The 72,089-nt window shown below is 44.7% G+C and overlaps 3 protein-coding genes across 3 annotated transcripts; 2 read left to right on the top strand and 1 right to left on the bottom strand.

Annotated features, from left to right (window-relative positions):
- Window positions 1-23,310: 23,310 nt before the first annotated feature.
- LOC124698048 lies at window positions 23,311-24,864 on the top strand. Its single transcript, XM_047230577.1, has 2 exons — window positions 23,311-23,895; window positions 24,047-24,864. The coding sequence occupies exons 1-2, from the start codon at window positions 23,552-23,554 to the stop codon at window positions 24,303-24,305; spliced, it is 603 nt and encodes a 200-aa protein (XP_047086533.1). The 5' UTR covers window positions 23,311-23,551; the 3' UTR covers window positions 24,306-24,864.
- Window positions 24,865-35,293: 10,429 nt separating this feature from the next.
- Window positions 35,294-39,748, top strand: LOC124698036 (choline monooxygenase, chloroplastic-like). The gene is made up of 10 exons (XM_047230568.1): window positions 35,294-35,621; window positions 36,518-36,563; window positions 36,791-36,926; window positions 37,185-37,259; window positions 37,337-37,543; window positions 37,651-37,746; window positions 38,114-38,232; window positions 38,317-38,410; window positions 39,198-39,248; window positions 39,347-39,748. The coding sequence occupies exons 1-10, from the start codon at window positions 35,360-35,362 to the stop codon at window positions 39,482-39,484; spliced, it is 1,224 nt and encodes a 407-aa protein (XP_047086524.1). The 5' UTR covers window positions 35,294-35,359; the 3' UTR covers window positions 39,485-39,748.
- Window positions 39,749-40,745: 997 nt separating this feature from the next.
- On the bottom strand, window positions 40,746-48,046 carry LOC124698027 (disease resistance protein RPM1-like). Its single transcript, XM_047230555.1, has 4 exons — window positions 45,453-48,046; window positions 42,680-42,709; window positions 41,342-41,472; window positions 40,746-41,082 (listed from the first exon to the last, which is right to left on the bottom strand). Exons 1-4 carry the CDS (start codon window positions 48,044-48,046, stop codon window positions 41,015-41,017), a joined length of 2,823 nt encoding a protein of 940 aa, XP_047086511.1. The 3' UTR covers window positions 40,746-41,014.
- Window positions 48,047-72,089: the final 24,043 nt, after the last annotated feature.

Genomic DNA, 72,089 nt, shown 5'->3' with positions numbered 1-72,089 from the left:
AACCTGAAGGTGGACTTTTTAGGCATAGATGCAGTTGGATGGCGGTCTATGTACTTTGTCGTAATGCCCAATTAAATCTCACTGTACTTATCATGACATGTATGTGCATTGTTATGCCCTCTCTATTTGTCAATTGCCCGACCGTAATTTGTTCACCCAACATGCTTTTATCTTATGGGAGAGACACCTCTAGTGAACTCGTGGACCCCGGTCCATTCTTTTAATACTGAAATACAAATCTGCTGCAATACTTGTTTTTACCGTTTTCTCCGCAAACAATCATCTTCCACACAATACGGTTAATCCTTTGTTACGAGCAAGCCGGTGAGATTGACAACCTCACTCTGTTTCGTTGGGGCAAAGTACTTTGGTTGTGTTGTGCGGGTTCCACGTTGGCGCCGGAATCTCCGGTGTTGCGCCGCACTACATCCCGCCGCCATCAACCTTCAACGTGCTTCTTGGCTCCTCCTGGTTCGATAAACCTTGGTTTCTTTCTGAGGGAAAACTTGCTGCTGTGCGCATCATACCTTCCTCTTGGGGTTCCCAACGAACGTGTGAAATACACGCCATCACCGCCCTGTGGTGTGGGGCCCTCCTGGCACCCCTCTGACTTTTCTCCGGTGCCCCGGAAGCTTCCGGGAATTATAAGACCTTCGGTCTTGATTTCGTCCGATTCCGAAAATATTTCTTTACTAGGATTTCTGAAACCAAAACAGCGAGAAAACAAAGAACCGGCCTTTCGGCATCTCGTCAATAGGTTAGTTCCAGAAAACGCATAAAAACGAAATAAAGTGTGAACAAAACATGTTGGTATTGTCATAAAACAAGCATGGAACATCAGAAATTATAGATACGTTGGAGACGTATCAGTGCATTAGTTAAACCAAAAGGCATTACTAACCACTCATATAAACCAAATTTTGTTTTAAAGACGGTTTTCCACTCATCCCCTTCTTTCATCCTAATTTGATGATAACCACTACGCAAATCAATTTTAGTGAAAACAGCAGCACCACTCAATTCATCTAGCATATCCTCTAAGCAGGGAATAGGGTGACGATATCGAATAGTAATGTTGTTTATCGCTCTACAATCTACGCACATACGCCATGTACCATCTTTCTTAGGAACAAGAATAACAGGAACAACACAAGGACTAAGGCTTATGCGGATATAACCTTTGTCGAGTAGCGCTTGTACTTGCTTCGTATCTCCTTCATCTCTTCGGGGTTCGTTCTATATGGTGCCCGATTGGGTAGCGAAGCTCCGGGAATCAAGTCGATTTGATGCTCAATACCTCGCAATGGTGGAAGTCCTGCGGGTACCTCGTCCGGAAACACGTTGCCAAATTCCTGCAAAACATTAGAAACACCAATAGGAAGAGGGGTCATGTCGTTAGAAACCAAAACCGTACCCCTGTACAAGAGCACAAGAGGCATAGCTGTAGGATCCTCACTAAATTCTCTCATGTCTTCTTTGGTGGCTAATGAGACTAAGGAATTCACTCTCTCACTTTTCGTTATATCACTCACAACATTACAATTCTCTCGCCTATCTAATGAAGCATCCTCCAAGTTGACTTCAGCTTTCTGACGAGACTCATTGACAATTTGCTGTGGTGTCATAGGCTGTAAATTAATTTTCTTGCCCTTGAACTCCAAGTGATATGTATTAGCACGGCCATTGTGTTGCACAGAACGATCATAGATCCAAGGCCGTCCCAACAGTAGGTGACACACCGTCATAGGAACCACATCAAAATCAATGCAATCCTTATACGGTCCAATAGCAAACTCAACACGCACCATGTGGTTGACCTTCATCTCACCATTGTCGCTCAACCACTGAATATAGTATGGATGCGGGTGCGGTAGATACTTCAACTTCAGCTTGGTACATAACTCCTTGCTTGCTAAATTGCGGCAACTCCCGCCATCAATAATGACCTTGCAAGCCTTGTCAGGACCAACTAAAGCCTTTGTTTGGAACAAATTGCAGCGCTGAGTAGATGCACTAGGCAACACATTAAGAGCACGCTGCGGCACAACAATGGTGCGAGCATCAGACGGATATGCATCTTCACCATCAGTGTCAGAGTCATCATCTTCTCGAGCATTAGGATCAACATCATCTTCAGTCTCGTATTCATTGTCCTCATTGATAACCATAACTTTGCGGTTAGGACAATCTCTCTTGAAGTGACCCTTGCCACCACATGTATGACAAACCATATCACGGTTACGCGCAGTAGACACATTAGAGCCACTCGTACTTGTAGCAGATTCGGACTTCTTTGTGTTAGACACATTGGAGACCGGTTTGCTAGGCGGAGTAGAGTAAGGTGCGGAGCGCGTCGAAGGCGCCGACGCTGAAGATGGTGCCGTGCGGGGTGTGAAACGCCCCCCTGTAGCTCGACCTTTGACCTTTGCTTCGTCAGCCAACTGTGATTCAGCTTCTCTTGCATGATGTAACAATTGATTCATATTGGTGTAGTTGTAGTGACGAACAATGCCTTTGATATCATACTTCAAACCGTTGAGGAAACGCTGCATTGTCATCTCAAGAGACTCACGGACACGGCCATGCTGCATAAGCATCTCCATCTCCATGTAGTATTCATCCACAGTTTTCACACCTTGTCTCAATAGAGTCAGCTTATCATATATATTCCGCAAGTAATTTGTAGGCACAAAGCGAGAAGTCATTGCCTCCTTCATGGCACGCCATGTGCGTATAGGCTGGTCACCATCCTCTTCGCGATTACGAACAAAAGCATCCCACCAACGCAAAGCGTAGCCATCAAACTCGGAAGAAGCAAGCTTGATCTTCCGGTCTTCAGTATAATGTGGATGTAAGCTCCACAACTTCTCAATCTTGAGCTCCCAAGTGAGGTATTCTTCAACGTCAGCTCCTCCTTCAAACTTGGGTATAGAAAACTTGGGCTTACCCAAGCCATCTTCCTCATCTTGTCCACGACCATTGCGGCCAAGTGGAGCCCAACCGCGAGGACGATTACCACGTGGCGCATCACGAGCATTGTGTGCGTCATCTTGAAGCTCAGGTATCTTCGTCATCATCTTGTTGTTGTTGCGCGGTCAAATTCTCAACAGCTAAGCGCAAATCAGCAAGATTACGTTGTACATCCGTCATTTGATCTTGCATGGTAGTGACGGTCACATGAGTAGCATCCAGCTTTTGGGAAATCTCATCAATCTTCCCATTAAGCACCTCGTCCTGAGCGCGGAATTCACGTCGCATCTTATTACGAAGAGCCTCATACTCCCTCCATGTGATGATATCTGCAGCACTCTTGTTTTCCTGGTTAACAATTTAATGATCACTAGCAGACATCGTTAGTAGATTAGTGCACTAAATCAAAAATATATGGTGGTACTCTCACAACTCACTCAAAACTGATAAGAAAAGGAGATCTTACCGTTCCAAAGTAATTAGTGTTGCTTACCACTTGTAGTAACAACTAGTGCACGGATGTAGCGAAGCGAATATCAAGGGTATAAGAACAAATCACACGACAAAGCAGGGTATATGTGGGGCTGTAGGTAGGCTACCTATTTGCACCAATAACAAGCTCTAGCGCTGACCGTAGACAACCAATGATACTCACACAAGGCGATATAATGGGGCAATGCAACTATATGTGGGAAAGGTTGCAATGCACAAGAGAGACGCTAGCAAAGCTCAACGAGACAGGCACAAGATTGCTCAACTACGGGTGCAGTAAAGTAAACTTAGGCCTTCACTTGATTCAACTAGCACAACACTTTTCTTTTTGGATTTTTCTTTTTGTAGAACACACGCAGCTATGTAGCTCTTTTTGCTTCTTTTCAATTTTCTCCTTTTTTTGACTCAACTCCTTGATAACACAGCAAACAGAAATATGCAAAGCACCGATAACCTAACGAGCAGCCTGTCGAGCGGTAAAACTAGTCTCTTCTGGGGAAGTTCCTAGTCACTTTATATCGAAAGGCTGTGTCTATGGTTGGGAACAAGCACACTGTACGCTATGTGGACTCGGAGTAACAAAACTGACTCACTATGATAAACTAGATGATAGAGAAAACACAAAACCTAACAATACTAGATGGAAAGAAAAAGATACGCAAAACAACTACGAAAAGCAACTAAAACCCGAAATTAGTGCAATCTAAGGCTATGGCAAACCCTAACCCTAATTTTTTATGGCTTTTTCTGGATAGGAAAACACTCACAACTCAACTATGGGGTGGATTGTGGATGGCTTACCGAGGAAAACTGGAAATCTGATACCAAGATGATAAGGGGTGGCCCGATCTTCTCAGTAAGCAACGGTGGTGATGATGATCACGGGGTGATGGCAGCGCAGAAACACGACGATGAAGTGGATGATAACTTGTATGACGTAACGAGATCTCTCGATTGGTCCCTGTCGCCAATGCAACAGCTCTCAACCCTGCAAGATATTCGCAACTCCACACACTTGCGCACGTAGCCGCCGACCACGAAGCGGTAAGTTGCAACCGTCTAATTCCCAATGGAACAAGCAGATCACACAAGACTTTTTCAGGATCTACACAATATCAAGCAATATGGTGTAGAGATTCAATAGTTTTGCTAGAGCAAATAACTAAGAACTAGGGTTTATCTTAAACGTGGTCTAAAGCAGCTAGGGGGGCGTCCTGGGCACTTATATAGGTGTCCGGGACGAGTTCTGGTCGAAAAGATACAAAAATAACCGACCCAGAATAGATCTGGTCGAGACAGACTCGGACTGGTCCGGTCTGGAATCCGGTCAACCGGGCTGTGGACCGGGCGGGCCGGTCTGTGGTCCGGTCAACCGGGCGGCAACCGGAAACTTCGCAACTTTCCGTTTGTTATCCGGTACGATGCTTCATATCCGGTTGGCGGCCGGTTGGCGACCGGTCAACCGGGCCTGTGACCGGGCTGGCCGGTCAGGGGTCCGGTCGGACCGGGTGCTGGACCGGCCTGGACGTCGTCTTCTCCTCTCGCGCATTCCTCCCGCTCCTCCCTCGCGCCTCCATGAGATATCTTCATGTCCAGCTCCATGTCCAGCTTCACGTCCATCTTGACGTCCGTCTTCATGTCCAGCTGCTCCTCTCCTCGTGCGATGCTCGTCTCCTCTTGATACCCGATGATACATAAGTAATAGGACTTAGGCAGTATAAAGTTCTCATCAATCAAAGTATCGTTTAGAAACAAGTTCACCTGTTGTTTAAGTAGCTTCGCACGAGCTCTTGTAATTGGTCCAATCCGAACTTCATCGGACTTGAACTTCACAGCAGGTTCATCTTCATTTATCAATGACGGAGGTAGTGGTGTAGTAGGGATGTCCTCATCATCCGGTAAGTTTTCAATCTTCTTCTCCTCTTATTTGACTAGCATATAAGGTGGATCTTACTAGCACTTTAGGTGAAGCCATGTCTCTGAACTGAACATTGACACATTCAGAGCAAAATTCAGTGACATATTGTGATTTGTTTTGGTATGAACAATTTGACGTGTCGTGATCTATGGCATAGCTAGTCGGAGAACATGAGATCACTCTAACAGATTTAGAAGAAGAAAACCGCAACAAAAGATTTTGCTCAAGATCAGTGAACTTTTTGGAGATTAAGAAAAGGAAGAGAAAAGAAAACGATGACAATGGAAAGGGCACACAGAGAAGATATCAGAAGCAGAGATATGAAAGGAATTACTGTGGTTTGGTCTTTACTGTTGTAGTTCATACAACACACTGAATGTAGACTAAACAGATAACGCTTTTCATACAAAGTATTGTAGCAAACCATAAAATAATAAAGAAAATCACACATACTACAAAAACCTATATTGTTGCTGCACAAAATTCACACTACTAGTCACAAATTTCACACTAAACTATATGTTTGCAAAATTCAGAAAACTCATTCACTAGAAGCGCATAAATTTGAAACTTCACTTCGCTATTCTGCACAAATGAGTGAAGCGAAGTAGTGCATCACATAATATTCACAAAAAAAGAAGCATTAATATGATCAGATTGAAATAAACATGGCATCAGTGCATGGCAAAACAGGGCAGCATCAACCCAATCATTCCCCAAGAAAACGGATGCCTCACTGATACCCTCGAAATAGTGCATCCTTACTCATCGATTCCACTCGCAAAATGCGGAAAAAGTCTTTTTTTATCATAACCTCCCATGAACCCTAAACCTAAAACCTTCTGCACCGAATAGAAACATCGACGAGGGAGACGAGATCGAGGACGCCAACGTGTATCGTAGTCGGGCGGGTCCTCATTCCACATCCGGTAGTGCAGCTCCACTGACATCGCAAGGGTAAGGTCGGTGACACACGAAGACGAGATCGAGTACGGTGAGGCACGCCACGAGAAGAGCGGGGCAAGAAAAGACAGTTGCGTGTTCCTATGGGTCGTTGACATGCGACCACCACGCAGAAGGAGTAGCAACGGCAATTCCAAATGTTTTTAGGGGCTTATATGCAAAAAGGCAGCTGCGACATAAACCACACTAGCCTCCTTTCGGACTCCTACGTGGCAGGTTTCGGACAAACAGGACCATTCCATCCAAAACTATAATGCTGTATGACCACGGTTTCTCGTTGTACAAGTTATAGACAAAATCTTCACATTAATGATAAGTTTTAGCTCTTCTAGATTCCACAAAGTTAGTGAGTGAAACATGTCTTGGCGTGTGTGCGCTTGCTAGCAGGATATAGATGTGTGGCAAAGGATTAGGATCAGATCATGTCAGCTGTCAGATTGGATATCAAGCACGGGAGTACTGTACAAAAGATGGCGACGTATGCCGCCCTGGATCCCGGCTCCGTCTCTCCGAAACGGCCGCGGCGCCTCCCCGGATTCGCATGGAATCATGTACATACGGACACCACACACCAGCTCCATCGACGTCGGATGCATTATCGTCGGTGAAGCTGATGATGTCGAATTCAGGCCGATCATCTAATCTACATTACGAAGTCATACAGCAGTGTTCGAGATAGATAAGGATCAATACATCATCGACTTGGCGTGCAGCGTATAGATAAATAGATAGATATAGCCCGTATGAGCACACGGCTTCGTCGAAAGGATATAGTTGAAGATGCGCCGATGCAGGTGGAGCTCCTTAATTTGATTCCGTGATCAGGGATTGTTATCTTATTATCTTGGACAAGATTCCAAAAACTCCAACTCATGCTTCTTGGATATACTTTACTCCCTCGCCAGAGCAGTAGGCGTCAGCGGTAAGCTACCGCGCGAGGCATTGTCGTCGGTCTCAAGTCCTATCTGTCAACACGTAAGAAAAGAAAAGAAAATGGTGAAAAGCTGGTGACTACTGAGAGCGATAGAACAGAAAAGCACTGGCGCAAGAGTGTGGGTTTACTGGGGTTAAACATGACATGTTGACTACATTGATACTAGCAGTAAAAGAAGCACACGCTATTTATCATAAAACCAGGTAGTCTAGAGCAATTTAGCTTAGCTCACGGTTCGGTGAGTGGGTGAATGTTTAGTTCATCTCAAATCCGTCATCTTCTTACAAGAAAAAAAAAAGTGTAGCTAGATGGTAGGTGTTTATTTTCTTCTTGCCTTTCCCAATTTATTTCAATCTTAGGCGGACATGCCTGTGGCTTTCAAATTGGCTCAATGGCATCTATCTACGCTCAGCCTCTTACCAAAAGGGCATGTGTAAGCAGGGACACAATGTGACGGTCGGCGGGTGCGGGGGGGGGGGGGGGATAAGGACATGCATAAGGGCCACAACGCGATGGTGGGTGTTCGGGAGGGGGTTTGGAATTTCCTTTATATTATCCATTTTATTCCCTTTCGTGGAGCGAGGGGAGGGGGGGGATTCCCTTTATATTTCTTATTTTATTAACTTTTGTGGCTTTCAATTAAGGGCATGCATAAGCGAGGGCACAACACGACGGTGGATGGGGGATTCCCTTTATATTTCTGAATTTATTACCTCATGTGCCTCCCAATTTGGATCCTTCTGTGTGCTCATCCGCTTACCAGAAGGGCATACGTAAGCAGGGACACAACACGACCATGGAGCAGGGGGATTCCCTTTATATTTATCATTTTTTTTTCCTTTTCTTGGCTCCCATTTGGATCACTGGCTGTGCTCAGCCGCCTAGCATAAGGGCATGCATCAATAGGGGAACAACGCGACGGTCGGCAGGTGGTGTGGGGGTGGCATTACCTTTCAATTTCAGAGTTTATCCCTTTTACGCGAATTTACTTGTGGTTCCCGAATTGGATTCATGGCAAGTGTTTGGGCTCAACTGCTTATCATAAGGGCATGCATAAGAAGGGGCACAACGCGACGGTGTTCGTCTGGGAGGGGTTTTTGATTCCCTTTATAATTTTCAATTTATTACCTTTTGTGGCTCATAATTGGGTTCATGTCTGTACTCAATTTCTTAGCATAAGGGCATACGTAAGCATGGCACAACGAGACTGTGGATCAGAGTGGGGGGAGTGATTTCCTTTATATTTCTTATTTCATTTCGTTTTCTGGCTTCCAATTGGCTCACTGCCATAAGTGCATAAGTAAGCAGGGGCAAAACGTGACGGTGGAGGGTCAGAACATTCCCTTTTTGTTGATCAATTTATTTCCTTTTATGAGGATATATGCGTGGTTCCAAATTAGCTCGATTCCGTATGTCCGCGTTTAGCCTCTTACCATAAGGGCATGCGTAAGCATGGACACAACACAATGTTGGACATGTCAATCTATTCCCTTTTAAGTGGACATCCGTGTGGGACCCGAATTGGCTCCATGGCGTACGTCTCTGCTTAGCCTCTTAGCATAAGGGCATGCGTAAGCAGGCACACAACGCGACAACGGACATGTGGGAGGGGGAGGGTGGTCATGTCCTCTCTATTTCTCGATTTAATTCCTTTTACACGAATATACATGTGACTCACCTAAATTGGCTCCATGTCGCATGTCTACTGATCGCATGAGGATATGTGTAAGGAGAGGAACAACGCGACAACGGGAGGGGGAGGGGGGAGGGGTGGGGGAGAGCATCTCCTCTCTTTTTTAATGAAAACTTAAAAACAATAAAGGTTTGAAGTCCAATTCTATATGAAATTTATGATTTTTTGAAAAAAACTTTAAATTATGAATTCCTAGAAGTTTTAAATATTTAAGGTCTAATGTTTGAAAATCAAATTTTAATAGTTTTGCGGGTCGGATATTTCTTAAAGTTCAACTTACCGAAAGTTTAAAACTTCCAAAAAAAACTAAAATTCATATCGTTTATAATTTCAAAACCTCGGGCCACTCTTCGTAAATAAAAAACACATTCCTTAAAAAAGAAAAATCCAAAATAAGAAAGTTTGAGGTTACTTTCCAAAAATGGAAGTTCCATTAGGTAGTAGATAACTACGAGTGAACTAATTTGCATTTGACCGTTAATATCGATCGAGTCATCTAAGTAACTATTTACACTATAACTAAGAGTATCACTCCAAAATAACCTCACTAAGGTAGAGGACGGATACAATTGTTGCGAAGGATTACTTGAAACATAGAGAGGAGAGCATCTCCACTCTTTTTAATGAAAACTTAAAAACAATAAAGGTTTGAAGTCCAATTCTATATGAAATTTATGATTTTTTGAAAAAAAACTTTAAATTATGAATTCCTAGAAGTTTTAAATATTTAAGGTCTAATGTTTGAAAATCAAATTTTAATAGTTTTGCTGGTCGGAAATTTCTTAAAGTTCAACTTACCGAAAGTTTAAAACTTCCAAAAAAAACTAAAATTCATATCGTTTATAATTTCAAAACCTCAGGCCACTCTTCGTAAATAAAAAACACATTCCTTAAAAAAGAAAAATCCAAAATAAGAAAGTTTGAGGTTACTTTCCAAAAATGGAAGTTCCATTAGGTAGTAGATAACTACGAGTGAACTAATTTGCATTTGACCGTTAATATCGATCGAGTCATCTAAGTAACTATTTACACTATAACTAAGATTATCACTCCAAAATAACCTCACTAAGGTAGAGGACGGATAATATTGTTGCGAAGGATTACTTGAAACATAGAGTTGCTATTTTTGTACTTCAGTACTTGGCTAATGTGTATGTAGATGGGTGTTTAGTTTTTTGCTATTTTCTCAATTTATTTCCTTTTCAGTGGAAATGCTCATGGCTTCTAAATTGGCTCCATGACATATGTGCGCGCTCAGCCGCTTAGAATAAAGGCATGCGTAAGCAGGGGCACAAAGTGACGGGGGACGGAAGGGCGGGGATGCGTCATTACCATTCTATTTCTCAATTTATGCCTTTTACACATATATACTCGTGACTCTTTAGTTGGGTTCATGCCATCTGTTTGCACTCAGCCTCTTAGCAAAAGGGCATGCATAAGCTGGGGCACAATGCGACGGTGGCCACCGAGGGGGGCGGAAATTCCCTTATTATTTCTCAATTTATTCCCTTATGTGGCTCCCAATTGGCTCCATGTCTATGCTCAGCCGCTTAGCATAAGGGAATGCATAAGTAGGGGGCACATCACGACGTTGGATGGGGGATTCCCTATTTTATGAATTTATTTCCTTTGTACCTCTCAAATGGCTCCATGTATGTGCTCAGTCGCTTACCATAAGGGCACAAGTAAGAAGGGGCACAACGTGGCCGTGGAGTGTGTGTGTGTGTGGGGGGGGGGGGGGGGTTCCTTGTATACTTCTCAATTTATTCCATGTTTTGGCTCCCTGTTTCTGCTCAATCGCTTGGCATACGTCAATAGGGGAACAACCCAATGGTCGGCGGGAGGCGGGTGGCATTACCTTTCTATTTGTCAATTTATCCTTTTTATGCGGATATACTCGTGGTTCCCAAATTAGCTTCATGGCATCTGTTTGCGCTCACCTACTTAGCATAAGTGCATGCATAAGCATGGGCACAATGCGACGGTGTGCGTCCAGGGGGGGTTTGGAATTCCCTTTATATTTTTCAATTTATTCTCCTTTTTGGCACCCAACTGGGTTCATGTTTGTGCTCAAGCGCTTTGCATAAGGGCATACGTAAGGAGGGAACAACACAACACTGGATCGAGGGGGTTGGGAATTCCACTTATATTTCTCATTTTATTCCCTTTTGTTGGTTCCAATCGTCTCCCCGTCATGAGGGATATGTAAGCAGGGGCACAATACGGCGGTGGACAGGGGGAGAACATTCCCTTTGTATTTATCAATTTATTTCCTTTTATGCGGATATGTGCATGCTTCCAAATTGGCTCATGGCGTATGTCTGCGCTTAGCCGCTTAGCATAAGAGCATGCGTAAGCATGGACTCAACACGATGGTGGACATGTTGATTTATTCCCTTTATGCGGATATGCGTGTGGCTCCCGAATTTGTTCCATTGCGTATGTCGGTGCTTAGCCGCGTAGCATAAGGGCATGCGTAATCAGGGAAACAACGCGCCATTGGGCGGGGTGGGAGGGGGGATGGAGATCATTCCCTCTCTATGTCTCAATTTATTCCTACTTAAGGTGATATGCCCGTGGCTCCCCAAATCAGCTCCATGGCGCATGTCTATTGATCGCATGATGGCATATGTAAGGAGAGGAACAACGTGACAAGGGGAGGGGCAGGTGAGGGGTGGGGGAGAGCATCCCCTCTCTTTTTTTCCTTCTTATGTGTACAAGTTCCCCCTTTTTCATGAAAACTTAACACAAAAAGGTTTCAAGTCCAATTCTATATGAAGTTATCATTTTTCAAAATAACTTTAAATTATAAATGCCCCTAATTTTAAAATATGGAAGATTTAAAGTTTGAGAATATAATTTGAAAAGTTTTGCTGGTCAGATATTTCTGAAAGTTTAACTTATCAAAAGTTTAGAGATTTCCAAAAAAAATTAAATTTCATACCGTTTATAAATTTGACCAAATATTTACTTAAACATGAACATCTATAATATAAATTCTATTGTATTAGAATCACCATAAATATATTTTCATATTATATGCATTTGGTTTTATGAATATTGATATTTATCTTATCTTTTTTTATTAAACTTTACAAAGTTTGATTTTAACTAAACTTAGACCGCGAAGTAAATAAAAATAGAGGAACTCCCAAGAGGTGACTTTCAAAAAGTTGAAATTCCATCTAGTAGGAGACGACTACCAGGAACTAACTGGCGTTTGAGCTCAGATTCATTGGCCCTCGATCCATCCATGACATGGTACCTATCCAAATTCATCTGCCCTCGATGAATCCATTTATGTACTCTTCGTATATAGTAAGATTAAAGAGGCTAAATATAATTGATATTTTTTCTGTATTAAAAATATAGTAAGACAAAATATACACCTTCAGCACCGGAGTACTGTACAAAAGATGGCTACGTATGCCTCCCTGGAACCCGGTTCCGTTTCACCGAAGCGGCCGCGGCTCGCGCCCGGATACGCATGAATCATGTACATACGGACACACCGACGCAGCTCCATCGACGTTGGATACATTGTCCTCGATAAACATGGTGATGTCGAATTCAGGCTGATCCTTTATTTTACAATATACAAAGTCATACTTCCTGTTCGAAATAGATAAGGATCAATACATCATTACCTTGGCGTGCGGCGTATAGATATAGCCCGGTTGAGGACACGGCTTCGTCGGATGGATCTACATGAAGATACGCCAATCCAGGTGGAGTTCCTTAATTTGATTCCATAATCGGAGATTTGTTATCTTATCTTGGACAAGATTCCAAAAGCTCCAACTAATGCTTTCTTTTTATGAGAAGACTCTCAACCTTGGGAACTGCTGAGCGTCCCCGGGATCGAACCCCCCCATCCCTCAGGTGGAGCTGCTGGCACGTGTTCTTTTAGACACCTCAATCCAGTCTTGATTCCATAAAGTATCAATGTAGCAAAAAATATTTTCTTTGCAGTAAAATCTATTTTCAACAAAATTTCACTTATATTTTCATAAAAGCACGAATACAACAAAACTAACATCGACTGTAGCAAATATCGGATGACCCAAGAAATAAAAAAAACATAGACCTCGTCAAAAACATTGTAGCAAAAAATTGTAGCAAAACCGACCACATGAGAACAAAAAAAAATCTATTATAGAAAAATTGTCTTCACCAAAGACGCTCGTGGGAGACATCTCTACTAGCAAAATAGCTACCTAAAACTTGTGTGTCGTCGATGATAGACTGGGCCGGCAGGGGGTGGCGCCCCTTAGTCATGGTACACCACATACTAGCAGCACACTAGCAGCACCCGTGTTCCCATATAGCATCACATGAGTATTTTTTCGAAAATATGTTGTTTCACCATCGACAAAGATGAACCATTGTGAGGTTGCAAAGCAGACCAGAGAGGAGGCGGAGGACATCGCATCCGGTGCCGTCCCGTGGCAGTGCAGCCATGGCCAAGAGGTCGGCGGCTATGCATAGGAGCAGGGCTTGTGCCGGTGTGGCCTCCCGTGCCTTCCCACCATGGCCGAGGCAGGCACATCGACCTTGCAGCACCCTCCGATCTTGCATGATGCAACAAGGGAAGACGTGCACCACCATCGTATGACAACAGCCGTCCAGCAGCACAACTGCCTCCCTTCCTCCCCGCGCGCCGGCCAGGTCCCCTTCCTCACAGGGCAAAAGCGGTAGCGATTTGGGGTAGGTCAGGCGGCGATGTTGGGAGCGCACGATAATCTATGAGCGGAACTGGCGATCATGGCATCGTGTGCTATCGGGATCCGGCTGGTTCTAGTGGTGGTTTTGGGGGGCTCCGTCGGCGGCAGGGCCTACCTGGTCCACAAATTTATCTCCGTGGACCAAATTTATCAGTTGACACGTGGGCAGAAGAGAGAAAACGTACATGATTTTGTTATCTATTTTTTAGCCATGTTGCCATGTGTCAACTGCTAAAGTTGGTCCTTGGTGGTGAATTTGTGGATTGGGTCCGATAGAATTATTTTACATCAAGGGAGGGACGGGGCATGCATGAGGAAGGGACGGACATGCATGCGGCTGGGGCAGTTCCACGCATCGAGCGAATGTGGCGGAGGACACCAGATCATGCGATCTCCCACCTGATAATTAATGAGTGTTTCCACAACCTTTAACATAGGTGTTTAACTATTTTGTAATATTTCTCAATTTATTTTCTTTTTTTTTGCGGATATGGATACAATGTTGGCTTTCAAATTGGCTCCATGGCATCTGTCTCCTCTTAGCATAAAAGCATGTGTAAGAAGGGGGCACAACACGACGGTGGACCACAACCAAGTCCCGTCAATTAGCATCACGCATACACATAAACGGCTTCGCTCTCTTCCTCTCACGAGAGGCGGCTGTGGACAGCTCCTCCCGATCTAGTCCAACTAGGGCGTTGGTCCTGGTTCCCTCTCCCTCTAGGGGGGATCTCGTTATTATGTTCTAGCCTAGTAGTTAGGGTTAGGTTTTGTTCCCTATGGAGCGTCGTTGGGTGGTGGTAGTGGCATCCGGGTTAATAAGTCCGCCTTAACTCTACTCCCACACCAGCGACGACATTATGGGCGGCGTCACAGAGTTGATGACAACATGTGTTGATCGGTCCTTCAGATCGACAACTTGGTCTTTTCGCCATTCTTCAGATCCAACAAGATTAGTTTCTCAGTGTGTCGCTGGTGTTCATCGTTATCCGTGATGACACTGGCAGTCGGGACGAGGTGGCTCTTCTGGAGCGAAGATATTGGTTCTTAGGTGGTGGATATGTAGTTCTTCTCTGACTTCATCGATGGAAGGCGGCTTATCTTGGTCCAAGACAATATGGGGACGTCCCCTGGTCGATGTGCCACAACGACATGTGCCTGGCTTCTTGCAGCCGGCTTGTTCATCGACCCACAAAGCCTCGTTGTCGATGTTTCTTTTTTGGATCTTGCAATGGTGGAGGATCGGTGTCTCTTCATGTGTCCATCTCCGCAGCGCTGGAGTTGGGCGGCGGACGTTGGTTATGGTGGTTATGGGGAACCGTAGGGATCATTTTGTATTTCTTAATCTTTTAGGAATTTATATGAAAATTCATGATGATCATTTTATCTCGGTTTTTCTTTTAGTTTCAACAAACATGTGTTGTTTCATGTAACTTGATTTTTTTATTTAATGAAATATGTGGTCGCTCTCAAAACAAAACACGACGGTGGACCCATGCGAGGAGGGGCAAAACAAGACAAAGGGGTGGGGATAACATTCCCTCTCTTTTTTTCCTTCTCACGGGTATATTTTTAACTTTTTCATGGATTATAAAAAATCAAAGGTTTGAAACCAATTCTATACGAATCTTATGATTTTTGAAATAACTTTTATACATGATTCCCTCAAGTTTAAAATATTGAAGGTGTAAAGTTTCAAAATTCAAATCTTAATGTTTTTTTGCTTGTTTGATTTTTATGAAACTTCAAACTCACCAAAAGTTGGGAAACTTCAAAAATTAAAAATTTATATTGTTTACAACTTCAGAAGTTTGGACAACTTTTCCGAAATCAACAACACATTTCTTAAAAGTTACGGAAAAGGAAAGTTCAAAATAGGAAACGAAATTTCAACATTCAGTTCTAGGTTAGGTGAGTGGGTGAATATTTAGTTCCTCTCGAATTCAACAACTTTTTACGATAAATGTGTAGCCAGATGGTAGGTGTTTTATTTATGTTACATTTCCAATTTTATTACTTTTACGCCGATATGCTAATGGCTTCCAAATTGGCTCCATGGCATATGTCTGCGCTTAGCCATTTTATTAACTTTTATGTGGATATGACCGTGGCTTCCAAATTGGCTCCATGTTGTATGTTATCTCTTAGCCGATTAGCATAAGGGCATACGTAAGCATGTCAACAACGCGATGGTACGTGGGGGTTGCCGGGGAGCCGATTAGCATAAGGGCATGCGTAAGCATGGCGACAACATGATGGTGGGTGGGTGTGTGATAGGGATAGAACTTTTAAGCAGTTATGCTCAGTTATGCTACGCTTTGTCGGTTAGTATAAGGGCGTGCGTAAAGAGAGGCACAATGCGATGGTGGACCTGGGTGGGAGATCGTATAACATTTCTTTTATATTTCTATATTTATTCTCTTCTATGGGCATATGCCCATGGCTTATTCGGCTATCTATTGACTGCATGAGGGCATACGTAAGCAGGGACACAACGCGACAAGGGGGCATTCCCTCTCTTTTACCTTCTCATGTGTATTATTTCTCCCTTTTTTGTTAAAGCCTGAAAAACAAAAAAAATGTTTGAAGTCCAATTCTTCATGAAATTCATGATTCCATAAAATAATTTAAATTATGAATTGCCTCAACTTTAAAATATTAAAGGTTTGAAGATCAGAAATTCAAAATTTGAAAGTTTTAATGGTTGAATTATCTGAAAGTTCCAACTTACTGTTGACATGAACTACATATCTCAAAACTTTATTTTATGCTCCCACCTATCTTTTATCTTATTGGAGAACTAGCACATGTGTTTCCTACTTACTTTCTATTATCCAAGAGTCAAAATACTAAAAATAAAAGAAACAAAAGAGTCTTCCAAAAAGTTTATTGGTTCATCCAAGTATGCTTTATGGTCTATAATACTTTTCATTTGTTTGAACACAAGACCACTTATTGTTGAGCATGTTTTGTAGATTGCAAAATATATCACTTTATAGCTCACTTGCTTATTGTTATTCTTTAAGGATTGAACCTTGTGAACTTTATGTGACAATGAAAAGCAATGCAACAAACTCCAAAGTTCATGTTAGTTTTATCACCTTTGTGATCAAGGACGAGCATATGTTAAACTTGGGGATGTTGATGCATGTAAAATGCATGCATGAACTTTGTCGTTTGTTGACACATATTTCCACATATTTTTAACATATATGATGTTATATCCATGTTTTATGTCGATTTTTGGAGATTTGCCAATGATCCATTTATTTTAGTTATAACTCTGAAGGACCGGAAAACTATGTTTTGTGTATTTTAACTTTCAGAGACCTAAACGAAGTCAAATTGAACTAGGATTCCAGGGATGTCAATATTTCATTAAGAGAGGCATCTCGAGCACTTGGACCTCACGAGATGGTCCAGGAGGGCCAAAAGAGACAAGGTGGCGCACCAAGTCAGGGGGCACGCCACCAAGGCTCTTTCCCTCCTCGATCGTCTGTTTCGCTTGATTTTTTCGCCCACGGACTCCGTCAGATCTAAAGAAACCCTATATAAAGAACTTCCCGAGGCTTCCACAAGGAGAGGTCGCAGAAATACCGAAACACCAAAACAGAGCCAGAACCAGCGAAGATTGGAGGGGGAAACTCCGTCGGAGCCGCCGTCGGAAGGATCTCCACCTTCTCCAATGTCCCCATAGTCATCACCATGATGAAGAGGGAGTATTCCACCTCTAGTCCATGGGCTTGTGGCAGTAGTTTGATCTATTTATCTCTTGTTCTTCATAGATCTAGTATCATATGAGCTATCCAACATGATTATGGTCATATATGTAATTCCTATATGGTGGATCTTTATTCCATGATATTATGTGTAAGATGTATTCATAGATGCATCTCATGTACCCGTTCTTAAGTACTTGTTCTCATCCATCTTGTATGTAAGAACCTGTGTGAGAAGTGTGTATTAGATGGATTAGCATGGTGGTAGTAATTAAATAGTGACAACAAATTCAAGATCTACTATGGTATTTACTTTTATTTTGCTGCCTCACTAGGGATACAGTGAATACATGTGCTATAATTATCATGTTCAAGGTAACATATTTGATAATCAAACATTATGTCAAATTACTTAAGGCTATACTCTGTTGATTCTTAATTTAAGATTGCTTGGAGTTCCCCTTTTCTTGAGGAGTATAAGAGAGATGTGTCGCATTATCTCTATGTTAGGACGTAATGCCTATAATGCACATATGAATGCTTATCAAATACAAGTTGAAGTTCCACCAATATGTCATTGATGAATTATTTGTGTTCACTACAACTTAAAAAGAGAGTAGACAAGTGAACCCTGAACCCGGTCCATTTCAAATAATTATAAACAACTTTCCAACACCATTACCACACTTTACATTACCACTATTTATTAATCCGAAAATACCAAAAAGTACTTTCTCCATACACACACACACACACACAACCCAAAAACCTTTATCCCATTACTGTTTTATTTAGCTTGGTTGTTTACTTACTTTACTGTAAGTTATACTTGTATTTTCTATTACTAATACAAAACCTTGTGCTTGACAACTATATGGTAGAGTTGCGGTCACAAGAAAATAACTTTATTTTGCAAGCTGGTAGAAGAGGAGATGAAGAATTTATCTTCTAAGCCAATTCTCCGAGAGTTCGATACAAATCCGCGAGTCCTCTTATGGAAGAAAAGACGCTTGCTATAACACTCTGCACTTGAAGTCACAATGAGTTGGTACACACTGAGTTGTTGCCATCAGATACATACGTGGTGCGATACTTGTGGCACTCAACGTTGTATGAGAGGACTTCAACTTGACCCTGAGGTCGGCGATGACTACGACTAAATCAAACACCTTCTAGTGGAATGTTAATCGCTTTCTTCTACGTGGGTATGTTACCGAAACCATATCCGTTATAGAATTACACCTAGATTGATCATGGCAATTAGAAAAACGCTAGATTTGTTTTTGCTTTCTGTTGCAAATTCACAACACTATTTGTATATGTCTTCCCTTAGCCGCTTAGCATAAAGAAATGGGTAAGCCGGGGCACATTGTGACGGTGGGCGCTAGGGGGTATTCCCTTTATATTTCCTAGTTTATTTCCATTTACGTGGATATGCTCATAGCTCCAAAATTGGCTCCATGGTATATGTCTGCGCCCGGACACTTAGCATAAGGTCAGTCATAAGGAGGGGCACAACATAGATGGTGGAGAGGAGAGGCATAACATTTCCTATCTATTTTAGACTTTATTTTCTTTTACACGGATATGCTGGTGGCTCCCAAATTGGCCCAATGACGTATGTCCGCGCTCTACCGCTTAGCATAAGGGCATGCGTAAGAAGGGGCACAACAAGATAGTGGACGCGTGGGAGAGGCGGCTTTTCTATTAAACAATTTATTGTCTATTGGTCACATGAGGGCATGCGTTAGCAGGGACACAACGCGACAAGGAGGAGAACATTCCCTTTTTATTACTCAATTTATTGTCTACCAACCGCATGAGGGCATATGTAAGCAGAGACACAACGCGGTGAGGGATGCTGGATAACATACCCTTTCTATTACTCAACTTATTCTCTACTGACCGCATGAGGGCCTGCGTAAGAAGGGGCACAACGCGACAACGGGGGAGGACTCCCTCTTTTTTCCATCTCAGGTGTATTATTTCCCCCTTTTTTGTGAAGTCTTACGAAAAAAGGATTGAAGTCATTTTTTATATGAAATTTATGATTTTTTGAAATAAATTTAAATTAATAATTCCCAGAAGTTTAAATATTGAAGTTTTAAAGTTCAAAATTTCAAATTTTGAAAAAAATCATATCGTATTACTCTGAAAGTCTAAACTTACCGAAAGTTTAGAAATTTCCAAATTTCAAAAAATTCATATTGTTTACAATGTCGTAAGTTGGGGCCACTTCGAAAGTCAACACAACATCTCCTAAAAGTTACTAAAAATGAACTTGAAAAATAGGAAATTTTGCAAGAGGTGACTCTCCAAACAATGGAAATTCCATCTAGTCACAGACAACTACATACTAACTAATGTTTGATCGCAAGTTAGCACCGAACTAATTAAGGAAGTAACTATTTACAATATAACTAAAACTTTTGCTCAAAAAGAACCTCACTAAGGTACCTAAGATGAATAGAATTATGGGAAGTTGATTACTTGAAACATAGGATTGTTATTTTTGAAGTTTAGTACTTGGCTAACACTAGGATTCCTTGATAATGGTCTGTTCCACTATTACTCATACCCTATGTTTTTGAAGTTGCACGATTACTCCTACATGTGGTCACAAAACTGGGTCATAGCTCCTATACATGTTTTGAATTGATAAAATTCTCGTTTAGATTAAACCAGATATATAAATTCAAGTGAAACATTTGGAGGTTCTCTTTTAAAATTTCAACTAGCATATTCTGTTGTGAGGTATAAACTTTAGGGTTAAGTGTACTTTTGGTCCCTTAAGTTTTGCAAAACTCTAATTTTGGCCCCCTCAACTGATCTGTTTTGGTCTAAATATACCCTCAAACTCTTAATTAAGTCCAATTTTGATCCCCGACAGCGGTTTAATGATGGTTGACCAGGTTTGAACTCTTTTTTGCCATCATGGATAAAATTAGCCGGTTTTAATATATGTGGGATCACTTGTCCCCAGTCAAAAAATAGAAGAAATCCCCTTGCCCTAGCACACATGTTTGCCACCTCTGCCTTTCTTGCTTGGTGTAGCCGTCCTCGCTACTTCAGCTGCTTCCGCCTTTCCTCCTAAAATAAAAGCCCTCACATGTCCGCTGATTCTGCCCTTCTCGCCCGGCTTATCTTCCCTCGTAGTGTCAGACACTATCGCTAGGTGTTAGGGAAGAGTTAGGTTTACTACGCCAAATGGATAATGATCATGATCATGATCACGCCGGCGAACATTCGTAATGCTAATTGCATAACTAATGTCGAGGTGAGATGGTCCTATGTGGACTAAAACCTGTCCAAATATGTCTATTGTGGCAAACAAAAAGAGTTAAAAACCGTACAACCATCGTTAAATCCTTACTAGGGATCAAAATTGAACTTAATTAAGAGTTTGAGGGCAGGTTTAGACCAAAACATAGTTGAGGGACCAAGAATTGAGGGATCAAAAATGCACTTACCCCTAAAATTTAAGGCATAGTTCAAAATTATTGAATTGTATTGTGCTGAACTTATTTTGCTTTAGCGGGTGAGCAACAATGGAACTATAAAAGGATGACTACTAAAAGGATACAAGTTGGTCAACCAAAGTAGTTATAATAATATGTTTAATTCTAAACAAGGTATACTTCAACAAACTTATATCAGCAATTCAACCCTTTTGACAATGACATTTTCTATGTTGTGGAAAGATCATAATGCCATGTCCATTATCCCAACAAGATAAGACTTTCTTACTTAAAAACATATAACCCATGACATGGTCAAACAAAAAAAATCTTGTGTACATCTTAACCCTTATGGCTTTGATGTTTTGCCACATTAAAAGTAGCGAGGTGGTTACAAAAAAGGATTGTGCAGAACGGTTGCACATCTAGAAACAAGTATACCCAGGGGTCGCAAACTTCTTGAAAAATTATTAGTCATATTTCATGTAAATACAATGTGTTTCCTTTATATTTATCGTCACTTAAAAAGATAAAGAGACAGTGCTATGCGAAAGCATTAAGTGCCGGTAAAAGTATACACCTTTTATTTTTGGCTCTAATGAGTTTAATGTTTCAACCTGTTAACTCAAAGTCTCGGTTGTGAGAGATAAAAACTGTGCTTTAGGTTTAAACACCATATCCCCCATATGACTTTCACTAGGCCATGTCTATAGAAAGATCTTGTACTCATAAACTCTTGGTTACCACATCATTTTATACACAGTCTATCCCCCACAATCGATTTCATTAGACCAGCATGAGATGTTAGCAATGTTTTGAACACACAACCTCTTGCATGTGCCACCATACTAAGATTCATGGCCTCTCCAAGAAGTTCACACAATCAAATTGAATGGTGATCACAAAGTGAACCAAACATTGTACTCGAATGCGCATGATTGTGACATAAACCAAGTAGGATCTTCCCATGACCAGTCCAAGGCGTCAGCCAAAATACATGAGCCTCCAATGCTCGTCGTTGGAGCTTGAGTAGGTTGAAGGTGATGGTGGTGATGCACCTTAAGTAACGATAAGCTCATTGAAGATCATTTGCTGCATAAAATCATCATCATCATTTATGAGAAACATGAGGTTTTTCTAATATGGTTCTTATCGAACATAGAAGCTCATCGATTAGGGATGACTCAGTTAATTGAAGCACCACCACCAATGACATGATATGGACTGAAGGCAGTGGCGTCTCTGGTGGGGTGCCATGGCACCCCCTACAAAAATACCGATGTTCTATTAACTACTAATATTTTTACTATGGAAAAATGCAAAGCCTAATAGAGATTTTTTTTGACCTTGGCACCCCCACCGATTTCATCCTAGATACGCCATTAACTTAAGGGCCTTAAGCTATGATAGCGAGTCGATGATAAAAAATCTTTGAATCACAAACTAAGTGAACACTAAAACTATTTTTATGAGACCTAAAAGAGAAGAGATGGAGCCTAGAATAAGACCCATATACAATAGAGAGTGCGGAGGTAACTAATGTGTGGATATAATAGAAATTCCAACTCGACGACACGTGCAAAGGGGTCGCTCCCGTAAATCGTTACAACTCCAACAATTATAGCAGAGGCCGAGGAAAATTAAGAAAAAAAATTACCATCATTTTCACTCAAAAAGATGAACCACCATTACCACCAAAAGGTGAGCAATGGACAGATAATCATCAACCCAACTCAAGTTGCAAACATTAAGTTACAATATCTCGAACAACCATAAAGTATTTTTTGATTTTGTATTCAAAAATGATTTTTTTAGTTTTAAATTTCACACGTGGCATCCATTGTCTAGCGCGTGATATTTTCGAAATTTTTTAATGAACTTATATGTACATATTTTTTGTGGGTCCCGAAAAATAGTGCACTTTTCTTTCTTGCGGTTCTGCCTATAGTTTTAAAAACCGAACCGGTTCGGTGGTTCGACCAAAAAAACCTGAACTGATGGCCTCATTGGTTTTTATAAGTGACAACGTCCAAATAATAAAATACTAGGAAAAAAGATGTCGCAAGAGGAATTGAGCCCGCCATCTTGAGGTAGGAAGAAATATCACCACATATAACACCCAATAGCACTTGGACTCACCATGTTTTGTGCTTTCATATTGGTATATCTTTTATGGTCATTTTGCTTCAGAATTTTCTAAAATGCAATTCAAGAAAGGAAGGTAAAGAAGGAGATAAGTTGGGGATAAATCTCGGGGTACTCCTAGGAGAGAAGTGGTGATGATAAGAGTTGTTTTGATGATAAGGGTTTTGATTAGGCAAAAGCCGGGCCATATATGGATGGGGATGGGCAGCACAAAAGGCGAAGCTAAAACGTGTTGCCGCTTGGGTGCGTGCATGCAGCCTCCTCTGTCCGGCGCGCCCGTCGTCCTCGCTGCGTCGGACACGTCTCCCCCCTCCACGCCTCCGTGTCCATCCGCTCCCTCCCCCAGCTAGCTGCCTATATACACCCACACCCCGCGCCCCTCCTCTCCTTCGGTCGTCTTTGCTCTCCATCTTTCAATCCATCGGCCGGGACGAGCGTTTGTGGCTGAGGCCACGGGCGTCTGAGCCGAGACGCCGACCGGGGCCTGCAGGCGCCATTGCTGAGATAGCAGCAGCACCCTTCACGGCCGGGCAAGATGTCCGTTTTGGCAGCGGCGGCCGTGGATCCTGCCCCGGTGGCGCCGCCCCCCGTGGTGCCGTACGGGCTATACGGTGGCGGCGGGGCGAGGAAGAGGAAGGACGTTGTGCACATACAGGATGAGGACCAGGGTGGTGAAGGCGGCAGCCGGCACGGGCTGTTCGTACTTGAGACGGTGGAGGAGGATGACAGGGAGGCGGAGGCGGAAAGGGAGCAGTCCTCCATTGGCGTGGTCACCGATGAGGAGGAGGAAGGGGATGAGGCGGACAGCAAGGACACCGAGACGAAGAACAACGGCGGGCTCGCGAGCCTGGACGCCCTCGACGACGCCCTCCCCGTCAAGTAATTTATCCACCTGCTTATCTCCGTCTCCCCTAATTAATCACGCACTGCTATTCCTAATCACGCGATTGCTCGCAAGGACAGCAAGTTCTTAATTTGTTTGATGCATGAATTAACCCCAATTTTCCGATTCGTTTTATTGATTGTGCAGGAGGGGGCTGTCGAGCTTCTTCTCCGGCAAGTCCCGGTCGTTCGCGAACCTGCAGGAGGTCGCCGGCAGCACCAGCAGCAGCAAGGACGTGCTCGCCAAGCCGGAGAACCCCTTCAACAAGCGGCGCCGGATCCTCCGCTGCTGCTCCATCCGCCGGGTGTCCTCCACCTCGCTCACCGCGCTGCCGCCATTCATGCCGCCGGAGCCGTCCTTCAACATCGGGAACGACGGCGGTGACGCCGGCGACTTCAGTGGCTGATCAATCGAGTCAGGAACAATACTTGCACGATCGAAGAGATCGTGCGAGACATATGCATGCAAGGAAACTAATGGAAATTAGGGAACTAGCAAACAAGATGGATGGATCCTTTGTAATAGTCTCGGATCCCATCTCATCACCAATCGCCGTATACCAACAACCACCTAGTAGAGCTCAATTAGGTTGTCCTTTGTTCTTTTAGGTGCTAGTAGTTGCATTGACATGCAACTATGAAAGAGAGGAAGGAAGGGAGAGAGAGCACCAAACATAGAGTATTACAGAAGGTTATGGTGCATGCTTGTGTGATCCATCCTAGCTAGCCTAAAAGAGCTAGTGCCTGTGATCTCATTGAAGAATCCTAATTAAACATTTCAATATTAGGGTAGAACCCGGATCAATGAAGGAAATCCCTAATTGATCATTATGGGTTGAGAGTTTTAGGATGTTACTTGCATTGCATGTATATATGTACTACTAGTAGTAATAAATAATTGACAGTACTAGCTAAACCCTTGCCAAGAACCACACCTCAAAATGTAATAAACAGCTTATGCGTCCATGGCCATGACGTTTTTTTTTGTAGTACTATATTTGTAGTGCGGCTACTGTACTTTATTTTGAAATATCTGCAGAAGAGATGTGGTCTACTTTTGCTTTCTGTTGAGGGAAACATCAAGATTCAAGAGACATTAGCTTAGTTGGTAAACCTATGAGCATCATCCAGCAAGAAGGATCTCAGTTACACACTAGAGTAGTTTTAAAGATCAAGGCGACAGGTCCAAATTACTATCAATGATGTGACGTGCAGAGAGAGAAATGGGGACAAAGATGTCAAAAGTGGTGTGGAAGGATAAGCTTTCGGGCGGAAGATAAGTGATAACGACGATTAACGAGGGAGAGGAAACGGGTGTCACGTCGCGAGGAGATTGGGGCCATGATGCATGTACGCTTGTGTCGGAGATCTTATCCGTTTCCTGGTCCAGCTGTTTTCACAGATTAATTAATTAATTAACAACGGCAGCCGGCTAATTACTCAACTGCTGTATGGGTGTTCATTAGTTTTACTTTCAAGGCTGTTTCATTTAAAGGATCTTCATAGAGGTTAGTTACTACCTCTGTCCCGGTTCATAGCGTTTAGGCGTATTTTTAGTCGTAAATTTCATCAACATAATACAAGATATATAATATATATCATTACAAAGTTTAGATATTCTATTTTCTAATGATATAAATTTTGCAGTATACAATTATAATTATGTTGGCCGAATAGACAACCTAGTGGTACACGTAAGTCCTGTGAATTGGGACGGATGGTTGTAGTTTTACTTTCAAGGCTGTTTGATTTAAAGAATTTTATTACTACTGTGAAGACTTAATCCTGATGATTTTTTTCTACAGTGTTTGTTTGATTCCTAGAACTGAATGTCATGGGATCTTTTTCCAAGGGATCCACTGTACTGGAGTAGGAATCAAACATTCAGTCAAACCTCTTCTTACAAACTATTTGTTTTTCCTTGAGTGGAAAGAAACGAACAATGATGTCCAAGAAAATAGGCTTTAAAAAAAATCATTTTCATCGTTAGTTGGTAGGGACGGACGCTGCTACCGATTACTTATTCACGCATATGTTTATGTTTATGTTTTTGATTTGTTCATACATTCCTTTTCTTTCTCTGTAAATGTTTATCTAGTACTTACAATATGGACAAAACCATATAGACAAACAAATAAAACAGAAACGATGCAAATGCAGTCATCTTTTTCTATGTTTTTGTAACTTCTAGATAAAAGAATAGAAGAATAATATATCACAATCGTGTCAACTCAAAACTTGTGCTAGAAGATATAGGGAGGTAAGAACGTAGAAAACATTACGTTCTAACTTACAACGTGCTTGTTGAAGTCAGTTCATGAATCGGCGATGTCTTGTTGAAGTCAGTTCATGTTGCAATTTCTGGTGGATCGCCTGAGCTAGCTACAGTGACTCAAAAGAGGAATTTCTCTAGAAGGCTATCGAACACAGCCTCGCCAGTCTCTATTTCATAATGTTACAGGTACATTTACATCTTGGTCCTAAATACATCTAATATTCACAACTTAGTCCTTCTACACTCCCCCTCAAGATGAGGCAAAGATGTTACACAGCCTCATCTTGTCACACAACCTCATAAAGGTTACAGAATCTACACCTTTGGTTAAAATATCAGCTAGCTGACTAGAAGATTTTATATAGACTACTCGCAATACACTTCTGTCTAGATTGTCCTTAATGAAGTGCCTATCAATTCCTACATGCTTTGTTCTGTCATGATGAACAGGGTTATTCACTAGATTGATAGCAGCTTGATTGTCACAATATAATCTCAGTGGCACACCCTTAAATAGTCCTAATTCAGAGAGCAATATCCTCACCCACATCAATTCACATATGCCCTGTGCCATTGATCTAAACTCAGCTTTAGCAGTGGATCTAGCCACCACATTATGCTTCTTACTTCTCCAACTAACAATATTACCCCCAACAAAAACACAATACCCAGAAGTGTATTTTCTATCGTCAATACTCCCAGCCCAATCAGCATCAGTAAATCCTTCCACATTAAGATGTCCATGGTTAGAGAAAAGAATCCCTTTCCCAGGACAGCCTTTAAGATATCTCAGAATTCTGGATATTGCATTCATATGACCAATTCTGGGATCGTGCATGTATCTACTAACGACGCTGACAGCATATGTAATATCAGGTCTGGTGTGTGATAAATAGATTAGCCGTCCCACTAATCTCTGAAATCTCCTTTTATCTACTGGTTTTCCACAATCAGCTTGTATTTTGTGATTTTGTTCTATTGGTGTAGCAGCAGGTTGACAATCCATCATTCTAGTTTCTTTCAACGGATCAAGAGCATATTTTCTTTGAGAGATAAATACCTTGGGTGCTATATGCCACTTCAATTCCAAGAAAATAATGGAGATGTCCCAAGTCTTTAACTTCAAAGGATCTCGCCAAATCCTTCTTCAGCTGCACCATTTCCCTTTCATCATTGCCTGTTATTATAACATCATCAACATATACGATCAGGATAACAATTCTACCTTGATGATTCTTATAGAACAAGGTATGGTCAGCATTGCTTTGTAAGAAACCCTTGTTACAAATTTCCTTTCTAAATTTCCCAAACCAAGCTCTAGGTGATCTGTTTTAGACCATATAAGGATTTTTTTAGTTTACATACTTTCCCTTCAGTCATTCTGGTATTGAAACCTGGGGGAATTTCCATATAGACTTCCTCTTGTAAATCCCCATGAAGAAAAGCATTTTTAACATCAAGTTGGAATAATTTCCATCTTAGGTTTGCTGCTATAGAAATCAGTGTCTTAATAGTGTTCATCTTAGCTACTGGTGCGAAGGTCTCATCATAATCCACCCCATATGTTTGGTTGTACCCTTTGGCCACCAGTCTAGCTTTATACCTCTCAACTTTACCATCAGGTTTATGCTTAATGGTAAATACCCACTTACACCCTACTGCTTTCTTGCCAGTGGGAAGTGTAGATAATTCCCAGGTATTATTTTTATCTAGAGCAGCCATCTCCTCTAACATGGCTGCTCTCCATTGAGGGTGTCTCTTGGCTTCCTGCCAATCATGGGGAATGGGTACAGCCGAGTCAAGTGCAGCAATAAAGCCCTATCACTGTGGTCCCACAGAGGAATATGACATATAGTTAGAAATATCATATTGAGATAAATGTGATGGAAATTTTCCAACAGTAGAGCGAGATTGTTTCCTCTGAGCTATAGGGATATCAAGATCATCTAATGGGCAGAAATTGTACCATCACTTGTAGAGGGACTTGAACTTGAGTCATACACATCTGGCTGTACTTGGACTTCAGGATTTTTGCTTACTGTGACTTCTTCCTCCCCTTGTACTTGATCATTCTCAGTTTTCTGTCTCCTTGTGTACACCTTAAGGTTTTGTGGCCACCTTGATCTTCTAGTTTGATAATCTTGCTGCTCCTCCTGAGTGTGATCTTGTTCAACATCTGATGTATCTTCATCTCTACTATCAGATTCATCTCCAGTTGGAATTACTCCAATAATCATCTTCTGTGAAGTAGTGTCATTGTCTTCTCTTCTCTCATCTCCCCCTGTCCTCAAGACTTCATCTGAGTTATCATCATTAAACAAATCAGGAAACACATTAGTCAAGTCAGGAGATTCTCCATAATAGGTTTCATTTTCCCTAAAAGTAACGTCCATGCTTACGAACATTCTTCTCTCTGTTGGGCACCAGCATTTATAGCCTTTCTGGGTTCCAGAATAGCCAACAAATATACATTTCAGAGCCCTAGGATCCAGCTTTCCCACTGATGGTCTGTGGTCTCTCACAAAACAAACACATCCAAAAGTTTTCGGTGGAACAACATATGTTGTTTTTCCTGTCAAACACTCTAAGGGCGTTTTGTAGTCAAGTAAACGAGTTGGCATTCTATTTATCAGATATGCAGCTGTCATTACAGCATCTGCCCATAGGTACTTTGGAACCTTCATACTCATCATCAAGCATCTAGTTACTTCTAAGAGGTGCCTGTTTTTTCTCTCAGCCAAACCATTTTGTTCTGAAGTTCCTGGGCATGTTGTTTGATGAAGAATCCCAAAGCTAGAAAGATATTCATCAAACAACTTGTTTACATATTCAGTACCATTGTCTGTTCGCACAATTTTAACATGAGCATTGTACATAGTCATAATTAATTTATGGAAGTCCTTAAAACATTCAAACACATCACTCTTGTTTTTTAGAACATAAACCCATGTAGTTCTAGTGCAACAATCAATAAAAGTTACGAAATAGCGATATCCATTAACTGAATATACTCCACTAGGGCCCCACACATCAGAATGTATAGTATGAAGTGGCACCACACTCCTATTATTAGATAACATATAGGAGCTCTTGGTAACTTTCCCATACTCACATGCATTACAATCCAACTTAGTCTTATCAACTTTATCATACAGACTGGGATAGAGTCTTCCCAAATTTACAAAAGACAAGTGCCCTAGACGACGGTGCTGCAATAAAAACTCATCTGTAGGAGAATATGGCAGACTCGCAGCTGCTGCATATGGTAGGTTGTCAAGATAATATAATCCCTCATGCACAGTCCTTTTCCCAAGCCGCCTTCCAGTCCCAAGCTCCTGAAATATGCACCCAAAAGGGAGGAAAATAGCAGCACAATTTAACTCCCTTGTGATCCGACTGACCGACAACATATTTATTGGAAAAGAAGGGACATGTAGTACAGCTGAAAGAGTTAAATCATTATCACATTTGACAGTTCCTAGCCCAATAATGCGCTGAGTGGATCCATCCGCAAGTTTAACATGCTGTCCCTTAAAGTCATGAATATAACTAATGAAGTTCCTAGATGAGCCAGCCATATGCTGTGATGCACCAGAGTCAATGAGCCATAAAAGATGAGGAGTTTGGGACTTATTACCATCAAGACTTGTCGATGCAGCAGAAGCTTCAGCATGTGTTCTTTCTTCCAGACTTTCCTTGAACTGCCGCCATTTCTCCAGGTCATCTGGTGTTATCAACACATTAATTGTCTGATTTTCTTCCCCTGTGGTCCTTGACACATTAGCTCTTCCTGCTGCTAGGGTACCACGTCCCTTGTTTGCACCGCGACCATAATAAAAACCACGTCCACGACCATAGTTATCTCTTCCTCTGCCATAGCCATCTCTTCCTCTACCACGACCACCACTGTTAATCAGATCTGTGCATGAAGCCTTCAAATGCCCTGGTTTGCCACACTCAAAGCAGGTTTTGTCTCCCAGATTTACGGCATGCCCAAATGACTGTGTGACCTCTCTAGCAAGTAAGGCAGAGCGTCCATGACCCCCACTTGCACCTCCAGATTCCTCCAACTTCAGCCTTGTCTCTTCACTTACAATTGCTGAGATTGCTCGCTCTAGACTCGGGTAGCTTGCCGCTACCATACAAAGCTGCCCTTCTTGGTTCAAACTTAGCATTCAGACCATTCAGTAAATCTCTAACTTGCCTCCTCTCAACCCAGCTGCGGTATTTCTCCACGCATTTGCCACAGTCCATACCAATGGGATCATAGAACTCTAGGTCACTCCACAGTCTCTTCAATTCAGACACATATTCCACCACTGTCTTCTCCCCCTGACTCAAATCCCGTAGTTCTTTATGAATTCTACAGGCCAACATTTCATTACCAACACCTGAATATGTGCCTTTTAGCAGTCTCCAAATCTCAGCTGCTTCTTTTATTCTTTCAACCTGCTTGGCAATCTGAGGTGATATGGAGCTCAGCAGCCAAGCTCTCACCAAAGCATTGCTTGTCTTCCATTTCCGTCCCTCCTTGGAATCCTCATCAGGTGGCTTCCCCACAGTACCAAGTACGTAGCCCTCTAGCTTTCTTGAGACAAGAATTGTCTCAGCATGCTCTGCCCAGCTCCCATATGTCTCAGCACCTTCCAATTTCACCAGAGGCATCTGCAGGGGATGCACATCCTCCTCCGGCTCGGCTTCTTGCCTTGACATCTCTCCTCGGGAATTCACTGTCTCAAGCAGTGTCCTATACTTCTCATCCATGGATCGTAGAAGAGCCACAAGCTCTCCCGTAGTCACTGGCACTGATGTACCTTCTGCCATCACCTCTTAATCCCCAACTGCTTACACTTTCCACGAGGTGACTAGATACTCACCTTTTTTTGCGACTGGATCACTTCCACACAAGCTTCGCCCTTCTGCACCTGGGCAGCCGCCGGCACCTTCTCTGCTCACACCGCCCTCCTCGGCGGCGGTCTTCCCGGCAGGGAGTCTCTTCCCCGCCTTAGACTCCTTCATGGCCGGAGCCTTCTCGACCTTCTCCGCCGCGAGCTCCTCCTCCACGAGCTTCTCTGCCTTCAGATCGACCGCCTTGGCCCTCTCCTCCTCCTGCGCCTCAATCAACCACGCCAGCAGCCGATTGGGCACCAAGCTCTGATACCATGTTGCAATTTCTGGTGGATCGCCTGAGCTAGCTACAGTGACTCAAAAGAGGAATTTCTCTAGAAGGCTATCAAACACAGCCTCGCCAGTCTCTATTTCATAATGTTACAGGTACATTTACATCTTGGTCCTGAATACATCTAATATTCACAACTTAGTCCTTCTACAGTTCATGAATGGGTTTTTGTAATTTCATATAAACAAACAAATAAAATGCAATCCATATAAACAAATAAACGTTACGTTCCAACATAATCCATATAAACAAGCAACTAAAACATAAACGATGCAAATGCAGTCCTCTTTTTTGGGTTTTTTGTAACTTCTATATAAAAGAAGAGAATAATATATCACAATCACGTCAACTCAAACCGTGTGCTAGAAGATATAGGAAGGTAAAGAAGGTAGTGAAGGAACATAGGCCCGGGATTTGGCTCCTCCTCTCGCGACCATCCTCCACACTGGCACTAGCCGCTGGCTCTCCCCATCCCTCCTCCTACTCTCGCCACCGTTGGGAAACACCGTCGGGCAAAACCCGCACGGTGCCAAAGTCGGTGGGATTTCTTTCGCGAGTGGCCACCTACCTCTCCTTGTGGCGCCGGTGACGACATCAAGTGTCGGCGGCGGTGCAGTGTTGCCAGCGATGATCACAATGAGTTGATGATGGAGGTGGAGCTCCTCCTCTTGGTGGTGATGTCCCCATGGGTGCGGTGGCCGGATCCAGATCCGCACGGGGTCTTGGGCCTCGACGGGGCTATGGATTCGGTACCACGGTTATGGGCATCGGGCTGCGATCACAGACTGGCGACATGGTGATGTCGTCGTCGTTGTCCTTGGTGGTGGTGGCACAATCTCCCGGACTCGTGTCATTCTTGCCCTGCTGGGAACTGGCTAGTAGCGTGAGGGATGTTGGATGGACTTGAATAAAGGAGGCGTGTGACATCCTGGCCTAGGGCTTAATAGGATTGATAGGATACTCATACTAACAAGTTGCAACTTCTTTTCCGGAAGCTCATCTGCAAAGAACTCTGAGGTTAAGCGTGCTTGCCCGAAGTAATTTGAGAATGGGTGACCGACCGGGAAGTAGTTCCCGGGTGCGCACGAGTGAGGACAAAGTGCGCAGGAAAGACATGTGTTGGTCTGTGGGGCTAGTCTAGAGATCCTAGTGAGCTGCCAGGGGTAACAGGCCCGGCCGGGGGGGGGGGGGGGTCGGGGTGTTACAAGGCGAGCCTAGGATCTGTCTCCCGCCATGATGAAGAACTACTTGTTGCCAGCCTTCATTGATCTATTCGAAGTGTTGAGTTCTGGAAGGCTCCGCTGGCCAACTCCAGTGGACAACATGCCGGAGATTGCCGGATTGAATTGTATTCGGTCGCGTGCAACCATATTCTTTATGATAGTTTGGTTGTAGAGGGAGTGATGTGAAGCTCTGCATTATGTTGCCATCGTGAGACATGTCTTTAGTTCCACGGTGAAGTTAGTCAAGGAGAATGGCATGGAAGTCGACATCTGTGGCGAGGAGGTACTGGCTTGGTTATTCGTGACATTGAGCATCGGCATCGGTAAGTCGAAACGACGGCACATGAGAAATTCAAAGCCTATACTTGTAGGGTGAAAACCTAACGTCTAGCTTTAATTGGTTGTGCCTGACAATGACCTTTTTAGAGGTATTGTTTCGTGTGTGCGGACTTTTTCCTAGGTGAAAACCTATGATATATGATCAGGGCGATGACTGCGTTTGTACACGGTTCCCTTCTTGGAGGTGTCACTTTTGGAGAAGTTTTGATTTCTGGTGTTGTCTGTGTTTGGTCCGCTGCTACAAGGAACGGATCACTTAGCTGGACTTTTCTTTACTGTAATTCTTCTTTCTTTTTTTTGGATGCGTGCATCCGTATTGCCATTAGGGCATTGCATTGTTGCAAAGTCTGAGTATATTGGTATTTTTGCGATATTAATATATTCACTTGATCGAAAGAAAAATTGTTACGTTCGTACTGACAACGCGCTTGTTGAAGCCATTTCATGAGTGGGTGATGCATGACTGGAGGATATCTCGGGTGGCTAGGATCCACTCAGGCGACGGTGTTGCCGCTGGTCCACCCCGCGTCTAATGGTCTTCGGAGCCTTGGAGGTGTGGCGGATCCCGCCCACCAATAGGAGGGTTCTTGTTTCTTATTTTAGTTTTTTTGGTGTCTTCTTCGGCATAGTGAGATGGCGGCAATATCTTAATGTCAGAATAAGGTACTCTGCGCTCTATCCTCACTCCGATGGTGTGCCTAGCATATGCGGAGGGAATCCGGAGTTGTGTGTCCAACATATTTTCTTGGATCTGATCATCTTTTGTGTTCGCTGGTTTTGTGGGAGATGCACACACCGTAGCTCGGATCGACTACCCTTCAGTCAGAAGATCCACGCTCGTGAAGAGGTCAATCCTCGCCGGACGGTGGCACAACCACTTCAAGGAAGAAGATCTTCCTCTGTTTGGCACAACGGTCCGGAGGAAAGAGATGAGCGGGCTACACACCGTAGCTCGAATCGACTGCCCTTCACTCAGAAGATCCGACAGCTAGGCAGAGGCCGGCCATCGACCACCTGGAGGTGGGCGTCATTGCTCCGATAGCTGGGCCGTTGGTGATGAGCTCCAGGGCTAGGATGAATATGATGTAGACCTATCCCTCAACTTCTCCTCCTCCATTTCCTTCCCTCCTCTGCCTTTGAGATCTGGAAGCAAATCAGAAAGAGGAGCACCGACGACCTCCAAGGATGGAGGCTTGACCTCGAGCTTATTCTTCGGGACAACGAGGAGCCCGCCTCCACTCACCTGCGGCTTCGACCACCGCAACACCATGAGCAGGAGAGAAGCAACCGCTAGCCACCAGTCGCAGCTCGATCGAGTGCGCCGGTGACTAGATCCTCAACAACGACATGACGCCAGACGCCACAAAGGACCAAAACCTAACCCTAGACTATGGCTGTACAGGATAGGTCCCCTACCCGCCTCAACCCCGACTCACGCCGGAGAAGAGAGGGAGAGGGGCCGCCCAGCCCAGATCTAGAGAACTCGAGAAAGGGGTGGGGTATGTGAACTTTAAGTTCCTCGAAGTGGTTCTGTTCTTGTTCTACTCATGTTACGTCATGCAAGTTAGAAGTAACGTGGAGATGTCTTTTTCCCTCAAAAAGGAAAAGTGACGCGGAGAGGAACCACGTAGGAATGGGGCAAAATTAGGGGGCTGCTCGCTACCGAGCAGGTCGGTGGCAATCGGGGAACCGCACACCCCAACTGGCTTCTGGGCCAGGCCCATATACGGATGTTTGGTTTTTTCTCCGGTTTCCATTTTTTCGCTCAGATTTTTCGATTGCTATCTAGTTTTCAGGAAAATGTCCGATCATTTTTCAAAATTTGAACATTTTTCAAACTTAAACTTTTTTTGGGACTGAACATTTTTCAGATTTTTTTTTTTGAAATTTGAACATTTCCGAATATAAAAATATTTTAAATTTGAACAAATTTAAATTTTAAACAATTTTTGAATTTGAACAAATTTTATATTTGAACGGTTTTCAGATTTGAACGATTTTCAAATTTGAACATTTTTGAATTTAAACATTTTCTCAATTTAAACAATTTTTAAAAATTAAAATTTTCGAATCTAAAAAAATATAAACAAAACCGAAAACAGGAAAAGGAAAAGAAAACAGAAAAGAAAAAAGAAAAAAAAGCAAAAACGAACTGCACAGGCTAAACAGATCCAAAATGGGCAAGGAGGTGTACGGTCGCCAGTAGCCACCGACCTAGTCGGTGTATAGGTTTTGCGGCAAAATTAGACTTCCCACTAGCGACTAATTAGGTCTCACCTGTCTGTTTGCTCATTTGCGGCCCAGAAGCAACCAAGCCTTTTCTCGGTCCAACCTGTTTATTCCCCAGTCCGCACTACGAACGACGACTGAGCACCAACCGAGCAACAACAAAACTGAAGACGACGCTCTCACCTGCTCACGTAGTCCAATTCCCAGCGGCCGGCCATGGCGATGGCGCAATCCCTAGCCCCGTCCTCCTCCTCCGCCGCGAGAGCCGCTCGACCCAAGGCCCGGCGCGCTGTGCCGTCCCGCGTCGTTGCCCGCACGGGGGCGGCGACGGGGGAGTCCGCGCGGCGGCTCGTGGCGGCGTTCGACCCGGCGATCCCGCTGGCCTCCGCGGTGACGCCGCCCAGCGGGTGGTACACCGACCCTGAGTTCCTCCGCCTCGAGCTCGACCGCGTCTTCCTCTGCGGGTGGCAGGCTGTTGGTAATTAACCTCGATTCTGCACTCGTCCGACCCACTCCTTGCACTTTTTTACGGGTGGTGGTAAAACCCTTGCTGATCGATCGATCGTAGATCTGGCTATTGGTAGATTTGACTCATGAGCCATAAGTAACCAGGTGACTTTTCCGGACACCGTGCAACCGACTGCTCGGTGCTCACTCGCGTGAAATGGATAGTTCAGGCCTTTGGACTTTGGGTGATCATCCTGCGGTTTACTGACTAGGATCAGGGGCAATATCCCAGTAGTATCAGATTACAGCGTTTCCTGTCAAAATCGCAGCATATTTGTCAAGCAACAGAAGTTCCTGGACTCCTGGTGGAGTGATCGTCCACCTGGGCTTACTGATAATTGCTGTTTTAACATTGGTCATCTCAGTGTTTACTGGTTACTGCCCGACAAGGTTTAGTGCTCATTTCAGCGTGTACTGGTTATTGACCAACAAGGTTTAGTGCTGGTCTTTGCACGTTTATTTGTCTCCTTGCTCATTTATGCTTGTGTAACTTTTCAGCCTTTTCTTCAGCATAATTGCTCACTGTATACTTCCCACACTGGTTAATGTAGGATGTATAGTGTGTCTTTGCGCATAGATTAAGGATCCAATTAAATGTAGAAAGTTGTGATAATAAATTAACCAGGTAATCTCTCAATCATGTACCCTCTGATAGGTCACAAAGTTCTGTAATTGTGTTGTATGGGTGGTGATGAAAAAATGCAAACAAGGGAGAAAATAAGTAGGGACAGAGTTGTAGATACGTAATTTCATTTACATGGCTGCCCTACATTTTTAACAAAACTTAAAATTGTATGCCTTCCATTAATTAACCTCTGATTTCCTACTGAGACCTTACATGGTGCCAGCTTGCATTCGTTTTTCCAGGTCACATAGGGCAAGTCAAGAACCCAAATGACTTCTTCACAGGAAGGTGATTTCATATTGTTTTCATTCTTCTGCAATCTGAATCAATTCCACTTGCTACAGTAGCTTATGCGTAAATATTTTATAAATGTAAATTTCTTACAGAATTTCTAGAACAAGGATCTGCATACTAATTTTGCAACTTTCCTTCATTGATCCTCCAAATTATTGTTAAATAAGGTAATTTATGTAGGAGGTAGCTAATTTCAATCATCTAACGAGGTGAACCAACAGACTTGGAAATGTAGAATTCGTCATATGCCGTGATGCAAATGGGGAACTTCACGCTTTTCACAATGTGTGTCGCCATCATGCCTCGCTCCTTGCATGTGGAAGCGGTCAGAAGACATGCTTCCAATGCCCATATCATGTGAGTTCCTTAAGAAACTCCTTCTAGATGTGCTACATACCTGCAGGTGATGTGCTTGTATGTCATACTTTTTCTTCAACTTTCTAGTATAGTATGTATACTTCGCTTATCGGCAGTTGACATAAGAAAATTAGTGTAGTTCAATTATTCAGGGGAATAAGTTTGGTAAAGCCCCTGCTTTATAGGTTGAGCAGAACTGATCGAACTTCACCATCTTTACACATTAGTTTAAAGTAGCTAACCAACTGTACTTTGTAGGGCTGGACATATGGGTTGGATGGTATCCTCCTGAAAGCTACAAGAATCTCGGGAATCAAAAACTTCAACAAGAATGTATACCCCAACTCCTCTTAATCATGTATGCTTCTCAATCCCACAGAATTGCAACTTACGTTTCTCGGTGGGAATAGGATTTTGGTCTTATACCAATTAAGGTGGCTACATGGGGGCCTTTTGTGCTGGCGAGATTTGATGATTCCTCTCAAAATACTGTTAATGATGTTGTTGGAGATGAATGGCTGGGAAGTGCTTCAGATCTGTTGAGTGGAAGTGGCATTGACACCACCTCACTGCCCCATATTTGCAGGCGAGAATATATTATCGAATGTAACTGGAAGGTCCATATTAATACATTTTCATGGCTGAAATTTTGATGATATGTTACTGAGGCAGTAAAATTTTCTGGACTATTATCTTTATGCCCATGGTGTTTTTTTTCATGTAGGTTTTTTGTGATAACTATCTAGACGGTGGATATCATGTTCCATATGCACACGGGGCCCTTGCATCTGGTCTTCAGCTTCAGTCCTATGAAACATCTGTATAGTTTGTAAATCCTTTCCTTCTGAAGTTCTCCTCTTGGTATTATTTTGTTTTGGTGTAGGTGACTTGGTGTCTAGTGTCTACTAGTAATGTTTTTCATAAGAAGTTTGGATATTCTCTCTCCTTTTTTTGTGTTGAAACTATCAACTTTGATGTATGCTTCTTACTTTTATGAATCTTCCTACCGGAACCAATCCCAGTGCAGTCCTGATTTACTTAATACTCCATCCGTCCCATAAAGGATGTCTTAGATTTGTCCTTTATGGGACAGAGGGAGTAGAAGATTACAATACTGATTTATTTCTTCGGAACTTTTGTTCTCTTACTCTTTGAGGATGACTATTAATTTGCATGTATATCTCCAGACATATGAGAGGGTTAGCATTCAGAGATGTGAAAGTGCTCCAGCAGAACAAGAAGACATCGATCGCTTAGGGACAAAAGCTACCTATGCCTTTGTTTATCCAAACTTTATGATCAACAGGTGCAGTGGACATCCGTCAGAACCTTTTGTTTTAACTTGCCTTAGTTATATATATGCAGATTTGAGTAACCAATTAATTTTCAGGTATGGCCCATGGATGGACACTAATCTAGCTGTCCCATTGGATGCAACAAGGTGTAAAGTGGTTTTTGATTATTTTCTGGACGAGTCTCTTCTGGTACATATTCTCCTTTCAGTACATACTTCGTACAGCATGTATGTTCTTATATCTCAGTGACATAATATGTCTTGATTGGGACATTATTGTGGCAGTAGTTTGATTGAAAACATGAGCACCTCATTGTTTCATATTGTGGTTTTGTCTTGCTTGCACTTGACAAGACTGATTTAGTTTGAACTGTTTTATATCCTTGAACAGACCATAGTGACATACCATAACAGGTTGCTGCTGTGGACTTGTGATTTAGCTCTAGATACATCCATATTAGTGGCAAGTAATATGCATCGGAGGGAGTACTAGTAGAAAGTAAATGTGTATCACTTTCAGCCAAGAAGTTTTTGGTTATGTCTAATTCAGAATGGAAACATTTCCTCGGACTTTACCGTGCAAAGGAAGAGGAGGACATCTCAGGAGCAGAAGTAGAAAGACTACATTAGCAATAGTCATGTTCCACATCGACGGGAAGTTACCGTGCTGATGGGTCTTTTCTGTTCAAGTGAAATCCAATGCTGAGAATCACCAAAAGCTAGAGGAACTGTGCTTCTCTCTGCTTTGCTTGAGACGAATAGATGGTGGTGGTATGGTTTGAGATCTAAAAGTCGAGTAAATATCTCTGAATGCGTGATCATGCTAGCCTCATATATGAATCAACTTCCTCTCAGAAACAAGCACTAACTATTTACATTCACTACTCGTATGAAAAGTACGATCTTTGAAGTGCTGATTTTCTTTGCCTTCTTGCTGTAGATTTCTTCAGCTGACTCATCCCATATTGAATGTGCAGGACGACCAAAATTTTGTCGACAGAAGCTTGAAAGACAGCGAGCAAGTACAGGTATGTTACCACAGAACTGATGTACCTTTGGCCGCAGTAAGCAAGGACGTGATAATCTGATCATCAATACATTTTGATGCGTTCTTGCACTGCTGTAGATGGAAGACATTGCGCTGTGTGAGGGAGTCCAGCGCGGCCTGGAGTCGGCGGCCTACAGCGTGGGCAGATACGCACCGTCTGTGGAGATGGCCATGCACCACTTCCACTGCCTCCTGCATGATAACCTCAGTGGCTAGGTGCGGCAAGTGATTCTTGTGTGCAGCATTTATACTTCGGTAGTAAACTGAAATTCAACGGTTCTCCCCCCAATCTCGCAGACATAATTTTGGTGGAGGGAAAGGTCTACTGTACATCTTAATTTGGACTGCGGAAGTAGCTATTGTATATTGTACTAGAGGTCTCATGGACGGGACAAAACATAACCGGCTCAGAGACCGAAAAATGTTGATGGGCTCTTGGATGAAATTTTAGAGCGACCAAAAATATTACTTCCGCCGGCACTTATTTGGATCGGAGGGAGTAGTAGAGCCGTGAACACTTATAATTTCTGGACACGAAACAAGTGAACACTTATAATTTCTGGACACGAAACAAGTGGAACTGTAGGGAAAAATAATGAAATGTGACAAGGCTTAAGCCACGGGAAGGGTTTGGAACCATTATCGAACGTTTGAGAATCTCAGACAGCAAGAGATCAGCTGCTGCGGTGGAGAAATGATGCAAGAAAAAACCCCACAAAAAGGGAAACAAAAACAAACCAAATAGAAATTCCATCGCGGGGACTTGATACCCAGTCTCTCGGGTATCCTAACCATGAAACAAATGGAACTGTAGGGAAAAATGATAAAATATGACAAGGCTTAAGCCACAGGAAGGGTTGGGAACCATTATGGAATGTTCGAGAACCTAGGACAGCAAGAGATCAGCTGTTACGGTGGAGAAATGAAGCAAGAAAACTCGCAAAAAGAGAAACAAAAACAAAACCAAATAGAAATTCTATTGCGGGGACTTTAACCCCGTCTCAGGTGAGAGCCTAGTATCCTAACCACCTAGAGCACGACGGATTGTTGAATCGTAGTTTCCACTAGTCTCCTAGACCATTAAAATTTCAGCTTCCGTAGATTCCCTTTGATCACCAGTCACTGCACTAAGGAATAGACTAGTTCATTCCTAGCATCAGTTCGAAGTTTCTTCCATACAAAGCATATCTCTAATAAGCACACCAATAGAGATCATTCAAGGACAAACACTAGACTCCTCACATCAGATTCTTATTTCAGAAACAAAGAGCCAAAATCAAGTGCTTCCATTTTTTTCTTTTGGCAGAACATCCTGTGTAAGAAAAAATTGCAGGGAGGGATACTTCACCTACCCAGCATATGCATGATCACGGCCTATTCTTTGCAGTCCATTTTCAGGTCTGGGTTGTATATGGTATGTATTTTCAGTCTGCAGCGGTTTCTGGTACATTTCTACAAGATTAAATATTTGGTAAAATAAACACACGATCTTCAATGCAAATACACATGCTTCCTCCTCCACGCATATGGTTGAGATTTATGTACAGCGTGGCGACTGGTTGCTCGACACAAAAACTATACATCTCCTGCCCAAAGCTTATTTTAAGTTGGGAAACATGTACCTATCGTAGGAGGCTGCGTGTAGATCAATCACTATATTACAGGGAGTTATGTACCACACAACTTGCACTCCAACTTTATCTACAAATGGAGGCATGTAGGATCCTAACAAACATACAACATATCTTAAGAAAGCTCCCACCAGCCTGTGCCATACTTCTTTGCAAGATGTGGAAGAAGAACCAACTTGTTAACTGCAAAGGTGGATAGAAGTTAACCATTTACAATGTGGTAAACATAAAAGGATATCGGCCATGAGTCGGAAAATTCCAGAAAATGTAGAGGTGTTATGGTGTTAGCTTATTGACCAAAGAAATTGCAACCAAGTTCTTGCATCACGTCGGATAGCTGTTTTAACTTGAGATTTCATAACGTTTATAATTTGTGAAAAAACAGAAACTGATGATGACCAGTTTGCTCAATGTATTGACACACTGTACACATGGAGGTTACCTTCTTGAGAATTGGAGGATTCGAAACTCTGGATGTTAGATATATGCTGAACTATGTAACTATCAGCTCCTTGTAGCCTATCAATGAACTCCTTTGGCATATCTATTAGAAGCATCTTCGTAACCTGCGGGCTCGCGCTCGGGAGCGCCGGCCCCGGTTGACGGTGCGCAAGGGGCGCGGTTCGACCTCTAGTTCGCAGAAATGAGAGCGCTCATCTACAACATGAGGGGATTTGGTGAGCCAGGGAGGCGAGGCCAGCTTAAATCCTACCTCAGACAGCATAGAGTGGACATCGTCGCCATCCAGGAGACGATTAAGGCGGAGTTCTCTGCATCCGAGCTGCGCAGCCTCGAGGTGGGAGGACAATTCGCGTGGGATTGGGTCCCGGCCGTTGGACACTCAGGAGGAATGCTCCTGGGCTTTAGGGATGAGGGCTTCGAGGTTGGGCAATGGAAGAAGGGGACCTTCTTCATCTCAGCTTCGATCTTCCAGCGGTCTAACAAGTTGAAGTGGTGCTTCTTCATGGTCTACGGACCAGCTGATCACCGCCGCACTGAGGAATTCTTGGGTGAATTGACTCAAGCGGTGGAGGAGGCGCCCTACCCAGTGGTGGTTGGGGGCGACTTCAACCTGATCCGTGCGGCAGGTGATAAGAGCAACGACAGCATTTCCTGGTCCAGGGTCAGGCGGTTCAACGAGGCGATCGCCACCATGGCCCTACGGGAATTGGCTAGAGCAGGGGCTCGCTTTACGTGGACGAATCGACGCCTACGCCCTACCCAGTGTGTGCTGGATCGGGTGTTGGTATCTCCGGCCTGGGAGGCTGCGTTTCCCCTCTGCTCCCTCACTACAATCACTAGGATTGGTTCTGACCACACTCCGCTGTTGTTGTGTAGTGGGGAAGACACCCTAGTCCGCCAGTCGAGATTCTTCTTTCAGACTTGGTGGTTCGGGGTGCCAGGGTTTGGGGACCTGTTGGGGGAGAAGCTCCGCTGCTTCATCTTTGACCGTGGGCCACACCGGTGCGCAGTCGAGATGTGGCAGTATATCTCTCGGAACTCTCGCCAATTCCTCAAAGGCTGGGGAGCCAATCTTGGAAAGGAAAAACGAGATTTCCGTACCAACCTGTTGCGACAGGTGGAGGATTTGGACCGGGTGGCAGACGCCAACGGTCTAGACGAGGAGGGTTGGGCCCTTCGCTACTTCCTCGAGGACCAGCTGGTGTCGTTGGATCGAGTCGAAGAGGAGTACTGGAGGCAGCGGAGTAGGACCCAGTGGACCCTAAAGGGGGACTCGTGCACCGCTTACTTCCATGCGATTGCGAATGGACGCAAGCGCAAGTGCTCTATCCCTCGCCTAATCACTGAGGGGGGTGAGGTGGACGAGCAGCGGGACCTGATGGACCACGTGTATCAGTTCTATCAGGGCCTGATGGGGTCGAAAGGGGAGGAGAGGGTCTTCGCCTTGGGTCCGGACCTCTGGGAGGAGGATCAGCGTGTCACGGCTGAGGAAAACTGGGGTTTGGAGATCACTTTCTCGGCTGAGGAGTTGGACGAGGTCCTTGCTAGTATGAAGCCGGACTCGGCTCCTGGTCCGGATGGTTTCCCGGTGGCGTTCTTCAAGCGGTTCTGGGGTACCCTTCGGGGTCCTATCCTTCAGCTTTTGAATGACTTTGCCCTAGGGAGGGTTGACATCGCGCGCCTTAACTTCGGGATTATCTCGCTCATTCCGAAGGTTAAGGGGGCGGAGCGGATCACACAATTCCGGCCTATTGCTCTAATTAACGTCATTTTCAAGTTCGTGGCCAAGGCATATGCGATTAGATTAGCTCCGTTAGCACATAGGATGATTGATCGGAGCCAATCTGCTTTCATCAAAGGGAGATGCTTGCATGAGGGTGCTCTTGCTCTACATGAGATTGCACATGAACTCAGGGTTGAGAAGCAAGAGGGTTTGCTTCTCAAATTGGATTTCGAAAAAGCTTATGACAGAGTTAACTGGGACTTCCTACAGGAGATCCTACTCCGGAAAGGCTTCTCTGCGAGGGTGGTCCACCGGTTACTGCAGCTGGTCAAGGGTGGCCAGACTGCCATCAATGTCAATGGGGAGATTGGCCCATATTTTCGGAACGCTAGGGGTGTTCGCCAAGGCGACCCCCTATCCCCGATTCTGTTTGACTTCATTGTAGATGGGCTGGCTGCCATTCTGGCTAAGGCTAGCTCCGCGGGACATATCGAGGGGGTTATCCCGCACCTCATCCCAGGGGGGGTGACACATCTACAATATGCTGATGATACGATGATTCTGATCCGGCCTACGGGGGTAGGGATTGCGAACCTGAAGACTATTCTCCTATGCTTTGAGAATATGTCGGGTCTCAAGATCAACTTTGACAAGAGTGAAGTGGTGGTGATGGGGGTCACACTAGAACTTCAACACCGGGTGGCTGGCATGCTTAATTGCAAACGAGGGGAGTTCCCGATTAAGTATCTGGGCTTACCTATTAGTGACAAAGCGCTTAGGGTAGCGGACTGGAACTTCTTGCCGGAGAAAATTGGGCACAGGGTGGACCCATGGCAAGGTCTCTTCCTCGCTTCGGCGGGTAGGCTGGAGCTGACCAACTCCTGCCTCTCCAGCCTTCCGCAGTTTGCTATGAGCCTTTACCTACTTTTTGATAGCACTCATAAGGCCATGGACAAACCGCGCTGCCGCTTCTTTTGGGAAGGAGTGGGCAACAAACGCAAGTATCACATGGTAGATTGGGCTACGGTGTGTAAGCCGAAAGCGTTTGGAGGACTGGGTATCCTCAACACCAAACTCATGAACATCGCTCTGATGCTCAAATGGATTTGGAAACTGTATCAAGACGCCGAGGGTCTGTGGGCAGACATCATTCGGGCTAAGTACCTTAGGGGGCGGGACCTCTTTGATGATAATGTCCCTACTAGGGGCTCCCAATTTTGGAATTCCATTCAAAAAATCAAATGGTACTTCAAGTTGGGTGCCAAACATGGTGCGCGCAATGGGAGGCGCACCAGGTTTTGGCTGGACTGGTGGACGGGCAGGGGGCCCTTCATGGCTAGATTCCCCCTCCTATTTAGCTGCTGTACTGATCCGCTGATATCTGTTGCCGATGCTGCACCTCAGGAGGGGTTCCCTGGGGAGTGGAAGGTTGAGTTTCGAAGACCATTTGGCACTGCTGAAGCCGTTGAGTGGGACAACCTCTGCCGGGAGGCCATGGGATGGCTCCCAGGGGTTGAGGAGGACACGGTCTCCTGGTCCATCGACGCTTCAGGCACCTTCACTGCCAAGTCGGTTTATTTGGCTCTGACGCAGGGGGCGTCAGTTACCTGTTTCAAGGAGGCTTGGCGCACAAGGGTTCCTCCCAAGATCCGGGTCTTCTTGTGGCAGCTGATCCGAGGGCGTCTACCCTCGTGTGACCAAGTTGCCAAAAGACACGGGCCTTCGGATGGGAGGTGTGCGCTTTGTCAGGAGGTGGAAGACTGCAATCACATCTTCTTCTCCTGTCCCATCGCCAGAATGATGTGGGCTGGAGTTAGGGAACTCCTCCACTGCGACTGGAACCCCGCCGGGCCGGGGGAGTTCATTGCAATCGCCCAAGGCCTTTACGGCCCGTTGCGTAGGCTAGTTTGGTTTACGTTCGCAGCCCAGTGCTGGACCCTGTGGACTATACGCAACAAGCTTACCATTGAAGGAAAGATGATCGGAAACCCGGCTGATGTGTTTTACCAAATGTTGATACATATGCAGTGCTGGAGGGTTCTGGTCAGACAGAGGGATCGGGCGATGCTGGACGCGGCGGTGGACGACGTCAGGAGACTCTACGCGAGACTGCGAGCTGAGTAGCGGAGGACCCAGACAGCGGCTACGCCTTGGACTTCCCTAGCTATCTATCTATCGTCTTGTGTGCGGTTGTTTTTAGCTACTTCAGCGTTGTATCTCTCAGTTGTATCTCTCCTAGTCCTGGGTTGGGACAAACTTGTTAGCGCCTGCGGGCTTATGTGTGTGTGTGTGCCTGTATGACTATGTTGGATGGTTTGCCAAGAGGGCTTTATTTATAAAGCCGGGCCAAGTGGCCTTATGTTTAAAAAGGTCCCTTAGGCCAACCATCTCCAATCTATGTAAAACCTTCATTGTGCATTCCTCTATCTCAATCGAATTCAGATGTTCCATGCCACCTAAGTCAAGAGAATTGAGCTTGGGAAACCATCCTGCACGAAATTTTAATTGTTCCCCATCATAAGTCTTGTAAAGTTTGAGATCAACTAGATTCAGCATGTGTGCAAACGAGCTAATGGGATCTTTCTTTAGAAAACAGCAGTCAAGTTTCAAAGTAGCGAGCTTCTCAAAACTTGTGAACATTTGTGGGAGCACTCCGTCATACAACCTCCCTCGCAACCAGAATAACTTCAGATTCGGTAAGGGCTTCAGCACTACCAGGTTAAGAACCTCATCCTTGCTGTGAGCAAAAATAATCAACCTACTGAGGCTAGGCATCTTGGCCAAAGAACCCCATAATTCCGCGATGTAGTTTTGACGCATTTTCATTATAGCCAAACTTCTCATCAGTGTCAAGTTCCCGAGCTGTGTAATCATGTCTTTATTGGCTGAGACACATTGTAAGGTTTGCAGATTCTCCAGACAACAAATATTTCCAAGCATATTTGTAGCAGAAAAGCAGTCAAATATCCTTTCTTGAACATCATGCACCATGTATACATACAGATGCCTCAGTTTAGTCAGGAGTGTTATTTCCCATGGCAGCTGCTCCACGTAGCTGAACCTGAGGTCCAAAACTTGTAGGTTCCTAAGTTTCCCAAACGATGCTGGTATATGCTTAACCTTTGTGTGAGCTAAATCCAAATAGTGCAAATTAAGTAAGTCTGAGACAACACCTGGCACTTGGTGAATGTTAGCAAACCTTAGACAGAGGACCCGGATAAGTCTAAAATTAGATGAAATGTCATGTATCCAACTTGATGCTACTTGTGTGTCAAACAAAATAAAAGAACGGATCTGTGATGCTGCAGCAACTTTTAAAGACCGAGCATCCTTCTGAACAAACAGACGGCGGGCTTCAGAGGTAACCTGATTTATACCAGATGCGCCATATACAACGGCAAACTTCTCTCTGTTTGCAACAGTCAGACATGCATCGCGCACAAGGTCGTGCATCTGAAATGATCTAGCTCTTCCATGAACATTCCTTTCTGCAACTTCGAGAAGAGAACGCCGTGTGAGCTCGTTTAGGTAACACTCAGCAACTTCCTCCATTGTTGTCCCAGAACCTCTTTCCTCAACAAGACCTTCTGTGACCCAAAGCCTGCAGATCCATCTTCTCTTGATCTTGTAGTCTTCAGGGAAAAGGCTGCAGTATAGGAAGCAATTCTTTAAATAGCCTGGGAGATCATTCAAGCTAAGATTCAGAATACCCATAATCCAACTAAGCTCTGGACTGTTAGCTAATTGCCAGCTAATTTGGTTGTGTAGAGAGCTCCACTCTTGCTCCTCTAATTCTCGGTAAGATAATAGGCTCCCAATTGCGACGAGAGCCAGGGGAAGTCCTTGGCACTTTTTCACAATTTTCTCTGCCCAAGGCCTCAGATTTACTGGGCATATTTTGTCGTCTAATCTACGGAATGCCTTTTGACAGAATAGGTGCCATGCTTCAGTATACGGGAGAATTTTAAGCTCCACAACAAATCCATCATTTGCTACGGAAGCAACATCTTTTTTGCGAGTTGTCACTAGCACTCTACTTCCACGATTGTTTCTAACAAGTGCAGAATTAAAAAATAACCAGTCATTTGTATCCCATACATCATCCAGGACAATCAAATATTTCTTGTCCCGTAGGTAGCTCTGAAGTTCCCCAATTATTCCTACACGACTCATTGTCTCGATACCACTAGCCATGTGGGATCTTTGGTCGATCAGCTGCTTCATGATTTGTCTCATCAGGTCCTCAACTTGATAATTCAGAGATAGAGTCACCCAAGCATAACAGTCAAACACTCTACTAATTTGTTGGCTTTTGTAGACACTGCTTGCTATGGTGGTTTTGCCTAGACCTCCCATACCAAGAATTGACATGATCGATTGGTCTTGTTGCTCTGAGAGTAGCCATTGTTTCAACCTTTCAATTTCACTGGCATTGCCCACTAACTCGGCATCATCAGATAGATAAGCAGAATCTGATAGAGAGAGCTGTCTGGCATACTGCAGTGTGCTATTCTTGCCTGGTTCTCCTACAGATATAGCATAACGATCCTTCATTGTGGATATCCGCTGAATTCGAGTTTCTACTTCATCAATCTGGTTTGACAGGCTCTTCCATGCTGCAAAGCTCTTGGCCTGATGGAATTTCCTCTTGAAGAAGTTGTTTATGACCGCAGCTTGAGAAGTGAGGAAACTATATTCGTCAATTATGTCTTCTACCTGATGGGCAACATTTGTAACTTGGCCCAGCCAGGCCTCAAATGTCTTGTCGCCAACGTTATGTGTGTTAACCTGACCGATAAATGCCTGCAGAATCACTAACTCGCTCTCGGTCCTTTTCATGCGATACTCGAAATCTGTCCGAACCGATGCTACCTCCACTAGCTCTGTGCCCAGCTTCTCCGACACTGCTTCTCCGAGGAACAGAGATACTTTTCTGAGAACAATAGATAGTGTATCTGCCATGCGTCTTGCCCCAAAATGTTAGCACGGTAGAATGGTGCTACATCATTGATCAAGCCTCATGTAAATGCATCTCTGCAATCATTTGGAGTGCATTGCAATGACAGAATCAGTCATGACATCGTATGGGTGCAGAGTTAAGTATTACAGGTCCCTATTACCTGTTCCTGGAATTGCTTGAATGACAATCATGTGTAGGATGGATGAATTGCTCGTGGATTTATCTTCTCAGCAACCTGTTTTTCCAGATTAACAATAGATGAGCACAGAACATGATTATGTCTCACACTAACAATAGGCTTATTTTTTTAAATAATAATAATAATAAATATTATATTCCAGAAATAATACGTGTTTTTGGAAATTTTCAAAAATAATGCGACCTTGGCCTGGCCAAAGCCGACTTTTATCGTCGGCTTCAGCCACGCTGAGGCAGTATTATTTAAAAAAAATAAAAAACATGTATTATTTCTAAAATTTAAGAAAAAAACACGTACTATTTCTGAAATTTAAGAAAAATTAATAGCCTAACAATAGTGATTAAAGGGCTGCCGGGAGGCGGCGGCTAAAACCCATATAGGGTACTTCCCCTCTCACCGGCGATGCCGTCGGTTTGTTCCGTCTCCAATGGCCTTGGGGCCTTGGAGGTGTGGCGGATCACGGCCTCTCGCCGGCGGGAAGGTTCATGTTCTTTGTTGAGCTTATTTTTCGGTGTCTTCTTCGGGATTGTGAGGCAGCAGCTACATCTAGAAATCATAATAAAGTCCTCCCCGTCCTGTCCTTTTCTGGTTGTGCGTCTAGAGGCGACGTGGGACACATGGAGTTGTGTGCCCGGCGGATCTCTTGGGATTCGGTTGGTTTTCGTGTTCGTTGGCGTGGTTTCAGGTCAGTTTCTTCCGATCTACGGTTGTTATTATTGGCGATGGTTGCTGATCTAGTTCGTTGGTCCTTTGGGGCCTTAGTACGACGATTTTCCTTTGGTGCATTTTAATTTTTTGACCAGTTGTATGGTGTGGTTGCTTTATTTAGAAAGCGGGACGGGCGAAAGCCAATTCGGGGGAAGCATGTCAACACGCAGCTCCTTAGGGACGTCAGAGTGAAGCATGTCAAGAGAGAGCTGCAATGTTACGCGTGAATTAGCGCATTATGCTCGATTAGTTCATCACGATGTGGCTTTTACAAACGTTCCTCCGTGTATCTCAGGTGTGTTGGGTAAGGATTGTAAGAACTATTCATTTTTTTTTTTTTTGAGATCAAACCAGCTGCGATATATTAAACGACACACTCAGGTGCCAAAACAGGTACAAGAAAGTCTGGGGGAGCATTCTCCCACACCACACAACACTTATTCTCGCAGCCAAACCGAGCTAAATAATGCGCGACCTTGTTACCAGTACGACGCACATGCCTAACAGAGTGATCGGCGAAGTCCTTCAGCAACGACTTTATTTCCTCAACTAAAGGCCCGTGGATGGACCTGTCGATGTCATTGCTTCCAATCTTTGCCACAGCACCAAGGCAATCAGTCTCCACGACCACCCTCGCCAACTCCTTCTCCTTCGCCAGCACCAACGCTTGCTTGCATGCCAGGAGCTCAGCTCTCTCCGGGTCCGAGACATGGTGGAAAAAATGGCTCGCTCCCGCCAGGAACCTGCCATCATGATCCCGCAGGACCACGCCACACCCACCCGACCCGTCCTTCGCCAAGAAAGCCCCATCGGCATTGAGTTTTGTCCAGCCCACCTCCGGAGGGAGCCAGTGCTCCACTACCTGCGCCGAACTCGCCCTGGGTGCCGGCCTAAGCCCTTGCCATTCCTCTAGCAAGAATATCGATTTCTGTAAGATCTCATCAGGGCTAGCCACTTGCTCCTCCTCCCTCGCATCATTTCTAGCCAACCATAGCTGATATAGAATCATAATGCACACACTGATTTCTTCCTCCTTCATTCCCCCGAACCATTGAAGGAGCCACCCATGCAGATTCCTATGGCGACGCATAGCCCCATTGGGCCGACAGAGCCGAAGACCAGTCTGCCTACGGGCGAGCTCCCAAACCTCCAACGAATGTCCACACTCCCAGAACCGATGCATTAGTGTTTCTTCGCGGTTACATACGATACACCGCACTCCACTTTTAATCTTCCTTCGATGTAGTTCCTCCCCAACAGCCAAGCCATTCTGAATTAGCCGCCAGACATGGATCTTAGCCTTCCCTGGAACATTTGCATCCCATAGGGCCAGCCATCCCTTATGATCATCAAGGCAGGTGGAGGAGCTCGCCGAACCAGACCGTATTGAGGTGAGATGCATCTTAAGATGGTACGCAGACCGCACACTGAACGTCCCGTTTTTGGTGTAATTCCAAGCTAAATAGTCTCCTGTTCCAGCACTACCCACCGGGATTTTCAGAATGTCGTTCACATCGACCTCAAAGAACACCTCACGCAATCTGCCTTCGTTCCAGCCGTGACCGCCCGCAAGCAAGACCTCCTCCACTTTGCTAATTTCCGTCCCTGGATTATGCCCCATAGGCCTCATCAGACCAGCTCTTGGGATCCAATTATCAGTCCAAACATCAATTTTCTTCCCATCACCAATACGCCATACCAAGCCTTCCTTCAGTAATGCTCTGCCATGGATAATACTCCTCCATGTAAAGGACGCTGCTTTGGGGCACCCTGCTGTCAGGAAATCCCCGTTTCTGAAGTAACGTGCCTGGAGGACTCTAGCACACAATGACAATGGAGTAGTCAAAATGTGCCACGCCTGCTTTGCCAGTAAGGCCTGGTTAAAAGCACCATAGTTCCGAAAACCCATGCCCCCTCTCCGCTTGGCTACACACATCCGCTCCCAACTAATCCATGGTACCTTGCGTTTTCCTTCCGCTGACCCCCACCAAAACCCAGTGGCGATGGAGGTGAGCTTTGAGCATGTCTTTTTTGATAATTGGAAACAGCCCATTGGATAGGTAGGCACCGCCTGCAGCACGGATTTTATAAGGATCTCTTTTCCCTCCATCGACAAACCTTGTCCCTTCCAGCCATGCACTTTAGCCCAAGATCGCTCAGGTAAATGCCTAAAGGCTCCCTCCTTCGAGCGCCCCACAGCCGTAGGGAGCCCCAAGTACTTCTCCGATAACGCCTCGCAGCCGATACCTAAGATCGCCTTGAGTTCAGTCCGCCTCTCCTCCAAACACCCCTTGCCAAAGAACACCGACGACTTCTCTCTGTTAACTTTTTGCCCTGAACTGAGTTCATATGCCTGCAGCGCATCTCTTAGAGCCCCCAGACTCTCTTCAGTGGCTTCCAGGAAGACAATACTGTCGTCAGCGAACAGGAGGTGTGTGATCGTTGGGCCCTGTGGTCCAAAACCCACCCCATTTATTTGTTTGTCAGACTGAGCCTTCCGAAGAAGAGCGGAGAAACCTTCCACACAAAACAGAAAAAGGTATGGGGACAATGGATCGCCTTGACGTAGCCCCCTGGATGGCAAAAACATATCAGAGATTACACCATTAAGTTTTACAGAAAACCTGGCGGAGGTAGCACATCTCATAACCATGTCAATCCATCCCCTTGCGAAACCCATCCTTTCCATCATCTGGTCCAGAAACACCCACTCTACTCTGTCGTACGCCTTCATCATATCCAGTTTAACCGCGCATAACGGTGTCTTCCTCTTCCTCTTCCTTATCGCATGTACACACTCATATGCCACCAGGACATTGTCAGTGATGAGCCTACCTGGCACAAAAGCGCTCTGTTCCTCTGAGATTAGGATTGGGAGGATCCTCTTAAGTCGATTGGCAAGCACCTTGGAGGCTATCTTATATAAGACGTTGCACAAACTGATCGGCCTGAACTGGGAGAGTAGCTCCGGCTGATTTACTTTTGGTATAAGAACCAGAATCGTATCATTGAAATCCGCCGGACACTCCTTCCCCGACGAGAAAATCTCGCACCGCCATACACACATGCTCCTTCAACAGAGGCCAGTGCCTCTGGTAGAAGAGGGCGGGCAAACCATCCTTGCCCGGCGCTTTAGTCGGTCCCATCTGAAACAAGGCCACCTCGATCTCCCTGTCCGTGATGCTACCCGTAAGACTCCTGTTCATGGTCTCGTCAACCGACCTCTCCATCAAGCCCAAAATGTTCTCACTGTTCGCTGATCCCTCCGATGTATACAAACTCTGGTAGAAGGCCAGTGCCATATCTACCATGCCCTCATTCGTGGTGCATCTGGTACCATCCTCTCGACGCAGCGCTTTGACCGTGTTTTTGCGTTTCCTGTGAGACGCCCTATTTTGAAAATATTTGGTATTACGGTCACCCGCCCGCAGCCATTCCTGACGAGAACGCTGCCTATACATTATTTCTTCCTTCTCATATAGATCATGCAACTTCTTCTCTATCTCCTTGACCTCTGTGGAGGACCCGGACATGAGCTGCTGTACCTTGGCCTCCTCAAGCTTGCCTCGCAATAATTTTAGTTCCCTTTGTACCGAGCCAAACGTCTCAAAACTCCAGCGCTTCATATCGCGAGTCATCGCTTGCAATTTTTGCCAAAACCCATTAATACTCAGCCCAGATCTTTCATTATTGTCCCATGCATCCTGAATCATCTGCTCATAGCCCTCATGCTTCATCCACATCTCCTCGAACATAAAACCCCTCTGCTGCCCCGGACGCCGTCTCGGCGATATCTCCTCTGTGCGTATGAGCAGGGCCATATGGTCAGACTCTTCCGTCATAACATGCTCAACTTGCGTGCCAGGGAATATGTCAAGAAATGGCGCCGTCGCCACACCTCTATCCAGCCTGACCTGCACGTTTGCATCACCCTCTCTTCTGTTATTCCATGTGAAAGAGTACCCTTTATACCCCAAATCAGTAAGCCCGCAATCCATCAGGCATTCACGGAATGCCAGCATCTGTCCCTCATTCCGCGGGTTCCCTCCTAGCTGTTCATCCTGGCACAGCACTTCATTAAAGTCGCCCGCACAAATCCATGGTAGATCATCTTGCCGCTTCAAATACCTGAGAGCTTCCCATGTTCTATGTCGCAGTTCCGTCCGTGGCTCCCCGTAGATTCCGAGTGAATCTCCGGGTCTTGCCCTCATAGGAAATTTTGGCATCGATGTAGTACTGACACCACGGCCGAACAGCCACATCTACCCCCTCCCTCCACCAAAGCGCCAAACCACCAGACCTTCCCACACAATCCACCGCCACCCCATTCTGAAATCCCAACCTCCACTTCAGCCTGTTCATCGCCTTTGATTTTTTCTTTGTTTCAGACAAGAACACCACCACCGGGTTGTAGGACCCGATCAGGTCCCGTAGTTCGCCTACCGCCGCGTCCAACCCCGGTCCACGGCGGTTGGAGGCCGAGTAGACTCATTGCTCTCGGCGGCCCTGCGTAGCGAGGTCCGCCGCCGGATCTTCAAGTCTTTCAAACACCGAGCCTCCCCTCTGTCCCTCCTCTTCCCGAACATTAAGCCTATCAAACACGAGTTAACCCTCTCGTCTCTTGCCACCGAACCCGACAACTCCTCCCCAACCACCTGAACAGTGCACCGGCATCCGGACCAACTTGGAGCTTCGCTTCTTATTCCGATGCATACCCATTGGTTCTTGAGGCCCCCAGCCCCGGAGGTATCGCAACTTTCCTTGGACGCCTGGTGTAGGTACCAACTTTATCCTTGTTCTTTTTGGAGCCCAGTGGCTCACGCAGGTCATGAGGATCCGACGCCACATCTCTGTTCCTCCTCCCCGGGCTAGTAGGAGTCTGAGCAGCCGACCTCGCCACTCCCTCGCCAGTGCGAGAGGAGCTCGAGTACGAAAAATCATTAAACAGGTTCCTCCTTGGCGGCACATCTCGAACAGACGCCTCTCCTATGTATCTATTATCAGAACCTGCCGACCTGCCAGAATAGCTACTTGCAGAAACATATGGTCTAGCAGTCGGTGGTGGCCTCTGGTTGCGTCGAGGCGATGCCCGCAGCCATTCACCCCATTGCTGCACTTCTTCCTTCTCAGCCTGACAGCCTCCTTCAGGGTGAACTAGACGCCCGCAGTCGAAGCAAAAGTGTGGCACCTTTTCATATTTTAGGTCAAACCACGTTCCTTCACCATCAGCACTCGACTGCCGTAGACACACACCTCTCAGTAGAGGCTGATCTACTTTCACTGCCACCCTAATACGAAGATCTTTCCCCCACGCCATTCCATCATCATCCGTCTCCACGCTAATAAATCTCCCAATCCAATCACCAATCAGCTCACCAAAGGCACGGTTCATCATATCCATCGGTAAGTCCAGGACCCGAGCCCACAACTCCAGCTCGTCGAACACCATATCCGAGGGCCTGATGGCGCCCTCAAACTTTTTCAGCAGCACCACATGGAAATCAAACTGCCATGGTCCTCCCTTCATCACATGTCTGTAATCTCCCTCGGACGAAAACTTGACCACAAACCTGTTGTCTCCAATCTCCCTGAACGTTGCTGGCTGATGGAGACCCCAAGCCCTCTGCAACGCCCTCTCCAGAGCACCGATCACCAGTTTGCGCGGCGAGCACACCTTGCCCACCGCCGCCCACCTTGGATGGATCCTTGCCGCCCCAGCATCCTTGATCACCAGCCCGGTGGCTTCCTTGTCCGTGAGGAGAAGGTCTCCCATCCTTGCCGACAGACTCTCAGCTAGCTCGGCTCCCCCAGTTTTCGCTGGAGATCTTGATGGCACTCGCCGACTCCCGTCGCCCCTCCCGGACGACCTCACTGGTGAAACCATCGCGCGGCCAGACCTCTCCCGCAGATCCCCTGGAGAACTGCAGATCAGACGCCGCAAACCCCCGTCGCCCGGCCAAGATCCCGCCGTCGAGATCCAAAGCCGTCGCCGAAACCACCACGCGAGAGAGGAAAACCCTAGCTTTCCACGATCGCCTCCCGATCGCCCTAGGCGTAACTTCCGCTCTTAGTGGACCCACCTAGGCTTAAGAACTATTCATGAGTTGCTTAATTGATGCTCTCTCTTAAAAAATAAAGATACCACCACTACATGACAATTGGCAAGAGAAGATCGGGTAGAGAATTAGACGAACTCTCAATGATATGACAAGTAGGAGTAAAATTTAGAGCAGGCATAATAATTTAATGGTCATGTCAGCTGTTTTGACTGACCCCGCGTAGACCGAGTTTCGGATCACCCAGCGCATTAGATCTACCCAATGAGCAAGAATACTACCGCAAACGATTTCCTGTCCTCGCCTAGACATCCGAAAGGAAGAGGAAAAAGGGTGAAAATGGCTCGTGCTTTTGGATTCGGGGGTGGGGGTCTGGGGGAGCAAACATAAGGCAGGGAGACTTACCACCGGGGAGAAACGAGGGACGGAGGGAGGAGGTGTCGAGATTTCGCCGCCTCACGGCCCCCCTCGGTCTCTGGCGTTAGCACGGCGGCGATCCTCGAGCGCGCCGGGAAGCGTCGTGCATGCTCCGGCTGGGCAAGCTGGGAGAAAGCGGGGGCTATATTGTTTTGATGCGCGGGAGCCGGGAGGCGAGGGTGCGGCGCACTCGGCCGGCCAAGAAAATACTACACCTCGCTTTCAAAATATAGTCCTAATATAAAGGAAACCGTCGTCAGCAAACTAACTGCTAAAACGGAGTACTAAGAAAATAATGAGTTTTACAAGTTTTATCTATAAAAGACCGTTTCAGAATTCAGACATGCGAGCGACTCATGGGACGTTTATGTTTGGCAGCAGCCTTTGCGACATCATGGAGTAGTTCATAACATAATTCAGAGTTATCTTCTACATCTTACCATTTCCTTTGTCGCGTGCGCCAGAACGCCTCACCCTTTTTTTATGGAAAACGCTTGAAATCAGCCGACCGATCGCGCCGCGCGATCGGTCGCTCTGACTCTGCGCGCTGTTTGGCTTTCTTTTCCTCACGCTGGCCGATTCTTGCACGCTGCCGCATGCGTTGCTTTCCCGTGCTACTGTATGGTCTGCACCGCACCCTGCTACTGTACGAGATAATTCCTCATGCAAGTGGACCAAGACCTCATTTCATGTCGCATGCTTTCCTATGTTGCAGCTTTTTGACCTGCTAGCATGTGAGGCATAGCCCATTGCCTCTATTCTGTAGTTAAATATTACTAATGTTGCTATAGAGGCGATATGACTATAAGCACTATTAAATAGATGCTAACAAGAATATTAATTGGATTCGCCCGTGATTATTAAATAGATGCTAACAAATTGTTAATGTTGTTCACTCTTTTTGTAAACCCACAACTTTTTATTGTATTCGTCGGTGATTATTATTGTAAATATATCAGTGATTTGTTGTAAAGATATCTTGGCACCACAACTATTAGTTTGTGATTTCCTTTTTTTGTTGAAACTTTTGTTTACTATTGTTGTAAACACCTAATTTTTATGTGGAATATATTTTAAATTATTGTTGTAAATACATTAGTGATTTTATTGTAAACATATGAAATTGTTAGCTTTTTACTATTTGTTGTAAACACCTAGCACTTTTGTTGTATTTATATTTAATTATTGTTGTAAATACACAATTGATTTTATTGTAAAGATATGAAAATGTTGCTCTTTTGTTGAAATCATGTTTACTATTGTTGTAAAACCTAATTTTTTTATTGTATTTTAATTTACATTATTGTTGTAAATACACCAGTGATTTTATTGTAAAGATATGAAATTGTTGCTTTTCAATTGGAATCATTATTTATTATTTGTTGTAAACACCTACCTTTTTGTAGGACTATTACTATACTTGTACTAGAGTATATTATTGCTAAAACTCAACATTAACTACAGTAGGCTGTAGCAGGTACCCAACAGCACATACCTCCACTCCACTGAGAACGCAAAGCAGTAGTGGTAAAGCACCTGCCATCTGACGTACTAGCACAACAGTATTAAAAGCAACATTACTACAGATGGATTAATTGCTAGCGCGTCATGTCGATAGCTCACATCGCGCCTGACACAGCGAGCTTCGCATGCAAGCAGTAGTGCAGATAGCGACATGAGAAAATAGACTAGCCGTACGATGTTGATCCAACGGACGCGAAAGCAACCGATTCTAGGTGTCCGGATCCGGCGACCGACGCCTAGCGCGCGCCTTTTTTTATTTAGGAGTGGGCGCGAGAGCAACCTGGATCAACACAACACAAAGACATGCATGGTTTTTACCCAAATTTAGGACGCGTAATGTGAATCCATATGTCCTGCTTTGTTGATTATTGGCTTGCTCTTCGGTACTGAGACCAACTCTTTCTTCTCCTCTGTAATGTCCCAGGTTTAGAGACGATCGAGGGGTAGATTTTAGAAAGGGATGTGCATTGCATAGTAAATTCTGGGGAAATTTCGCGCTTTTAAACAAAAACTGCATCGAAGGGGGACAAGTTTCTCTCTCGACACCTTACAGGGTTAGGGTTTCGAGAGTGCGACAAACTTGCTTCTCACTTCACTAGTTTAGGGTTTTGTGAAGAGAGGGGAGAGTTCACATGATTGAATTCTAAATGTTATGACATGATTGAATTCAAACCAAGGTTGAATTTGAATTTCAAATTCAAACATTAAATAATTACTTAAATAATTCAATTGAGGAAATTCATTAAGTAAATGATCAATAATAAATAAGATGAACAATCATATTAAAGTAAAGCTCATTAGAGAAAACTTTGAGCTTTATTGATCATCACACAAATTACAATGTCATTACAATATCCATAAGTGAAATAAAAGAATAATACAATACATTACATAAATGGGCAGAATAGAAGAAAGGAAAATAAAGAAAAATTACAATTTAATGAGCCTAAACTAAATTCTACAAGATAATCTTCATTTGATCTTGTATATGATGAACTCCAAGTCCATTTTGATCCATTCTTGATCCCTGCACATAAACACAAAGAAAGAAAATCAAGTGTAATGCCAAGTGGCATAGCCACTTGGCAGATTCACAAAGAAATTGAATTGGAGAGGATATGCACATGGATGCGCCGAGCTGATCCATCTCCAAGTCCTGGTACACCACACCGGGCTACACACACACACGGGCAGCTCACGGTACATGTGTGCATGCTCAACACCAAGGCATGGGGTGTGCATGCATCACGAGCACAAACACACACCGGCGGTGAGTCACAAGCTGAACCAGACCAAGGCTGTCGACCAGGGGGAGAAGAGGCCAGCCATATATAAACCTCTTCAACAGTGAACCCTAGCCATTTCATCGGCAGCATCTCCAAAGAGTAAGAACACCAAGAACAGGAAGAACAGCCAGAGCTGTTCAACCTGTCTCAGATCACCACTGAACCAAACCAAGATTCACAAGCTTGCAAGGAGGAGAAGGGCAGGCAAATCAAAACCACCCGAAGCAATCCTCTACACCAACAACTCATTCTAGGAGCTGGAGTGAGGTATAAACCAAATCAACCCGAGCAAAACCAAGTTTTGCTCATATATAAGCATGCTATGCATCACGGGAGCACGAAGGGTAGGAAACCCAGATTGTATCATCATTTGGCTATCCGAGTCATTTGGTTGAAGCAAACAGAGAAAACAGCCGGTAGAAATCATCCGGGGAACACCTGGTTATGTCCACAGCTGGGACATAACCGGAGAAATCCAACATGGATTCAAAGTACGGCTAGCTACCAATCTCACTTGACAACCCATAGCTAGCTAAGCCATCAGACATGATAGACTATCATGTGTCTATATATTTTGTCAACACCAAAAGGTCACTGGAAGTCCAAGATTGGACCAAGCCAGTGAACAATTAATCCATTCCAGCCTGCCAACACAAATCATGGCAAACCACAGATAGGGGAGCAACCAGGACGGCAACACGAGTGCTGCCGGGGCCACCTCAACCCTAAGCCAGCACAAGAACCTATACCTCACTATCCATTTGGATTCGGTAAAGGGCTAGGGTACACAAGCGAGAGTTGGCATCCATCTAGCCTGTCACAATTAATTAGATGATCACAAGCGCACGGCAGCTCACATCACTTATCCACTTCGATAAAATTCAGGCAACACGGATAAGTGAACAAAACAAATCAATAAAAGCAACGGGGCTTTGCGGTGATCCAATGGATCAGTGCAAGCAACGACGAGTTGCATAAGCCAACGACAATACCCACCGGGTTAAGTACGTATGATACACACACGGCACAGAGTGAGCAACAGTGAGCCACAGACACTAAGGAGCAGCTTTTACAAGCAACTGGTGATCACATGATCACCAGAAGCTTGCTAGAGCATGCTACTGCATGCTAGAACTCATTCTAAGCAATTAACACATGGACAGATAATTAAATCAATCATATAACGAACAATTGCATCACGAGATAATGACATCGAGGCTTTATAATTGTATCCAGAAGCACTCCATCAAGGGATGGAGCTGCCAAGTCAAAGAATGCTCAATTGAGCATGATCATGAATTATAGCATGTAGATAGCATCACTGAAATCACGCACTTGCATAATGCAAGGATCAAGCACCCGATCAAGCCGGGGCATGGATAATGCACACAGGAGAGACAGGATCTATATAGCAACAGCAGGAACAATTTAATAGAGCCTAAGCATCACAATTATCTCTTGAGCAAGAGCTCAAGAATCACAACAGTAAGATACAGAGAAGAGCAGCACACATAGAAGCAGCCTATGCACAACAGCAGCATACGCTCGGCAGCAGCAAATCACATCAGCCAGGATTCATGGCAACAGCAAGCACAGCAGCAGAGCACATAGGTATAGAAGCGGCAGCACAATCAGGTGGATGCCAGAGCATCCAGAGGAAGGAGAAGAGGTAGAACAGATAGCAGAGGAGAAGGAGGAGCACATGCCGGGGAGGAGGTGGTCGACATGACCACGGCGGCCACGGCGGCGCACGCCGGTGCACACGGCGGCACCGAGGCCTGGCCAAGCCAAGCCACGGCGACCACCACGGCACCCCGGCGCGGCACCACACGCCAGGGGGCGTCAGGGGAAAGGTCCACGGCCTTTCCAACGCGCGGTGGCGGCGGACGCCAAAGGTCTGGCGCACGGGGGAGTCGATGGCGAGCGAACGAGGACGCAAGCGTCAGATCGACGCGGACCACCATGTCCGCCGTCGAGAGGCGGTCCGGATCCACACCATCTCGTCGCCGGCGATGGCCGGAGGCGGCCGGATTAAAACGGCGACGGCGGAGGCGATTTCGGCGTCGCGAGGAGCCGAGAGGGGGATTAGGGTTAGGACACAGCAAGAAGACGACGCGACTGGGTCGGTTGGACCGAGCCCAGTGGGCTGGTCCAACCTAACCAGCTCGGTCTCCTGACAAGTGGGGCCGAGGGTTATTTTGGGTATTTCCCAAAATACCCATTTAAACAAGAATTTCCAAGAATTTTATAAAATAAAATATAACTCCAAAAAAATAAATAAAAATATGAAAATGCATCAGCATAAAATTCTCTACCTAAATAAAATATCAAAGAGAATTTTTGAAGACAATTAAGAATGAGTCTTAATTTGAGGATTTAAATAATCATTTAAATCACACATATATTTTTCAATAATAAAAATAAGTCCATTAATACCTTTGGACTTCAAAACACCTTGACAACATTTCAAGGTTGGATTTACCCTAAATCAAGTATCCCTAAGATGTTCTTAGTATCTAACCTCTCATAAAATAACAACGACATCGGAAGGGGGGAAACAAACCCTAAAAGCTGGAATCATGCATTATTGCTTCTTTAACCATTGCCCTTATCGGACAATGATGCTACTTTTCAGAACAAGAGGACAAGGGTCAGTCCATACCTTCCAAGCTGCAGAACTTTGCGGTGTTCGGGCAAGTTCATCACTTGCTCATGTCATTTGAGTATTTCTATCAAATTACTTGCAAAGTATTATGGTTATCACTATTGCACAAAAATCAAAACCACTACTTTCATAACTATGAATATGACTAAGTGGTGGGCAATGGAACCATGGATTGTGTTGATATGGTGGAGGTTCCATTGCACGGGTTTATATCCATCTAGGACTAAACAACAAATGTCGCCAGTGATTCTTGTGCCGTAATACCCGTGTTAACCATAAGATCCGGAGTGGGACGGAGTAGTCAAAAGTGTTTCCACCTCTCGTTCATCAACGGATGCGCTTACCGTAGTACAGTTGTAGTCTTGCGGAGTAACTTGAGGGTGGGGAGCCCTTCTAATTCCCCACGGTATAGTCTGTTGCTTACACGTAGTCGGCTACGCAGGAACAACTTGAGGGTGGGGATCCCTTCTAATTCCCCACGGTAATGTGGTCTATGATGGGTTGCGGCTACCGGCGAAGGAGTTTGGTTAACGAGTCCCAAGCTGTTGTCGTGGTCGGGGTCCACCCTGAAATTACGGGAATAATGGGACCGACGAGGACCCGGGGTCGGGGTATGCAACAAAGGGTGGGTGTTCGAGGTAGCGGAGGAACATGATTGGCTAGACCTTATACCGGGCCTCACACCGAAGGAAGTGTGGACGGGAAAGCTGCCCGGTTGGCACCAAGGTTAAGATCTCTTATGGGTAAAGCAACACACCTCTGCGAGTGTAAAGAGCCGTGACTGTCACTCCCTGTTCCGGGATTGAGGAGCTGCGAACGCGGCCGGAAAGGAGCTCCATGAAGTTCTAGTAAACCGGTGAAGGCTGACGGACATAGCTCTTTGAAATAAAAGCAATCTATTGAAGAAATGTTTATCAAAACTTGCATTGGTATTAGACTTTACGGTCTAATATCGTAGCTAGTGCATTAAACACCTCTTATCTATAATGAACTTGTTGAGTACGCTCGTACTCATACCACTCTTAAATCCCATGCTTAGATTGTCCGAACCGTGCGGAGGAGGACTACGACAACAATGAAGGAGCCGAGGTTATCGGCTATGAAGCACCCGACCTCTCGGGGAGGAGTTGAAGGCGTAGACTACATCATTGTCTACGGATCCGGGGAGGCTTCGGGAGAAGAACAAGCCTAGAGATATCCGAGGAGTAGTAGTAGCCGAGCAGCACAAACTCTTACTATGTAGCTGCTCGATTAAATAAATGTTTTGTTTAATGAGACAATGGTATTGTAAGTTAAGATGGGTTCACCTCGAACCCGGGAGATATCCTCTTAGGACCCAAGAGGAGCTCCGAGACGACTTGTGTATGTGTATTGTAATAATATGTGAATGAGTTATGGACCTTGCTATGTTCTGTTGTACTACTGCGAGGGATGTGATATTTGCGGAATGGTACTTCGCGAATGTTATATCAACGGCGGCATACTACAACATGCGGTGGTATGCGGGGTCACCACAGTTGGTATCAGAGCAAAAGCTTTGACCTTAGGTTGGAACCTAGTAAATGGGACTAAAACGTTAGGAGTCAAATAGGATTAGTAAAGAGTTCTCTAAAAATATGGTGTATATTCAATTGAGAATACAACAATCATATCTTTTAGTGCGATAATTCTTTATTATCTCTATTATGATGCATTATTACTAATCTCATAATCTTTCTAATTCTACAGCCAACATGGCAAGTTCACGACCGGGAAGAAACGTGAAAGTTATGGATTCAACGGCGAACGAGTACCGGGGAGGACTTGCGTGATATCTTACGAGCCATGTTACTAGAATTTGGGTGCGATCCCCGGATTCCGGTAAAGAAGTACATGTTTTATGATGGTCCGGTGTTGGCCAAGTGCGGAGTAGGACTGCGACTTCCCGAATCTTTGGGAATGAGCGTAGTCATGCCGAGTTGGGAAGCAAGGACAACCAATACAGCCTACCATATAGCTGTTATGAGAGCCATAACGGACATTCGGGAGCATAAGACGAAAGCGCTTATGGGTTCCGAATTCACCCACATTCCTCATATGGAGGAAGATAATGATCCCATGCTGAACCATTTCAAATATGCCAAAAGTAAACCCAGCTGAAGCAGCCAAATATATGGATAACAGCCGTAACTTCATATCATTACTCTTTCAGTTGAATAATCATCTGATAGGAGCTATTGATACGATGCTTGAGGAGTTCACTGAACCCAAGGAGGAGAGTAGGGGCAAAGAACCTATGGAGAATGTGGTACACACACCAGTTTATTCAGCTGGTGACTACATCAGTTTTGATCCACTTGCACGTGAACCTACACCTGTTACACCTGGGAACTATCTAGATAGTTCCTATGGGGGATATGAAGGCGGAGCGGAATCCGGAAACAACCAGCGTTCCGAGACTCCGATCGAGAATTCTAGGGGTTGGCGTTGGGGTAGTGATACTGGAACCCATAGTACTACTGCGTATTATGATGGAGAGATGAATGATGACGCAACAACCCAGAACCAGAGCTATCCTAGTAATGAAGGAGTGGATGGAGGATATCCAACACAGGTTGAGTCGGGTATGGGTTTTGGTAATCCTTATGGTTGGGCTACAGGAGAGTACACCCGATGGGTGGATTATGATGCACTCAACGATCAGTTCATGAACACTGATTTCTCCTTAGGATCATCATCCGACTCGGATTACAAGCCAACGGGGAGACCTTATGTTCCGGGGTCTATCGGGAGGACGACACGTTCGGCTGGATGGAAGCCTGGAATGTATCGGAGTGAAGACCGATTAGAAGACCACCAAGGGAGGCGTGGCTATAATACACAAGTACCACGTGTATTATAGTTTGTAATATTTGTAGAAATTTGTACATATACTTTAATAAGTGAGTTTGCATACTCACATCGACTTGAGTTATGTAATAAGACCACTTATGTATGTAAATATATGGTATGTGTTTTGTATGATTTGGATTTGCTTCTTGATTTCCATTGCGTGACTAGTTCTGTGCACAAAGTTGAGCTCGGAAAACTTGCGCATGGAGTAATTATGAGTATCATCTTGTGTTGCAGAACTAGGGGGATTATGTCGGGAACGTTAGGAAACGAGACGGAAGCGCAGCGCATGGAGCGCGAAGCAAAGGAAAAGGAAGAGGCTGAGGGTGCAGCCAGAGATCAGTTTCCACCACCACCACCACCCATGACTCAGCAGAACTTTATCCAGTACATGCAACTGGCGGAAGAAAGGCAGCGTGTAACATTGGAGCTGCAGAACAAATTCCTTCAGGATCTGATGCAGCAGAATAGGGTGGAGAGACACGAGAACCGGGGAGTCTCATTAGCGGACTTCCAAAACACCAAGCCGATATCTTTCGCATACGCGCCCGAGCCGATGGATGCGGAAGATTGGTTGATGGATGCGAGCGCAAGCTCAACACCGTTGGATGCAATGACCAAGAGAAGGTTCGATATGCTACCCATCTGCTATGTGGACCTGCCGCAGCATGGTGGGACAACATTGTAGCCGTGTATCCGGCGGGAAAGGTATTTACACGGGAGGAGTTCGCAAGGAAGTTCGGGGAATCCAATGTCCACTGAAAGTATCGTGGAGCTGAAGCGTCGGGAGTTCGAGAGTCTCGAGCGAAGGACAAGGCAATCCGACCTATGTCAGGGAGTTTTCCAAGCTGTCCCGGTATGCTGTTGAGGAAGTTAATACCGAGGACAAGAAGAAGAAGAGATTTCTGAGGGGGTTAAGTCCCCAGTTCAAGGTACAGTTGCGGATGATGAGAGCAACGGAATTCCAAGAGTTGGTGGATGCAGCCATCACTCTTGAAGATGACTTTAAACAACTGCAAGAAGAAAAGAGGAAGAAGGCCAAGTATGAGCCGAAGAGGTTTGTTAGTAACAAGCCTAACACCAGCTTGAGTTTCAAGCCCAGATACAACAACAACAACAACAACAACAGCAACTACTACGGTAGTAGGAGGAACCAAGCGTTTCAGACTGCAAACCCAGCGTTATGCGGTCGCATTTGTGGATTCCGAGGTCATACCTCGAAAGATTGTAAGAAGCCAAAGATAATATGCTTTGGTTGTCGCCAGGAGGGGCACATGCTGAAAGACTGCCCCAAGAAGAATAGTGGAGGAGGTCAATCTGGAGGAGGAGGAAATCGAGGAAACACCGGAGGGAGCTGGAAGAATAAGAAGCCCTTCGGCAAGCTGAACTGTACCGGTCTGGAGGAGGTGGTCAACTCGACCGGGCGGTGATAGGTACGCTCCGGATACTCACTCATCCTGGCAAAGTACTTTTTGATACTTGGTGCAACTACATCATTCATTTCTCAACAATTCATCATCAAACATGGGATTAGTTGCACTAAGTTAGATACACCCATAACCATACTTTACGCGGGGGAACGATAGTAGTAACCCATGCCAAACAAAAACAAGTCATTATGATCAATAAGTGCGCGTTTGACGCGGACTTGTTCATTTTACCGATGAAGGACATTGATGTCATTCTTGGTATGAAGCTGGTTAGAAGCTAATGGAGCATTGATCGGCTGTGTAAACAAGACGGTGTCTTTGAAAAGTCCCGATGGAAGTAGAATGATCTACCAAGGCGACAAACATACACAGATTGAAGTTGAGCTACGAGCTGAATAGCATGAAGGAGGTGAAGTTAGAAGATATACCTGTAGTAAATGAATTCCAGGATGTGTTTCCTGCGGAATTACACGGTATGCCACCGAGATAGGGAGATAGAATTCACTATCGACCTAATTCCGAGAACAGACTCCGATTGCCAAAGCACCATATAAGATGGGGCCCAAGGAATTGAAAGAGCTGAAGGAGCAATTGGATGACTTGGAACAAAAGGGATTCATTCAAGAAAGTGTTTCACCATGGGGATCACCTGTGATCTTCGTGGATAAAAGGGATGGAGGAAGAAGGATGTGCGGAGACTACAGAAATCTGAACAACGTCACCATCAAGAACAAGTATCCACTTCCAAGAATACAAGATCTATTTGATCAAGTTAGAGGCGCGGGAGTCTTTTCCAAGATTGATCTAAGATCCGGTTATCACCAGATTAAGATCAAGAAGGAAGACGTTCCGAAAACAGCCTTTGTTTCAAGGTACGGACACCATGAATACCTTGTAGTACCTTTTGGATTAACCAATGCCCCAGCAATATTCATGAATCTCATGAATAAGATCTTCATGCCATATCTAGACAAGTTTGTCATCGTATTCATCGATGATATCTTGATATATTCCAAGAACAAGGCGGAACATGCCGAACATTTGAGGTTAGTGTTGCAAACACTAAGGGAACATCAACTCTATGCCAAACTTAGCAAGTGTGAATTTTGGCTAGATCAAGTGGAATTTCTTGGTCATGTCATTAGTAAAGATGGAATAGCTGTTAACCCGAGCAAGGTAGCAGCAGTTCTAGAATGGGAAGCACCCAAGGCTGTCAAGGAAATCCGAGGATTCCTAGGAATGGCAGGATACTATCGGAGATTCATTGAAGGATTCTCTAAGATAGCAGGACCTATGACAAAGTTGCTAAGGAAGAACACACCATTCGTGTGGTCAGAGGAGTGTGAGAAGAGTTTTCAAACTCTGAAAGAGAAACTCACCACGGCACCGGTGTTAGCAGTTCCGGAAGTTGGCAAGGACTACACCGTGTACTGTGACGCATCCAAACATGGATTGGGTTGTGTACTCATGCAAGATCGGAAAGTGATATCTTATGGATCGAGGCAACTCAGACCTCATGAAGTAAACTATCCAACACATGACTTGGAATTAGCAGCGGTAGTATTTGCACTTAAAACATGGAGACATTTTCTCTATGGAGCTAAGTGTGAGCTCTATACAGACCACAAAAGCCTCAAATATTTCTTCACTCAGAAGGAACTCAACATGAGGCAGAAAAGATGGCTAGAACTGATCAAGGATTATGATCTGACAATCAATTACACACCAGGGAAGGCTAATGTAGTAGCAGATGCCCTGAGTAGGAAGAGTACTGGAGGAGTGGAACAAGAAATATCACCGGAGTTGAGGAAGGAAATAAGCCAAGCCCAAATACAACTTTGGGAGAAGGAAGCCCATGAAGGATTATCGGCGTTGCAAGTAGCCGATGAGTTGAATGTTAACCTGAAGAATGAGATAATGATGGGTCAGTTGGACGATCCATTCATTGTAGAAGAGATGAGGAGAATAGATGAGGGAAGACCATCAGAATTTCACCGAGGAGAATCTGGATCTTTGTGGTTCCGAGAAGAGGATTTGCGTTCCGGATATTGCTGAAATTAAGGAAGTAATACTCCGGGAAGCTCATCAAACACCATATTCCATACATCCGGGAAGTACAAAGATGTACATGGATCTAAAGGAACTATTACGGTGGAATAACATGAAGAGGGAGATAGCACGATATGTTGCGAGAATGCCATACACGTCGGCGAGTGAAAGCTGAACACCGAGTCCGGCGGGGAAGTTACAACCTCTACCTATTCCGAGTGGAAATGGGAAGAAATAGGGATGGATTTCATCACCGGACTACCCATGACTAATAAAAAGAAGGACATGATATGGGTAATCGTGGACCGGTTGACGAAAAGTGCACACTTTTTAGCGGTAAACCAGCAGGATAAAGGAGAGAAACTTATCGATCTTTACATCAAAGAGATCGTGAGTAAGCATGGAGTGCCTAAGAAGATAGTGTCGGATCGAGGATCCGTGTTCACATCAGCATTCTGGAAGCAACTTCACGAATCTTTAGGATCCAAGTTGGATTATAGTACCGCGTATCATCCACAAACAGGTGGACAAACTGAGAGAACCAATCAGATCTTAGAAGATATGCTTAGGGCTTGTGCCCTAGACTTCGGAGGATCATGGGAAGAACACTTACCACTAGCAGAGTTTTCATATAACAACAGTTACCAAAGCAGCATCAAGATGGCACCATTTGAAGCTCTCGTATGGAAGGAAGTGTAGATCACCCATATGTTGGTATGAAGCCGGAGCAAGCAAAGAGTTCAACCACTGATTATGTCAAGGAAAAACAACAAATCATTGACATTATCGAGAGACGAGGCTTAAGATAGCCCAAAGTCGGCAAAAGAGTTACGCGGATCAGAAGAGGAGAACTTGGGAGCCACAAGTTGGAGACATGGTATATCTTAAGGTAAGCCCGATGAAAGGACTTCGAGAGATTCGGAGTAAAAGGAAAGTTGAGCCCTAGATACATAGGACCCTTCAAGATCGCGAGTCGGAATCGAGGTTTAGCCTTTGAGTTGGATCTACGGGAAGGTTAGCTCAAGTTCATAATGTATTCCATGTGTCACAACTTCGGAAATGTTTGAAGACCCCGGATGAACCAATATCACATGAGGAGCTTGAGTTACAACCGGACTTGACATACATCGAGAAGCCGGCCAAGATTCTCGAGGAAAGCTGGAAACAACTCAGAAATAAGGCGATCAAGTATTGCAAGATACAATGGAAGCATCACCCCGAGAGGGAAGCCACCTAGGAAAAAGAGGAAGACTGAGGAAAACATACCCCGAGCTGTTCGGGTATTACAACCACAACTTCGGGACGAAGTTTTCTTTAAGGGGAAAGGCTGTAATGTCCCAGGTTTAGAGACGATCGAGGGGTAGATTTTAGAAAGGGATGTGCATTGCATAGTAAATTCAGGGAAATTTCGCGCTTTTAAACAAAAGCTGCATCGAAGGGGGACAAGTTTCTCTCTCGACACCTTACGGGGTTAGGGTTTCGAGAGTGCGACAAACTTGCTTCTCACTTCACTAGTTTAGGGTTTTGAGAAGAGAGGGGAGAGTTCACATGATTGAATTCTAAATGTTATGACATGGTTGAATTCAAACCAAGGTTGAATTTGAATTTCAAATTCAAACATTAAATAATTACTTAAATAATTCAATTGAGGAAATTCATTAAGTAAATGATCAATAATAAATAAGATGAACAATCATATTAAAGTAAAGCTCATTAGAGAAAACTTTGAGCTTTATTGATCATCACACAAATTACAATGTCATTACAATATCCATAAGTGAAATAAAAGAATAATACAATACATTACATAAATGGGCGAGAATAGAAGAAAGGAAAATAAAGAAAAATTACAATTTAATGAGCCTAAACTAAATTCTACAAGATAATCTTCATTTGATCTTGTATATGATGAACTCCAAGTCCATTTTGATCCATTCTTGATCCTGCACATAAACACAAAGAAAGAAAATCAAGTGTAATGCCAAGTGGCATAGCCACTTGGCAGATTCACAAAGAAATTGAATTGGAGAGGATATGCACATGGATGCGCCGAGCTGATCCATCTCCAAGTCCTGGTACACCACACCGGGCTACACACACACACGAGGCAGCTCACGGTACATGTGTGCATGCTCAACACCAAGGCATGGGGTGTGCATGCATCACGAGCACAAACACACACCGGCGGTGAGTCACAAGCTGAACCAGACCAAGGCTGTCGACCGGGGGAGAAGAGGCCAGCCATATATAAACCTCTTCAACGGTGAACCCTAGCCATTTCATCGGCGGCATCTCCAAAGAGTAAGAACACCAAGAACAGGAAGAACAGCCGGAGCTGTTCAACACATCTCGAATCACCACCGAACCAAACCAAGATTCACAAGCTTGCAAGGAGGAGAAGGGCGAGGCAAATCAAAACCACCGGAAGCAATCCTCTACACCAACAACTCATTCTAGGAGCTGGAGTGAGGTATAAACCAAATCAACACTGAGCAAAACCAAGTTTTGCTCATATATAAGCATGCTATGCATCACGGGAGCACGAAGGGTAGGAAACCCAGATTGTATCATCATTTGGCTATCCAGTCATTTGGTTGAAGCAAACAGAGAAAACAGCCGAGTAGAAATCATCCGGGGAACACTTGGTTATGTCCATGCTAGGACATAACCGAGAGAAATCCAACATGGATTCAAAGTATGGCTAGCTACCAATCTCACTTGACAACCCATAGCTAGCTAAGCCATCAGACATGATAGACTATCATGTGTCTATATATTTTGTCAACACCAAAAGGTCACTGGAAGTCCAAGATTGGACCAAGCCAGTGAACAATTAATCCATTCCAGCCTGCCAACACAAATCATGGCAAACCACAGATAGGGGAGCAACCAGGACAGCAACACAGGTGCTGCCAGGGCCACCTCAACCCTAAGCCAGCACAAGAACCTATACCTCACTATCCATTTGGATTCAGTAAAGGGCTAGGGTACACAACTGAGAGTTGGCATCCATCTAGCCCTGTCACAATTAATTAGATGATCACAACTGCACAGCAGCTCACATCACTTATCCACTTCAGTAAAATTCAGGCAACACAGATAAGTGAACAAAACAAATCAATAAAAGCAACGGGGCTTTGCGGTGATCCAATGGATCGAGTGCAAGCAACAGCGATTGCATAAGCCAACGACAATACCCACCGGAGTTAAGTACGTATGATACACACACGGCACAGAGTGAGCAACAGTGAGCCACAGACACTAAGGAGCAGCTTTTACAAGCAACTGGTGATCACATGATCACCAGAAGCTTGCTAGAGCATGCTACTGCATGCTAGAACTCATTCTAAGCATTAACACATGGACAGATAATTAAATCAATCATATAACTGAACAATTGCATCCCGAGATAATGACATCGGGCTTTATAATTGTATCCAGAAGCACTCCATCAAGGGATGGAGCTGCCAAGTCAGTAAATGCTCAATTGAGCATGATCATGAATTATAGCACAGAGATAGCACACCAGAAGCACTGGCACTTGCATAATGCAAGGATCAAGCACCCTGATCAAGCCAAGGGCATGGAAATGCACACACAGGAGAGACAGGATCTATATAGCAACTAAAGGAACTAATTTAATAGAGCCTAAGCATCACAATTATCTCTTGAGCAAGAGCTCAAGAATCACCACAATCAAGATACGGAGAAGAGCAAGACACATAGAAGCAGCCTATGCACAACGGCAAGCATACGCTCGGCAGTCAGCAAATCACATCAGCCAGGATTCATGGCAACAGCAAGCACAGCAGCAGAGCACATAGGTATAGAAGCGGCAGCACAATCAGGTGGATGCCAGAGCATCCAGAGGAAGGAGAAGAGGTAGAACAGATAGCAGAGGAGAAGGAGGAGCACATACCGGGGAGGAGGTGGTCGACATGACCACGGCGGCCACGGCGGCGCACGCCAGTGCACACGGCGGCACCAGGCCTGGCCAAGCCAAGCCACGGCGACCACCACGGCACCCCAGCGCAGCACCACACGCCAGGGGGGGCGTCAGGGGAAAGGTCCACGGCCTTTCCAACGCGCGGTGGCGGCGGACGCCAAGGTCTGGCGCACGGGGAGTCGATGGCGAGCGAACGAGGACGCAAGCGTCGGATCGACGCGGACCACCATGTCCGCCGTCGAGAGGCGGTCCGGATCCACACCATCTCGTCGCCGGCGATGGCCGGAGGCGGCCGGATCAAACGGCGACGGCGGAGGCGATTTCGGCGTCGCGGGAGCCGAGAGGGGGATTAGGGTTAGGACACAGCAAGAAGACGACGCGGCTGGGTCGGTTGGACCGAGCCCGGTGGGCTGGTCCAACCTAACCAGCTCGGTCTCTCGACAAGTGGGGCCGAGGGGTATTTTGGGCATTTCCCAAAATACCCATTTAAACAAGAATTTCCAAGAATTTTATAAAATAAAATATAACTCCAAAAAAATAAATAAAAATATGAAAATGCATCAGCATAAAATTCTCTACCTAAATAAAATATCAAAGAGAATTTTTGAAGACAATTAAGAATGAGTCTTAATTTGAGGATTTAAATAATCATTTAAATCACACATATATTTTTCAATAATAAAAATAAGTCCATTAATACCTTTGGACTTCAAAACACCTTGACAACATTTCAAGGTTGGATTTACCCTAAATCAAGTATCCCTAAGATGTTCTTAGTATCTAACCTCTCATAAAATAACAACGACATCGGAAGGGGGAAAACAAACCCTAAAACTGGAATCATGCATTATTGCTTCTTTAACCATTGCCCTTATCGGACAATGATGCTACTTT

This window comes from Lolium rigidum, chromosome 1 (genome assembly GCF_022539505.1).
Source record: "Lolium rigidum isolate FL_2022 chromosome 1, APGP_CSIRO_Lrig_0.1, whole genome shotgun sequence".
Taxonomy (NCBI): Eukaryota; Viridiplantae; Streptophyta; class Magnoliopsida; order Poales; family Poaceae; genus Lolium; species Lolium rigidum.
The sequence above is the reverse complement of the archived record's forward strand: the minus strand, read 5'-3'. Positions and strand labels throughout refer to the sequence as shown.

Bases quoted from the DNA above. Each gene is read 5' to 3' on its own strand.
- LOC124698048 (XM_047230577.1), top strand. From the start codon at position 23,552: ATGTCCGTTTTGGCAGCGGCGGCCGTGGATCCTGCCCCGGTGGCGCCG. The intron at 23,896-24,046 runs GTAATTTATCCA...TTGATTGTGCAG, and splicing joins GACGACGCCCTCCCCGTCAA to GAGGGGGCTGTCGAGCTTCT.
- LOC124698036 (XM_047230568.1), top strand. From the start codon at position 35,360: ATGGCGATGGCGCAATCCCTAGCCCCGTCCTCCTCCTCCGCCGCGAGA. The intron at 37,544-37,650 runs GTCCATATTAAT...TTTTTCATGTAG, and splicing joins TTATCGAATGTAACTGGAAG to GTTTTTTGTGATAACTATCT. The intron at 38,411-39,197 runs GTACATATTCTC...TTGAATGTGCAG, and splicing joins TTCTGGACGAGTCTCTTCTG to GACGACCAAAATTTTGTCGA.
- LOC124698027 (XM_047230555.1), bottom strand. From the start codon at position 48,046: ATGGCAGATACACTATCTATTGTTCTCAGAAAAGTATCTCTGTTCCTC. The intron at 41,473-42,679 runs GCGCTTGCGTCC...CCCGAGCGCGAG, and splicing joins AGGCGAGGGATAGAGCACTT to CCCGCAGGTTACGAAGATGC. The intron at 41,083-41,341 runs GTAACCTCCATG...CCACCTTTGCAG, and splicing joins ATCCTCCAATTCTCAAGAAG to TTAACAAGTTGGTTCTTCTT.